This window comes from Galendromus occidentalis, unplaced genomic scaffold, assembly GCF_000255335.2.
Source record: "Galendromus occidentalis unplaced genomic scaffold, Mocc_1.1 scf7180000075612, whole genome shotgun sequence".
NCBI lineage: Eukaryota > Metazoa > Arthropoda > Arachnida > Mesostigmata > Phytoseiidae > Galendromus > Galendromus occidentalis.
Genome location: NW_003803602.1, coordinates 1526909 through 1598199, shown reverse-complemented (window position 1 = coordinate 1598199; position 71291 = coordinate 1526909). Strand labels below are relative to the sequence as shown.

The 71291-nt window shown below is 52.2% G+C and overlaps 2 protein-coding genes across 2 annotated transcripts; one reads left to right on the top strand and one right to left on the bottom strand.

Moving 5' to 3' along the window:
• Nucleotides 1–22723: 22723 nt before the first annotated feature.
• On the bottom strand, nt 22724–42234 carry LOC100907915 (uncharacterized). The gene is made up of 13 exons (XM_029111951.1): nt 42114–42234; nt 34830–34940; nt 30713–30812; nt 29013–29344; nt 28642–28758; nt 28193–28444; nt 27685–28041; nt 25805–26012; nt 25157–25239; nt 24174–25055; nt 23832–23972; nt 23320–23642; nt 22724–22879 (listed from the first exon to the last, which is right to left on the bottom strand). The coding sequence occupies exons 1-13, from the start codon at nt 42232–42234 to the stop codon at nt 22724–22726; spliced, it is 3183 nt and encodes a 1060-aa protein (XP_028967784.1).
• A 20830-nt stretch (nt 42235–63064) lies between these two features.
• LOC100907774 (acyl-CoA synthetase family member 2, mitochondrial) lies at nt 63065–66452 on the top strand. Its single transcript, XM_018640087.1, has 12 exons — nt 63065–63157; nt 63273–63441; nt 63559–63744; nt 64039–64205; nt 64316–64434; nt 64562–64642; nt 64740–64902; nt 65014–65176; nt 65320–65561; nt 65731–65900; nt 66099–66181; nt 66324–66452. Exons 1-12 carry the CDS (start codon nt 63096–63098, stop codon nt 66450–66452), a joined length of 1734 nt encoding a protein of 577 aa, XP_018495603.1. The 5' UTR covers nt 63065–63095.
• The last annotated feature ends 4839 nt before the right edge of the window (nt 66453–71291 follow it).

The following is a 71291-nucleotide window of genomic DNA, read 5'->3' as shown; positions in this document are numbered from 1 at the left end:
AAAAAACAAGAATTCGCAATGCAATAAAGCGGGAATATTCAACTTGGGAAAAGCCGAGATATACATGCATAACGTGTTCCCCGGATGTCACACGCGTGCGGGCTTCTCGGCATGCGAAGTACCTACTAGATCCCGTCCGGCAAAAATTTTCGCGGTCTCGGTCCAGCTTATAAATCGACATCATACGACAGAGGCGTAACATGGAGGAGATCTTATTACATTCGCGAACTTCTTCCTTCTGTTCGGAACGGGGGCAGAGACTTTTTATTGTGGACTAGAAATAGATGAGGGTTCGGCCGAAGATCATTCTCAACTCTCTCGTTCGCCCCTCATGGATGAATACCGTGTATATCCCGATGAATGGGTATCTCTTCCGGTGCCTGAGCGTAGTTTATTACTCATACAACAATGCACATACCTCCCACGGGGGTGGAACGAACGCAATATGTGATACACTTTGCTCCTCGGGCTTCTCACCAGAATCGGAGTATCTGTTCTCCATCGTCTGGAATAAGTCTGGCGTGAAACTCCAGGGCTTCTCGACGAGCATCAGAAGGATTCGCGCGCGTGGATCGCGAGGAAAGCTAAGGCCAGACAAACACCCGGATCTCACGGATTCTTAAGCCCGTGAGAGGGATTTCTGCTATTCATACGCTTCCTCCCTCTCATTCTCGCAGGGGTCAAGTGTCGCAGATTGTCTGAGACTCGGAGGCTTAGGCGGAACACGGCCCAAACAGCAAAGCGGAAAAGGAGACCGCGACATTCGCGAAAAAACAGCAGCTGATACATTTCTCCGGAGCGTTCCTGATGTTATCCCTTCCGTGGCTCGAGGCATAAAAGTGCAAATTCGCGCAACAACAAGAGTAAAACGTCAACGTCGTCGTCTATCCGGTCCACTTCCCTTGGGGCAATCTTCACGGAGAGTAATACTCATCGCTCGCCTGCGGGAGTCTGCGAGAGACGGGGTAGAATCAATACGATTCGATGACGGTTTTCCAGACGCTCGAGAGCTCTGCGGTTTCGGGTGTCCCGTCGCCGGCTCCTCCATCAGGCTTTCCATCAACGCACATTCGAAAAACTCTCGTGTGCCTCTTACATCCTTAGAATAGGGTTCCGCGATCCTGAGCGTTTCGAGCATTACGACAAACGCTCTGATCGTAGCGAGAAGATGCGCAGATGTCGTTCGTGCGCAGTCGAACAATTGTAATTCAGATCATGAGAGGCTTAACGGTTTTTGGAAAAAATTCAGTGCAGGTTTAGCTTGATGCCAGACCTGTGGGTTGCGTCGAACTACGTCAACGTGCTCGAAGGGACTAATGAAGCACATTGATGATGAATTAATCGTCACAATCAATAATTATTGTCCATAATTCATTCAAAATAGAAATCTTATAACTCCATCTATGATTATGGGATCGGGTTTTTGATAGCTGAAGTGTTAAATGAAAATATCGTTTCGCGATAAACTCCGATTCTGGATTCCGATTTGGGGTCTTCAAAGGTAAGTTTCATCTCAAGTCCCGATCAACAGGATGAAGTCCGGCTGCACTCCTTCGAAACCAATGAGGTTCGATCTTGGAAGCAAAATCCAGGATCCTCAACGATATGTTCCTATTCTCTCAAATCTCGATACGGGGAAAATCTTCGGACGCAATCTTTTGAAGCCGATGAAGTTCGGTCCCGCATGAGAATCCTGGATCCTCATCGATGTGTTTCTGATCTTATGAAGTTCCGATCCAGACGATCAAGTCCGGCCGCACTCGAGCAAAGCCGAGAATTTATCGATGAAATCGCATCGCAATAAGCAATAAGGTTCCGGATGGGAGTCCCGAGCCCTCATTCAGCGAATCAAGAATATAGTACTACCTCGCTCAAAACCTCAGAGGTTTCTCGGGCTTCACTGATGACTCATCAGTGATGAGGGAATGAGGGATCTGAGAAACTCTCAGTCGACAGTAAAAAGGGAAGCCGAATATTGCGAGCCGTTGGCTGTATCGGATCCTTTTCGGCGTACAAATCCTGCATGGCTGAGATTCAGCTTTCCGGCTTAAAGCATCCGAATCGGTTTCGAGGCCGGATCCAGTCTACATGGTTTTCATCATCTGGATGATTCATTTCGGTCGTGAGGGGGCCACGCGGCATCAAAAATCCTGTGCAGGCCCCTGCGGCGCGCATGCGGTTGTACGCGAGATGTGTCGGGCGCGCCGACAACCTCGCCTTCAGCCTTGCGTGGGAGACGATCAGCTGATACCGATACCCCTATATCCTGATATGTTCGTCCCTTTCGTACCACGATCGGCAGCTCACTCAGTGGCGCGATCATTTGCTCCGGCACCCTTAAATACCACAATCCATCATCACGCACCACGTTTGGTTCCAATGTTCAATCAATGATCCTAAATAACTGAGATGATTTTAAGGTTCCAGAAGTAATTTTTATGAGATATGAGACGCAGTTGCGGGAAGTTTAATAGCCTCGCTGATAGTTTTCCCTTGCCAGATGTCGCCCAAAAAGACTTCTGCGATTTCGAAACTCTCAATCCGACACCATTCGTGCATCCGTTACGAGACCCGTCACATTTTTCTGGACAGCGTCCATAATTAGTTAGTTCTACGTCAAAAACTTCCGACTGAAGTCTCCCATCGATCTGAGACAGGGGAGAGAGCGCGGAAACCTCACCGAGATGGCCCCAGGCCTAAACCCCGAATCGGATCCGCTGATTCCGGAGGTTTATCTCAGACGACTCGAGCCTCTGAATCTCTTGTGCCCCGATCTGCGGCAAACTTCCAATACAACCACCGCAAGGAGTCAGTGCCGCCGCTGCAGCAGCAGTCGTCGTACCGGATCGTCTGCTCTTGACTGATATGAGATCATATCGGATCGCGTGTTTCTGACGGCGACTGTGCGTCCGCGTGGCGGTGGTTGCTGCGTTTGTCGGTAGCCCCCAGCATGGCGCGCTGTCAGCGAGCACACGTGTCATCGCCGTCTTTTCGATACGGGGAATATCTGTGCGCGGTTCATGAATATCAAATCAGTCTCCGCGAGTCAGCCGACGGGAGGATTCCTCCAGACGTCTTCCGTCGGATCTGGCCGACCGAGCGAAGGGCTTAGAGGTTGTTGGCGCAGCACTTCCACGAGCGTAAAAGGGGAAATTTCAAAGCCACACTTTGTAGCTCGATCGCTACACTGTGTGTGAGTCATGAGTGAGTGAGCTTGAAGTCGTGTCCCAACCTCTCAATATCACGGACCATTTCTTCCCGTCGAGCCGGTCAGACCGACTGAGTACCTTCGCGTCGGCGGCTTCGGCGCCATCACAGTTTACTACCGCCGTCGCTCGGCCGGTACTCGCAGCTCCGGCAGCGATATCGTATAACACTACTTCCGCCTCATCTGGACGACAGGAGACTCCCTCTCGTTCTCGCTCCCTGCTAAATCTACGACTCTCCGACGTGGATTTTCGGCTGAGTCCGGCGAATTCCAGCGCTCACGGCTGACTGACCGGAAGCCTCCGACTGACAGAGTGAAAACAAGGACACATTCGAGACCCGATTTTTCATTTCCGCCAACCGTCTCGCTCCAGCCGAGTGAGTCAAAGTCATATGACGGCCATTGTTTCAGCCGGTGAGGCGCTGTGGGCTGGAGCCCCGGCCTTGGATCCGGTGATTATGAATCGCTCCCCACACAAGGCTTCCGGATTTTCGTTCCTGCGCTCCGACAACCCACGATTCTTCCACATCTCCTCTCGAGCATAGAATTTTCTCGCGAGACTAGGCTCACAATCTCGGATTCCGCGGAAAACATGGTCTACTATTCGCGCTGACCCGTAACTAGACACCGAATTCGATTTGCGTAGAGTCGACGTAACCGTCTCCCAAGCACGCCTACGATAGCAACGAATTCAGAAACGCGCTAAGGTAACGGTCCCGGTGTCGTGGGCCGTAGACTTTTGAGTTTCTGAATCTCGAATCAGGTGATTGCTAATCAAATCAGTGGGCGACAGGAAACGTTCAATGGGAAGCGGAGAACTGGCGGGAAAAACACTTGACAGGGAATCGCGAGGGGAAACTCGCCTCCTCCCCTCGCTCTGACCATCCTGATAGGGCAGGACTTCTCCGCTCCTCGTCCGCTGCGGTAGCTGCGGACGCTTCGTCTTCCGGGAGCTGTGGGGGCCGGTGCGAGAACTCACGTTGAGTAGAATGTATTGCATGAGCAACTTCAGCGCAGAAGCATAAGTCAAGCGCGGAACCAGCCGGTCAGCCTGCCAGTCAGGAGCTGAGTCGATTTTCGTTTTCCGATCAACTCCGCCTGCGCCTCCTCCGAGTCACCTCGCCATCAGGAGTTGAACGTCGGTACGTTGGGATGCGGCCAAGATGTCGGTGGCTTCCTGCGGCGGCTGCGACGTCACGTTCATTCCCTCACCGCGAGATGCTGGATGTCGTTGAAGCATCACAGCGAACTCTAGTGTGATTATCAATTACGGCACAATTACTCCTCGCTCGGTCGCGTGCCAGTCTCGAAAGGGAACGCAAGCCAAGCAGAACTACGAAAGATATCGGACTGATTTCCCTTTGGACCTGTTTGTCGAAGTCTTATCTACTCCGTTAGTCCATCTGCCTCGCCGTTCGCCCATCCGCCCGCCAGTCCGCTCACTTGCTCGGATTACGAATCGAGATTGGCCGATTCGGTAACAGTAAGTTTTCTTTGGCGACGTTTCTCTCTATCGGTGTCGCAGACAGTCTCGATCGCTGGCTGGCCCACACACTCGCTCGCCGATCAGCCCGTCCGCCTGGCCGCTCAGATTCCTTCCTTGCAACGAAACAATCCTGTAGCCGACGATCTCCACGAAGGATTCTATTCCGAGGATTGCCATCGTTTCCATACGGCTTGCTGAGCTCTGTCCTTCCCTTATTCATACACGTTTCCAGAAATAGAAGAATAGGACGCAGCGGAAGTCAGTCACTAACGAGCGCTCTACATAATTCATTAGGGCTTACGAGCACACCGTCCGTAAAACTGTTCATCAAGCGTGGCAGCGAAGATGGTCACAGGGAGAGAGTGCGATAAGTGTGAACTCGCTCGGAAGGCTTGGATTGATCCGAGTGGTCTTGTTTCCGTAGGTCTCTAGCCTGGGTTGATACCGACTCCTCGGGACAACTCCGAAGGGGTTGGGTCGAATTTCCTCTGCCGATGCTAAGCGAGGCGCAGCGTGTGATGTATCATTTCATGACGCTAGCGATTCCTATCTTTATGAATGAATTCCTAGCCTGGAGGCTGATCACCTCAGTCCGGCATGCCTCATACCTGCGTCCCATCGTCCGGACAACTTCCCTAACGAATGAGTCGGGAATCGCTCTTCGAAGAGAGTCCCACAAGGATGAGGAGGCGGTAGGGTGGAGCTTATCGAGCAAGCTTCGCGCTGAGGGGTTTGCAACAGCCGTTCTCGCAGCCCCCGCGAAAGCGGATGGAAGATGAGGGAATCCCGTCCGGAACGAGACCGATCCGAAGAATCAGAATCGGATTTCATGGAATTAGCGAAATGTTTAGAAGACATCCTCCACCTTTCCCTACTGGTTTCTCTGTCCAACTTCATCGTTCGCTACCGCAAGTTATGATTACAGTGAATTCCATTTAGGAGAAGCCTCGCGGAACCAGCAAAATTTGCTCGTTGCAGTGGGAATTCCTCGTAAGGAAAGATTTTCGAGATTATCTCTCAGTCTAGCCAGCCAGCGGTTGCGGAAGAAACGCTCGTTGTACTGCAAATTCGCTGTGACGGCTCCCCTTGTGAGAGATTCACGAGATTCTACTGTACTCGGAGCCGGAGTGCTCCGCGATCATCCCGAACACGACTCTGGACTTGTCTATTGTGTTTGTAACGACAGATGCAAACGCGACACAATTAGGGGGAACTTACCCACTTCATCTAGGGTTTCTGATGAGGGCGCTCGAAGGATGTTGCAGTCGCTCGTGCCGGAGTTGCTGATTCGGATGTCGTAGTCCTAATGTTTCGGAAGGTGTCGTGATTGTTACAGCGGGCTCGTGCAAGCGGTCCCGATTGCCAACCCTTTCCTCCACGGGATCATTGACAACTGCATAAATGGACTGATTTATGGATGGGTGGTCAGACTTTCAGACGTCGGTGAGGGCTCGTGAAGTCGCTGCTGCGAACTAGTGAATCTGTGGATTGTAACGACTTGAGTTATTCACAACGCCGCCGCCGGATAATGCCTCTTCTTCTTCTCCTTTCAACGTTGCCCCGCTCGTGCCCGCTGTCTCGCTAAATGTACGTCACGACAAGCTGCTCGCAATCATTACAAGGTCGCGTTCCGTCGTTCGGTTTGCTCGCTGTTCGCTCCCGAGAGAGTTGTAATGATGCAGCAGCGGCGGTCCAGCTACAGTCTCTCGTTCCCCTTCAGCATTGCCACCACCAGTAGGAGCTGAGGGGAATTCGTGACAGACTTCGTGGAAAAGGGGTCGGTGCGGGTGTCGACAAGTCAGAATGCACGTTTCACTCTGCTGAAAACTCCTCCTCGCTGTTAATAGATTCAACTCAATTTCGGTTTGACTCCGAGCCGACCCGTTAAGTTGTTGCCGCCCGGAAGCATCATCGACGTCGTTGCCCTCTTTTGAACGCACTCTCGCTTCTCCGCATTTCTTCCTCAAGAGACCTTCACTACACTGTCTTCAAATGGAGACTCAAACTATTCTTGTCGATCTCCAGTTACTTTCAGAAAGCGCTGGCCAGATCTCGCTGGAATCTGCAGTCGAGGGCCTACCTCTATTTTTCCCCAGTTCGGTCCGCTGATATGAATGCGAGACTCCAGCGCTGTGATTGGACGACATGTTCTACAACTGAAAGCAGCATCAGAAATGCACTCTTCTCGGACCGCGGTTCACGTGAAACGACGCATCGGGGGGCTATAGACGAACAGATGGCACCAGAGCTCCGAGTTCGTCCGGTATCGGGATCAGCGATTTGAAGAAAACTCTCAAGATGTATACCTACTCGGGGACTCCGAAATTAATGATCCGGATCCTGCTCCGAGAGACGACGACTCTTCGACGACAATCGAAACTTCTCCGGATCCCGGAGCTGACTAGGGCAGTATTCCTCTGATTTCTCGGACGTCGACGGTCAGAATCAGGGTCTGGGGGTCGCACAGCATCTGATAATAATCAATTATCACTATCGAATGCCGTTTCCGCGCACTTCCAGCCATGCGTTCAGTTGTCATCGGTGACGCAGAAACAAAGTTCCCCGACTTACAGTGGGAGCGAATTGTACAATACGGCGTTGGTCAAATAGAAAAAGCGTTTAGCGTTCGAGCGAGCTAGGTTAATGGGACGCTTCCTCCGTGCTTCAAAATGCTCCATAATGGCCGGGCGACTGGTCAGCCGACTCGCCCTGCAGAAGGACGGCCAATTTGGACGCCGCCAGAATGTCATTAGCCCATCCATAGCAGGCTTATTGCTTTACGGATCAATGGCTTCACTGAATCTACTCTTCCTCGATGACTTGAGGGACTCGAGCCTTTTGTTCGGCAAACGAACAGTGGGCCAGTTCAACGAGGATCCTGCTGGCCCACTGAGCGAATGATGGGCGGCAAATGAGGCACTGGGGCGAGCATTGAGGACTCAATGCTCGGAAAATGACCGGACCTTCTTCGCCGCAAGAGTCCCAGTTTTTGAAGTCCCACCCAATCTCTATGGCCCCGGAGTAGAGCTCAGCACAGGACAGAACCGGTCAGCGGTGCAACGAGAAGAGATGGATCTGATGCGGCATGTTTGACAAACGCTCGTTGTGACTGGACACGTATTATGTTCGTTCGGTCCTCGCGGGAGCCCTACTGACGGGAATAGCCCGAGAACACCCAATTTGAGGCAGAGATGCAAGGTCAGAAAATATTTCTTAGAAGATCCCTTTTTTTCTCAAGCGAGAGTGGCAGGTCACTGATCTGTATTTCGCATCATAAGTCTCACTAATCTGAGAAAGTTGGAGCCAGGGCGCATTGACGCTAACTGTATCATACCTGTCTGAGATCAAAAAGTCGCTTGTCAATCTCTTGCGCGCCTTACATACTACGTGTCAATCCTAGAGTTGGGCACAAGACGTCAAAGGACCATCGCAGATTGTTATTCGACCTCTTCGATCCGGGCCTAACTCCGCCAGATTACTGCTCATAACACATTCAGCCGTGCGGCATACTTTTGGGGAACTTCTTCCCCTACGTGTCGACCTTATCTGAAAGTTATCAGGATCGGTGACTTTCACAACCCATCGCATTCACGGTAAATACGTTCCAGGAATTAATGTTTTTCCGCATGTGCCTTAGGAGTTACCAGAATGGGGAATGAGGGATCGAAACTGGAGAATCGAGGTGATTGGAAATTACTCAAAAGATTCCTGTCTACTCATCCAACCCGTGGGCTCAGTAGGTGAACAAGGCAGGAAGCCCCTCGGGTAGCTCTCTCTCCCCGCAAGTGCAAACTGCGACCATTAGCAAGGAAGAGAAACACAGCCGAGTCAGTAGGAAGACGTAAAATTCCCTTTACGCTCGGTGATACGCCAGGCAGGAGTGAGCAGCGATTCCCAACGGAAATATAGGTGGTCTGGACATTGGATGTCTCAGACGTCAGCCCACCGGGTGGCAAGCTGTGTATGTCGACGGCTCGGAGAATTCTTTCGCGAGTGTTCAATAAAGCTCGGCATGCGACTCACACCAGCTGTAACCGAGGCAAAATTGTAAAACGACGACAGATGGCATGCAACCACAGTTTTAACAGACGAGATCTTTCTGCCTTCCTTGATTCCTGTCTCGTCTCTTTTCGGAGTCGTTTGTCCTCCGTCTAGAAATTAAGTCATGCTCGGTGACAACCAATGTGCGAATGGAATTGCGCTTCGGAAAACTTCCATTCTGCTTCCTATTGTTGTTCACCGCTGTTTGCCTCGGGGATGCAGTCGTCGTTATTGCAGTCGGCGAGCTCCGTCGCACTCGAGCACAGAAGGAGAGCCAAGCTCGGCTCCCCAGCACCGCTTTCGGCCTCCAAGCAGAGACGAAAAGACGACGTTCGAGTGGACATGGTACATGTGCGCTTAATTTTCGATTTTTCGTTCGAGTTCCGAAGTCGAGAGCATCGAGTGCTGCTCCTCTTCTGAGAGGAAAAATGTACGGGGAGAAATCGAAATTGAAGTTCCCACTGCCGAGGTGAAGGGACTTTAACTTCACGGGAGGGTCTTCGAATGACGATTACGTTTGTCCGTGACGACAAAGCTTCTTATGAGCGCTGATCATCGGAGCGTCCGTATATTAGCCGTTGGACACTTCTAATTCCCCGCTGAAGCCCCTGCCCGAGCGAGCAAGCCGATCGGGTCGCGATTGCGAGAAATTCATCGTCTGAGAAGAAACTAGTCGAAGCAAAAATTTCCTTTGCGTCGTCGCCGCATAAAATTGGGATTTTCGTCTTCCCGAAGGGTCGCATCGACGCCTGCTAAAAATCCACGGTCGTTGCGGTTGGTCTGTTTGCCGGCTGGGCGATAGCCTGCTCCAGGTCCCGCTCTGCCCGACCGGACCTCCGCTCGACGGACTTTCGATAAATTCTCAAAGTGCTCCTGACGCCTCCGCGCCGCGTTTTAGATCCCTATAAACTCCTCTCAACGACCATCAGCGTCCTCGACGAAACTGGCACGGAGACCGGAGCGGGCTCATCGAGCGGGACATCGGTTCGCGAGAGCGAGATCCTCCCTTCCATTCCGAATTTCCCCACAGCAATTGGGTATGGCGATGTTGCAAGCAAGAGAATTCGTCGTGGCGACGAATAGCCGAACGCATGCATCGTCCGCTACGACGGGCTCTCGCGACCGAGCGGATAAGGGTTTCGATCGTGGTTTGAGTGGCTTTCGATGGACGCCTCTCATCCATCTGCCTCGACAGGCGACGGGCCGGCTTGACAGACATTGATGAAAACTTTTTGATCCGAGCCCCGACCAGGAAGACAACTCCGAAAACTCTGCCGAACGATCGAATGGTGGGACCTTGGGCGGTGAGGCCGACCTACGGACCGGAGTGCCCGAGCCGAGAAGCTGTGACCCGTCGCCGTGGCGTCGTCCAGATACACTCAGTCAGTCAGTCGAGTGAGTCGGACAGACGGAGAACAAAGCCGCTGATTCGATTATGCACAAAATCACTGCCGCCACAAGTGAGTCGCTTCTGTGCCGGAAGCGGGAGCTTATCAGCCCGCAGGAGGATAAGACAGTCCTCGATTGCTTATTCCTCTGCTTGATGAGGGAAGCAGTCGAGCCTTACGAAGGTTATCATCGCAGCGCAACAATATGGATCACGAAACCGATGCGCTCCACTCGGCGAGGACTATCGACGTCGATTCTGATTTTGCTCATTTTGGCTGAACACAGATATTCGGTCAGATAGCTGGATTGCCGCACTCTCGCACGCCGCCGCTTCACACAGGATACAACAGAGTGCTTCTTGCTTCAATTATTACTATCATCGACCAATTCGTCGAGATACGTAGAAGCGAACGCACTTTAATGGATCTCGCGACGATCCGAGCAGACTCAGATGCTCGCAAATTCATTTGTAGAGGAAGATTGATTTGCTGTGGGGATTTCGATCGCGAATCACCCGCGGTCTCACCCGAGGGCTTGAGAGGCTTGGGGAAAAGGCTCGAGGAGAGGACGGTTCGCAACAATCACGGGACGGGATGTAAGGCATGTGGGGAATCTCTCATCGTCCATGAAATGAACAAGGCATGATATTGAAATCCCCAAAAAAATTATAAGACGTGCTCAAGTTATGTGCTCTCAGTCATATTGGCGTAGGATCATACCGTCGCTTCTCCGCCAGCTCGTCCCGTGTTGATCAAGAATGAAATAGGGCTCAATCATGATAATAGCCGCAATGACGAAGGCGTCCGTGCCTCGCATGTTTGACTAGTGCGAAGCAGCTGCGCTCGGAGCACGCGGAGGCTCAATTGAACATTGCTTTGACAGTTTTTATTCCCTCAAAACTTTTCCGAATGTGAATCAAAGTTCCCCGTGCTAAGAGCCAAGTCGACTCGTCTGTCTCTAATCCGCGTACCTACGCTCACTCGTGGGCTCGCTTTGGGTGACTGTGTTCCCGAGGCGGGTCGTTGACGCGGAGCTGAACTCCGAGAATTCAAATCACGTAGCTGATTGGTCCAGATTAGACGAATTACTTTTGAATGAAACGCTCGTCGTCCCCTGATGGAATATCGTGAGACACTCTCGGAGGACATCGTTGATCGCCTGATGGCAAGCTTTCGCTTAGCCCGAAGTGGCGATAAATCCGGGGGATCGCCGATGATTCGGATCTGATTCGGGCTGACATGTCCCCTCGATTTCGGTATTAAACATCACCGTCCTGACTGGTTTTGCTCATCGAAGCGTGTTCGAATAAGCAGGGCTCCGATCGATGCGCGCGAAGTCCCGGGGCCGACCATATCCTACGGATAGTGCACATCGCTCAGGGATCGATGTCCAAATCACTTACCGCAGATATTTGTTCAGAACGGAACAGTGTGTCGGCCTTTCACGACGAACATCCATCCGGGAGACGGATAATGTTGTCGATACAGCGTGCAGCCCTTCCGTGGCCCTGATGTCCCCAAATCGTCTGATTCATCCTCTCGATCGAAGGCTGAATAAAATTGAAGGTAGACGAGCGAGGCATCGTAGAGGGTGATGGCGAAACCCCACACAGATTCCGATGGGACTCGCTCGGCCGAGTCGATTGCAAAGACTGGGAGCGGCCGGGAAATCGGTGTCAGGATCTGAACTGCTCTCCTCTCACCAGGTACAAGGTCTAGTAATTTGATTTGAATTCAGAGCTCGGGGGCGTCTAGTTCGGCCAGTGTTTATCATCACTTCAGGTTTCCCATTCGCGCGGTGTGCAGGGCGCCATTCATACGTTCTGCAGCCGAATCGCTTATTCCCCTCTATCTCTCCCTATCATCCTCGTCTCGTGTTCGACACCTGTCAACTGCGTGACCCATTCGCCAAGTTCATTCTCTCTGTGTTGACTGCCACCGGCTAAATACATACGCGCTGTTTATCTGGTCCTGTTTGTTCACAGCGTTAAATATCTCCGGGTCTCTAGTCGGTAGGTAGGTAGGTACCTACTCATGAGGTTCATCGCGGCGACGGCAACGACAGACGGCGGGGTCGGCTTGCACACGTAACACAAGTTCCCATCACGTTCGTCCTATCGATTCGAAAATCTGTGCGATCTTGTCGTCGGGACCACGTTCGTCATGCAGCGACGCCCTGCCCATCTCCTATCTATTCACAATCTCGGAAGATAGCTCGTTCGTTGCTTCGCTATCGGCCTCACTCAGAGTCGTCTCTATTCATCCCCATGGTTTAGCGAGGGCGCTCCTCCTCGTCGCGAGAGTGGGACGAGAAATTGAAAGTAAGCAAAACTCATCCCATGTGACAATATTCTGCCAAGCTGTTGCTTAACCGTGTTGGTCGGGGAACGCGCGTTCACTCATTGTCCGCGGCGATGACCTTGGTTCCAGCGCAGCTGTTAAGGACGAAGACTGATTATGGCATGGCTTATAAAAACTCCCAAGGAGAACATTGAGCACCCTCTTGAATGACCGCCCGCTACAAAGAAGCAGCTTGTAAGTCGGGCCTGTCTCAGAGACGACAAGGCCGGACGGAATGGGCTCGGGTCTCGGCTACTCTGGCGTGTCTCTGCAAATCGAGGCACTACGTGTGAAACTAGTGAAAGCGAGGAAGGGATCACACTCATGCACGCCGGAGGTCGCCCTTCGATTGCGAAGCTGACACGCTCGTGTCTGTTCTTGATTGTTGCTGTACCTAGAGCAGCACACTTGAATCCACGTCCTTGCGAGAGGAACTTATCGGCCGCGGCGGGATAAGTTCTGGATTCCAGCGGCAGGCCATTAATGAGCATACACCTCAGCAGAAAAACTCGCTCGACATGCGCGGAGCGTCTCTCTCTCTCTCTTTCAGACCGCTCTCTCTGCCTTCATTCCCTCATCCGTCTGTCCCGATCCTGCCCTTTATTTTGCTTCTCCGCTCTGTCCTATTCCACCTGCGTACCTATGTGTCGATCGGCTGTATTTCCGCTGTTCTAAAGTCTTCCATGCTCTCGGCCTCCCCCTACTCCTGTAAACTCGGATGAACTGGAGGTCGCTGACATGGTCTTGGATGTTCTCCTCTGCTCGGAGCCCTCCATGTTGCGAAACTTACGTCGAGATGAAGCATAGCCCAGAATACAGCTCCACTAGGTTGCCGTAGAGCCTCCCCAGCTGACATTCCCAAACGATCGGGTCGGTCGGAAGAGCGAGCGGCCAGATTGGAGGCGTTTCGGCTCAGCAAAACTCGACTGCAGTGAATGAGCTAGCTCGGAGTTTCGGGGGCAATCATTATCCGGTCAGAATCATCATCATGATCATTCTACCACCGTCGAATGCGATCTACGTCTTCGGAATTTCACCATTCCTCACGTCTTTATTCTTGATCGGCGGGATCCAAGGGCGAAGTCCGACGGCGCTCCCAGAGTCCGACGGCGCTCCCAGAGTCCGACGCCGCGCCGCCTTCGCGGACCTGACAATGAGATTAGGATTATTCGCAATCCGAGCCAGTTAGCAAGATCCACGCGTAGCTCTATGTGAGCAAGCGGGCAGACTCCAAAAGGCCGCATGAGGAATCTTCGTAGTGAACGTTCCGCAAACAGAGCCACGTCGATTGACGGTAATGTATCCCTGTATTCCTAGCCCCAGAGTCCAACTTGCCCATCCTGGCACATCTTCTTGGGATCCAGAATCCTGGCCGGGTCTCCAGCAATCACCTATCTGACAATCCCGGCATCCGCTATAGAAGATGAGGGAATGATTCGCACCTCATATGGCCGGATCCAGACCCGCCTATCGTGGCGTTCCGTTGGTGCTCGGCGCCACTTGAAAAATGTTTTCCCCTCAACTCAGCGAAGACATGGAATGAAACGAAGCGAGTTCAGCTCACATAGTTCCCCCGCAGCGTTCTGTATTTTTCCATCAATTCGTTCATGTCCGGTCCTTCCCCCCTCGCCGAGCTCGCTCCAACCGAGCTCTCTTCCAATCGCCCCCTCTACCAGTCGGATTTCCTTCTTCTCTATATCTTCCACGCTGTTCCCCCTCCGGAAGTCAAAAGAATCCGAGGTCGCGGACCTCGTATCGTGTCTTCTTCTCCCCTCGGAACTCTCGTCTTGCAGTAAGGGAAAGATAACACGATGTCGAGAATGCAGCTCCGATGCTTGTAAGCGAGTCTCCTCAGCCCAGCTTGAACAAATCCAATTCGAGTCAATCACCGCAGTCCCCGCCAAAGACGCGATCGCTGCCGCCAGCTTCTTTCGCCGATATCGCTCGCCGATAGCGCTAATTATGAACAAGAAGGCTCTAATCAGAGTGAGCAACACAGAGTGTCGAACAAGCTGCTCTTACGGCAGGTGCGATGCCGCGTCCGAAGGCGAAAACGAGTCGCGACTAGCGAGTGTTTTGTTTCCACTTCGCTACTTATTCCTTCCGGGCGCAGCTGATCCTTAACCGTATTTTTGCAGACGGTCCCGGCACAGGAGCGGCGCGCCCCCTCGAATGCCGCTAGGGACGGCACCGAGCCGCTGGGGAAACTCCTTCCCGAAGGCGTCGGGCGATCCGTGATGTTCGCGAAAGACGGAACCAGGCCTTGCATGTAATGCAGCGTGCACGTAGCGGATGGGCCGAGAGTCATACGGTTGCGCGGTCAAGTGTTTTGATAGGACTGAGGCTGTACATTTGTAGGTCGCGGTCGTCGGGGACAATGCGCTTCTTATGTTGGAGGATGCCGCTATGTCGGGAGCAAATGTCCTTTGCTTGTAGCCATCTTCGCATCGCATTCGCCTTCCGCTGTATTGCTGGAGGCCGGTGGATGAGAAATCGCAGTGAGTAATCCGCTCGCTTGGCCGATGGCTTCTGCTGGTGTCAGCAAACATTGATGCTAAGCATGCTCTCTTGTCCTTGGAATATTTCCCGCTACTCCTCGATGGTCCTAAGAGCTTAGGGTGCTCGAATGCTCATGCGCATAATGGTCGGACATGGAGCGTATTTCCGTAAGGGATTAGCAGATCAACTCGATGGTACGTCTGACAGAAATTCTATACTCCTTTTCCACCAGGCAGGATGGGATCTCCTCTCAATTAGAGGAATCTTCCTACTCGAAGGCGCCCGAGTCTCAGCTCTAAGCGGAACGGACCGTATCGAGCTCCGTGGGAATCGAGTTTATAGCTCCTCGCGAGATATCTCCCTTGGTCCAGAGGACAGTCTCATCCTTGTTGGCTCCGTTCCTCTCACATTCCTTTGCGGATTGCGCTTCATCATATACTGCCATCAAGCTGCTCCTCGTTTCCCGCCCTACGCACAGACGATTAGCGATGTCTTCCTTCAAACATTCCCCCGATTCGATCGAGATGAACCGTTACTGCCGTACCGATGCAAACATCGATGTTTTTCTTTGGCAAACTCCCACGAACTGAATGTACGCATCCGGGCAAGCGTGCCCGCAGGCAAGCCGCCCAGCCGCTACAAAAATATCGGCGACAATGGTTTTTCCACGCTCGCATTCCGCTCCGTCTCTGACAAATGACGCTAAATGGCGTTTGCGTTTCAACATGTCAGCCTGATTGGAATGTGCGCGTTACTTCAGACCAACCCGAGTTTGGTCGGTGGGTCGGTCGGTCGTTGCTCGGGTGCGAACGCATACCTACGAAGCGCGTGAAAAAACGAGTAAGCCGTAGTTGTGTGTATGTTCGTACAAACGTCACGGCTCGCTGATATATTGTCTCGGCCTTCACCACTCGCTGTGGAGTCAGCCGACGTTCAGCTGAGACAGATGAACGAATCTGCTGCTGTTGATCCCGTTGAACGAATACATTGCGGATACGCGGTCTAGTAGCCTCGCACTCGGATTCACATCGCGGTAGCGCGAGCGATAAAGCGTTGAGGGAATTTTCGCTCCGAACACAAAATCGCTAGTCTGGATTACGCTCGAGCGGCGACACGTTCGGAAGGATCCAGATGGTCCCATTGAACCCGCCCGAGGACTATCTCGATTGCGCGTTTCAATGTCCCGGAAAGTCCCTCAGGCTGAAGGCAATTTCCTCGGTATGTTCCTCCCAGGAGGAATGATTGGCTTTTCCCCATGCGGAGTACGCTGCCTCGGATGATCCCGGGACATTTTGTCAATTATTGACTCAACCGGTGAATGGCGAACCCGACGACGGGCGCAGAGACTGAAGACAGACGACTCGCACTGCTCCTCATTCAGAGTGGGGTTATCATGGCGGACATTTGAGAAATCATGGGCAGCGACAACTCGCGGAGTTTAGACTTGCTCGACCACAGATCGTAGATCCACACGAACGAGGAAAACTCGCAAATTGCGGGAGTTGAACGCTCGAATCGACCCTCGAGCCTGGGCGCGTCTCCACATGACGAACGATTTATTCTTTTCCAAGGGCTGCAATGCCTGACGAAATTATTGAATTCAGTGGATACTCGACCAACGACCGGGAAAAGTCATTATGAGACATCGCTGATTCGGGACCCGGAAACAGGCCGGAGTTCCCGGGTCGGAGATGGTTGAGGAATGGGGACGGAAGTCGATGGTCTTATATGCATCGGATCCTCGCCGAGCTCGAGCTTTCCCTCTCTGCTCGTGATCCTCATCCTTCGATGCCTCGATTAGCCTGGACTATATGAATAGCACCCCCAACGAATCCTCAGGGGGAATTTCCTTCGCGCTGAGCACGGGCTCGGTACCTGATCCTTCCGGTGCAACTCGTACGAAACCTTCCGGAGTCGAACGATCATCATTGACCGCATCCAAAAATAGAATAGGTGCACATCTAGATATTTCTCGATCAGAGCTTCAACTCTCTTTCGACGGTCGCCTCGATTCCGAGTGCGATAGACGGCTATCCCGTAGGACCTCATTCTCTGTGATGAGCGATCCGACGGCACGGGCGAAGTATGTGATTTAATTGCTTATGCCGGAGGTGCTGGAGCGCTTTCGCATCAAACAGTTGATCCGCTGAGACCGAATGTACCAGAAATACTACGTCGTATCAAAGACTTTGTACTATCTGCTCTTCCCTCATTAGGCGTATCCTCTCTGCGAAAAACAACAGCCTGTTAGTCGTCCACTGTAATCGAGATAAGTGGGCGCCCTACAAAGGACCCGATCGAGTCGGCTGCTCGGGAGGGCAGGCTCGGAAAATAGCCTGATATCCGCTAGTTATGCCTGCGAAAGCCCCCACCAGTCACCTGCATTCCCATGCACGTTTTTTTTTCCAGAGCAGTGGAGGCTCTCTCTTGAAACGAGAGCTGATGATCCTCAACGACGCTCGGTGGACCGAGTTATGTTTCGCTGCAGCTCTACTCTGGATCGAGGCATCGAAAGATGACGAACTGCGCTTCTCTCGGATCGTTTTCGTGACGAAAAATGAGTCGTTCCTCTCAAGTCGCCCGGGGAAGCATTCAGAGGAATTCAGGGAAGACCGGAAGATTTTTCTCGGCTTTCCCGAATTAGATTAGCATTCCCTTTCCAGAATAGATCGCGAGGAGGAGGCGTATGCAAACGAATCATCGAGAGCAAGTGAATACTTGACTCTGTACCACATAGATGCTCGATCCGAACCCTCAGGGAACGAATTACCTACGCAGTCGACCCAAGGGAAACTCGAGCTCCTGTCGGAAAGGACCAGCACCAAAGGCGGAAGCAAAAAGGCCGGAGACGCCGGTCAGTTAATCTCGCCCATCGGATACGGCGGGCATGGTCATCAGAGGAACTCAGAATCCTGATCTGAACAGCGTAATCGTTTTGCCGTTAGATTTCAGAACAGGTTCAGAAGCAGGACCTTTCCGCGAGATTCGTCTCCATATGTGTGCTCTAGCACGAGCTTGCTGCCACAGAACTCTGCTGCGAGTACGTGTTGGAAAATGCCTTGCGTCGACGCAAGGCTGAAGGGAGAGATTGAGAAGATGAGGAGTCGGATCAACAGACATGGTTCGAAGAGTAGGTTGTTCCTCCTCTGCGCATAAGTCAGATATCCGATCCGCTTCTGGATTATGATCTCTCGTTCAGTAATAATCGATATACGGATGACGCCAGACCCATAATATGAATGTATAATGCTAGAAGAGGTGGACGTGACATTCGCCCTGTGTCAATCGTCCGCCTTTCCGCTGAGCGATCGACGTGAGAACTCATGCTAGCTTCAAGCGTCTTGTCTCTGCCTCATTTTCCCCTAAAGACGGTCCCGAATAAGCCCTCGGCGCGAGCTCAAGCTCTTCGAACTACAAATAGACATCGAGTGAGGAGTAGTAGTTCGTGAAATCCAAAGAGAGGCTTTGTTTCCAGGCGAGTCGAGCCCATTGTTTCCCAGCACAAGTGCTTGGATCGAGGACGCGCTAAGTCGTGTTTGTGCTTTTCTATTTGGTCGATAAAAAAGAGCTTTCTTCTGCGTGCCTTTCTGCGCTCGACAGAGCGTGACCCTAGTCAGTCAGTCAACCGGTCCCAAGGCAAGCTTGCCGACCCTCTGCTCGGGTTCTCGCGACAGCTCGTGAAACAGGATGCGGGCCAGCGGGAAAGAATCGCCGGGGACGGGTATTGTTGTCCTAGACTTTTTCCAGACCCGCATCGATGACTCGCCGCATCAAGAACTTATTTCGAAGACTTCACTCGCTGGCCAACGCCTCTATTTTCTTTGTCTCCCGCCTTTGCTTTATGTTTCTGTTTTATGTTTCTGTCGCTCCCGTGACGGTCCAGATGCCGCCGCTCCAAGAGATACAAAATCAATGGCTCCTCTTGTGTGTTTTGAAACAGCGTTTTCCTCCATACCAGGCGCCTTATCATAGCTGCAAGCATCCCGAGCTGGGCTGAGACTGACTGAGAGAAAAGAGGATTCCTTATGGCACTTGATTGCTCTCACACTCAACCAGTATCATCGCTTCGAGGAATGTCCTGGGTTCTCGCGGAACGGAGTGAGTCCAAAACGCGGAGATGGATCAGAGCCACGATAAGCGGCGATCTGGGTGACCATTGCTGGTCTTCACCCTGGTAATAATCATGGCGACTTTGTTCTCCGCATTCCTTCAGTGACTTGGGGAATCGCGCGTCTCTCCGTCTATGTTTCCCTCGGAGTTCCTCCGAGGAGGAAGGAACTCCGAGCATTTCTTCCATAAGTTCCATCCAGTCTCACTCTAGATCTCGAGGAAGCTTTCCTTCTTTACTTCCTTTGTTCCAGGGATTCATGTATCTATGCATTAGAGGGGGGGACATGACCGTGTGAGTTTAATTTGACAGAACGATGATATCTTTCGGACGGACCCTCGGAAAACTTAGGTGTGCGAGTGATACCCATACGGCACCCGAATCAGAGTTTCTTTCCTGAGCATCCGACGGGTCCGGAATCGAGTTTCCTCGCAGGCTGGAAATGACGTCGGACACTCCGGTACGGGTATAGATGATTCATGGTACGGTCCTCTTCGACAATCCTTCCTTCGAGTGAGTTTTCCAAATTCAATTCTAGACCCATGCCTCGAATTATCGAATCGATGTTCGATTCGAAGCCATCGTTTTGGGCGGGGGCGATCGCAAACAGCGAACGAGGAGACGGACCATCCATCTTATCGATCGGATGCTGAACCCGGTCATGTCGCGAGGACGTAAAAACAACAAACCGGATGACTGTCTGGCTGAATCCCCGGAAAAAAGTCGCGGTGCGGGAGCGTGGAACGACTCCCGCTCCTGTGGCGCGGCATGACGTCTCGATGTGGGTGTGCAGTACATGCCCGACCAGCTGTAGCAAGCATGAAGCTGCGCGCCAGGACGGCAGGCCGTCATTCAGTCGGAGAGCAGCCATGTGCGTATGTGTTTCCGTTCGTTGGTGCCAATGGATCGTGGCGCGGATTACTCCGAGGAAGCCGAAGCTGTAGGTACTGAGCAATCGGCTTCCAGCTGCAGGGCCGACCTGCTCGCCGGGCTACCTCTCCGTCTGGATGATGCGGCACTTCTCAAAGAAGTGGCGGCTTCTGATGGCCGCTGCTATTCGGAACTCTCTGGCAGATGCTGCATTATTCGACGACGCATTTCACGCGTAGGCACCGAACAACAAGCGGGGTTTCGGAAGTCTCCCTACAGCTGCTGCTGGGGGGGAATATTTCTCCGGAGCGGATCGGAATCCTTTATTCCTCTCGATCCTTCAAAGTGTTCACCATCGCTAGAGCTCTGTTTAGCTCGACGACTAAGAGAGATGAAAATGCAGGACCCTCCCACTCGAGGTGAAGAGATGCTAGAAAATACTCATCCATCGATTGCATTGTCAGAGTGAAGGACTCAGGAACGCAAGAATCTCGAACGCCCCGGACGGGTTTCTGGATCCTGAAGTGTTTTCTTGCGACCTAGACAATGCCTACTTCTCCCACATGGACGAAGAAGGCTGTCTGTGAAAGGGCATCTCTAGATGAAAGAGATCGATTGAGCAAGGCAAGGACTCTCCAGCCCTGCAGGCGAGTTATCCGTTTCCTCAACGGTGAATGCCTTCCGATCGGAGCGACTATGAGAAATTGAGCCGTTCCCTTGGAAAAATCACTCATGCTGCAAAAGCGGCTCGACGGCTGCTCTGACGGTAAGGAATTCCGAATAGCCCCTATTTGGATCGATGGACGAGCTCGAGACGATCGTATGATGAAGCGTCGAACTGATGAACCTAATTCATCGTCGACTCGACGGATAACGGCTCTTATTATTTTTGAATTCATCATTCCGATCTAGACTATCCGATCCCAGGGGGACCGATGGACTACACCGAAGCTTCATGAAGTCATCTTCTCGCGGAAGGCGACTCAGCAAGACTCGAAACCCGCAAGGGGATAAGTTACTCTTACTCAGAAGCTCGGACCAAGCGGCGCTACCCGAGGAATTTAATTTCTCGCTTTCGATGGATGACAGCCGAGAGGGATAATTTCACTTTTGGAACGCTCGAAAGATTTCTCGGGAGCCGTCGCTGCTTACAAGTGGAACTCGAGAGCATCGATGCGTCATCGAGCCTCCGAACCTCGAGTGTCGAGTGAAAACAACGCGTTCACAAACTTCTCAAAGTGATCTTCTATCGGAAAAGCTGCTCTGCCAACGAGTCAGCGAGGCAACCGTAGCTCCGTCCGTGCGTCCGTCGGACTCTCCTCGACCGAGCTAGGATCCGACTGAGCATCGGCCCCCTCCCACTTCGGACAAACTTCTCTCTATTTTACGTCGTCGTCGACGGCCGGAGGAAGTGAACGAGAACGGGAGGAGCCGGAGAAGGAGGAACGCCAGATCAGACAACGAAGGACTTGACACGAGTATTTAGCGAAACGTCACGAACATGACCCGCGTCCCATCAGTCACTCATTCACTCGATCGTGTTCCCGTGACTGACATGGCACCCGTCTTCCATGAAATTCTCGTCTCGGGCACCGGCAACCCGCGGAACGTTCACGAGCAGCCAGCGTACGACCGTTATGTCGGCTTCGTCAAGCTCCACGGAACGCTGCAAATCATGGTCTCCAAAGGTTTCCTTTCCGAGCTTATGAAACTCGGGAAGAGCTCCGAGGAAGGGGGGGGGGGGCGACGCAAACAGGATATTCTGATTCGACTCGGGCCCACCCGAGTCTCCACAGAAGCTATCTCATCTGCCAGAGGGAGCGAGTAGTAGAGGAAACATTTTGGTCCGCTTCGTTTTCTTCGCCTGCTCGCCGCGGGAACGGCGCAGCTCCAACAAGGAAAATTCCCACGAATAATGGATGAGTTCCCAATCGTGACCCGGCGATAGCGACTCCGAGAGCCGAAGTTCGGAGCCCTGCCGAGAACATGGAACGAAGAGAGATACATTTTGAAATTCAAGTAGACCTCTCCTCTTCCGGCAGTCGTTGATCAGTCACTACCTGTGAGCTCGCGGAGTCGACCGAGCTACTCTTCTCCGATGGGGGCGCGTGTTTTCTTCAGATTTGTGGAAGACTTGATCCGTGAACATCTACAGCAAGCTCGGGGTAGATAAGCTCGGAACGCAACATCGCCTGACTGGCCCGCGCGAGTATTCAATCCCTCCTTCACCTAACCTATAACAGGAAACACCCACGCCAACCTGGCAAAGGAAAAACTCAATACTTGCTCGACGATATCGATCTGGATAGTTGTTTGGGTTTTTTATTATCAACAACTTTTGCCATTGCTCCGTTTTTACATCACACACGAACAAACAGTTTATGTACATAATATCCAACTTTTGTAGTTTTTACCTTGTTCACAAAAATAAATATCATCCCTCTCGATCTCGGTCCCCCCTCCCCCCTGGCAGAGAATCAAACGAACAGTGTGCTCAGACTGAGTGAGAGTCATTTCACTATCCCTCGTTTCCGAATCCCACGCACCTCCAGCGGCTCCTCGGACTGCCGCATATATTCGTTTATCGATTCTCCTGCTATTAATATTTATAAATATTTATATTATTTATATTTATAATTATTCCCAAGAGTACAAGTAATGCCTTTCAATCATCGGAAGGAATCCGGTCGCTCTCGCTTGGATCGGTGCACTTTTTTCTCCCCCATCGTGTATCGGATCTTGCACGATCGGACCTCGGGGCGTATGACGAGAAAGTCCATAAACTACAGATGGCCTTCATCCCGGTTCGCCAGCGGAGCTTTGTTTTTAGGATGGACAAGTGTTGTGGTTGTAGTTTGCTGCTGGCACGATGGTCCTCCTAAAGCTTGAACTGAAGTAGTGGCCGGTAGAGACAAAGGACACTTGAGAACCTTGGCTCTCTGTGGTTCAGCAAGCGTAAGAAGTTTGGCACGTCGACTACTCCTCTGGAAGGGGACTTCGCCTGGAGAAAGCGCAGTTTCGTAGAGAAAAGCATGACTTGCACTTCCTCGACTCCGGGGCAGACTCATGGAAAACGATCCGCCGTCCACCCACGCCTGGAAAATTACGCAGATTATGAGCGAAAAAATCACCTCTTGCTCGAACGATACCACTGCACCGCGGTTCTCGCGGTTCCGATCTCGTTCACTCCCTACACGGATTTTTACTCGACTGTCAATAAGCCGACTCGGCCGTCCACGATCCCGCCTGGACTCCATACCCTCATCCCCGATCAGAACGTCCTCGCCATGTCCCCTCCGTCTGGGAGGAACAAGTTGGAAATTCGAGCTCAAATCGAAAGAGTGGGCGAAACCTCAGGAGCTGATGCTCCTATACTCACGTAAGGATGCGTGCTCGGTGTGATATCGAACGTAACAGTTTTGATCGAAGGCGTTTTCAGCCCCGACCCGGTCGCGCTGGAGGCGTTCTGCTGGCCCTGACATTTTATCGGAATCGTAGCCATGTGTTGGAAGGACAACGAGGACGGCAGGGAATTTCTAGGTTTGTGGTTGGAGAAATCCCATGAATCCCGCTTCAAACGCGAGTTCGTTGAGCTTGATGTGCCTCCGTCGGGCTTGAAGAGCTGCGAATTACACGACGGGGACCGTCGGATGAAACTGCTCTCCGCCGCCGTCTTCACAGGACTGGATATGATTTGAGTCTCTGAGGAAGGAACATAGCTCAGATCGCTATCGACGATAGCTGTCCGATTTAGATCCTGGAACGAGGGTCTCTGCCGAATGGGGACCGCATGGGGAGAGAGAGGGGGAGAAAGAGAGCGAGAAAGAGAGAGCGGGAGGGGGAACAGAGAGAGCGTTGCGGACAATTCGGGCATGCTGTACCTAACCCTACCTGATAGAATGTCGGGGCACTTTTTATCTTCTTCGTTATCACTGAAGCTGCGGAAGTCCGTGATTCCCGTCTGATCCTTGTTGGACTCCCTCAGGGGTATGGACGGGTCGTCATCGTCTTTCTCCGCATCGGTGTGGGAATCTTGAATCGAAAGGATCGGAATCTTAATATACATCTTCCCGAATGATTAAATACATCACGCAACGTTTTCCCTCCGACCCGACTGAATAATTGATGTCGTAATCGATGTCGGTCCGCCCCTGGAGCGTTTCGGAGTTCATACTCGGTGACGCCTCTTGTCCGTTGCCTATTCGAACCATAAAATGGACGCTTGGGACTCACCTTTGCTTTCATTCTTCTTGAACATATTATGACCGAAGCCTGATGTCCTCCTGATCAGTATGACAACTAAAAAGGTCCCCAAGGCCAGCGAGGAGAGTGCGGCGGTGATCGCGAAGGCTATGAGTGCTGGACTGTTGTTCAAACTCAGTCGACCATCGATATAGTCGAATATGAAACCTCCTTTAGAAGACAAACTCAAAGGTCTCGGAATCGTAGAAGCGACGAGAATCGTCGGTTGGCTTGTGCCCCTCTCGTTCGACGCGTAAATCGTGCACACGTACGGAGTCGAGGGAGACAGACCGGTGGCTTGGAGACTCGGCGGGGTCGACGAAGAGCTGAGGTTCGCGATCAGTACGCGATTCTGGTTGGCTGAATCGTGGACTTCCATATGGAACATTTGACCGCCTTCGGAGCCTCCGTCGTAGCCCTCGAGGCACGAGATCGTTAACGACTCCTCCGTCTGATTGATCACGCTGCAGTTATGTACAGGACCCGGAGGACCAGCGGCTATCAGCGTGAATACGCAGGGATCCTTCTGCCGACCCATTTGATTCTTGCCCCAGCATATCACAGGTCCGTAGTCGTCTTCAGACTTCGGTACTATCGTCAGCCAGCTGCGTGTGCCCTCCGTCTCGACGAAATAACTCGTGTCTCTAGCAGCTGCCGCTACCGCTGCATCTTCCTCTACCACGGAAAATCCGTTCGTCGATTGTGCTGGGGAGGTCACAAAGTTCTGAGCGGAAATGCCGTATTTCATTTTTTTCGTTTTCCACTTGATGGTCACTTCCTCGGGATCGGCTTCGAGCTCGCAACTTATGCGCACGGGCTCGTTCCTCGCCGCCCCGTAAACCTGTTTCAGACCCGGCTTGCAAATGGGCTCGTCTGTGGGCGGGAGAAGGTTTTTAGAGAACGGACCCATTCCGACTCATAGACCCGAGACCCTACGGGACTCGCCTCGCACGGAAGAATAAAATTGGACTCACATCGAACCCTGAGGTGGAACGGCTCACTCTCCCCGGTTCCTTCGGCGTTTGTTCCTGTACACACGTAGTGGCCCCGGTTGTGCCTGTGTGTATGTGTGTGAATAAGTTATATCGAAAGCTTAGCTACACATCGTGACCGGATGTGAATATTTCCTTTGTCCCAGGAGCGCTCCCAGGAGAAATTAGCGAGGTGCTTGAAAATCGAAACTAAGGTGAAGTCGGGAACTCGATGTGACGTTATACATAGCTCTCGGCGACTTTCGTCAGAACGGATTTTCTCCGTTCTCTTCCCCCCGCCGATGACGACGTAATTCGGAGCAATGCGCTCCATGTTTTAAATTGTTCCGTACGTTCGTAGAATACGGGCGTAGGCTCCCTACGTGCCCACCACATACGCAGCAGTCAAAATCGTACTACGTCCAGTGGAACGTCACGTCGCCGCCGTCGCTCCTCACGAGACGTCGGGTGATACTCGTTTATTTCCGAGCGATCGTATGGAAAGGGGAGGAAAACAAAGAGATAGCGACGGCGGCGATGACGGAGGCCGCTGCAGCGAGCGCCGTCGAGTTCGAACTCCGACGTCGAGGTCGTCTCTTGTCTTGTCCTCGGAGTGAGCACATACCCACTCGGTGGAATGTAAGTACATACCTGGTGACATTTTGGAGTACCAGGGATAGCTCGCTGATCACAATCCCTCGAGATGTGTCCGTGATGAGTTCCGTTCCTTCGTATTTCCAACCCATTTCGATGAGTTGAGGGTTGGTTCTGACGTCACATTCAAGAATGACATCGCTACCTTCGCGGATGTGTGAGTGTCGGAGCTTCTTCCCCAGTCTGACGACCAGCTGAGGCACGTCTGAAACCAACCGTCCGGATTAACGAATACTTCGAATTCTACCGACCGTCACCCGGTCCGTTAGCTCGCGCTGCGTCGTCGCACAGAAACGACTATCAACACTTGACTACTGAATCGTTGACGCCTACGGGCTTCTTTTTTTCCTCTTCCCCCTAATCCCTTCTTCCTTCCGACGTTCCTTCCTTTCCATTAGATTCAAGCTATTCCTTTCGCACGCCTCTCTGAGTGCTACTGCTGCTGCAGGTCTACTAAAAGGATCTCGGAGAAGTCACTAGATTATCGCGCATCCCTCCCGCCCAGCGAGCGACTCTTTGTGTCTAGATTACGTTACAATCGAATCCGTCCGACAGACTTCCAATAACTCCTCCGAGTGATTTATTCGCTAATCATGCGCCCCGAACATCCAGGAAAACAGGACGGCAGAGAAGTCGGTAGAGGTCGGAGGGAATCGGATATTGGGATTGTTATTCCTGAATACGGCTCGAGAGGCGGGAGGTGTTTGTATATTCCTGGATTACCATCTGTCGAGCCTATTCGCGGGTCTACCGTTTCAAGCGGAAGGGCCACGCGGCGGGACAGCCACGTCTTTCGAAAAATAAATGTCATCTGACCGCTTCACTGGTTTGGCCACGGTCGTTTAACTCAGCCCTGAGCGGTCGATGCAGCCGGCCCACTACTCGATAATATTGGGATCGAATATCGGGAGCGTTTCCATGGTTTTAGCGAGTAAGAAGCTGTTTCATACACGCCTCCGATATGAAGCCCTTTACTCGATCAGAGGCGCGTTGATGTATCATTCATGATCTTACCCTACACAGCTCGATAGGGTCGATGAGTCTATCTGGGATAAGAAAGTCGTGACCTAAACTCGAGCGGTCAGTTGATAAGACGTTTACTCATCTGAGTCCGGAGAAAAAAAGCGAGAAGATTCAACGACAGGTGAGCTTTCACATACCGGCTCCAAATTCCGGGAATACCAGGCCTGTCGGGAAAACGCGTAACCCGAGCAATGGCACCCGAAGACCTAACATACTTGACCAGGGGATGGCAAGACGGTCTTGGTCGGCGAGGCAGAAGGAACTCGAAACCGAGACGGAGTTTGAAGAACACTCCGGATTTATCGTGACAAGGGACGAGAAGTGGCCGAGCGGCCAGTTGGTCGGGAGGGATGTGGGCCTTTCGGGCAGACCGACAGACGGACGGACGGTCGGTCGGACGGAGAAATGAAGAAAGTTTCGCTCGCAGAGGTGACGGGTGGTTCTCTGAGTTAGCCGTCTGAAATTCCGACACCCTTTGCCCTTCCCCTCCCCTAATAAAGCCCGAGATTAATTACCCGTCAGAGATCCGGCTCGCGCCACCCGTTTCACCAAATTTTCTCCCGCGTGTGGCCTTCGTTTCAGCGGAAGGAATTATTCGCATCCGGTTCGCGGTGTCAAGAGTAATAAATCCATATCGCTCTATTTTCATGCGAATGTTCTCGCTCCCAGCATACGACGACGCTTGTCATCCGGACTAGGCGAGCGTAGGAGATGGGCCATGCACGAGGGAGAGGAACCATCGGTCCACTAATATAAACCTATTGCGATATAACCTGCGTAGTGACCGAGCTACGAGCTGACCGGGCGAAGGAATAGCGAGGCAGCTGGGCAAGCAACTCACGAATTGTACTTACATTGCACCTCGAGTGTGATACCGTCCGTTATAGCGTTCCCGTGCCTCCCATGATAATCGTGGTTTATAGACGGAGGCATCGCAGGGTTATCGGCCCGGCACGTAAGTTGTTTCCCGTCGTCTTCCGGACGCGGTATCAGCTCGATAGTTGAGGTATGCCAGGTGCCGATCGATGAATTGTTTGAGCCGCTGCTGCTGCTGTTCTGCAAGCTGGTGGAACTCAGCCGTTCTCCACCTTTGAACCATTGGATAACGGCCGGCGGTCGAGAACCCGATGACGAGCAATGGAACGTTACCGCCGCTCCGGCGGAGAGAACGCTCGAAGCCTCCGTGGAGATCCAGACGCGTGAAGGTCGGACTGAAAGTTTCTCCTTCATTAATGATATAGAACCGACTCGAGATCACTGATGGCGGCGGGAATGATTAAGAACCCGAGCGGCCGGCCGACGGTGGCGGTCCACCGAGTAGCTGCGGAGGGTTCCGCCATGCCGAAGGTCAAGGAAACTCACAATATATGTCCAACGTGACCGAACTGGTCAGGGGCTGTGATATGTTGTTGTTCGATACGACGCACGTGAACGTAACAAGAAGGTTCTCGTGGCCCAGTGACGGGAAAACTAAATCGCTCTCGTGTTCGGCGGACTGCAGGAATTCCATTCCGCTCCTCAACGTGGAAAAGTCCTGAGGGTTTTCTGGACTTTTCGGCTGCGTCTGCGGAACGATGGCACCTCGATACCAGCCGACGGTTGAAGACGGATTCCCTGAAGGAACGAATTCGAATGTGTTTCCATCCAAGCTTCCTGATATTTAAAGAGCGAGAGAGGGAGAAAGTCGGCGAGCGAGGAAGGTCCGAGACGGCGCACGAGAGAGACAACCGTAAAATTGTCGTTTGAGTCCAGAACGGAAAGAACCGGGAAAGCGGTGAATGAAGAAGCTGGAGAATAACGAACGCAATTACCTCCGTGAGCTTGGCACTTAAGGACGAGTTTGTCACCGCCGCTATACGGCCCGATCACAGCGTTATTTTGCAAAAGCGTTCCACGTTGGTCCGTGACTGTCATGGTGCGCGGTGGAACTGAAATATGGCGGGCGCAAAAACTTCTCTTAGGGATTCCATTAATTTTCCTTTCGAAGACTAGGAGGGATGTCCTGTTTCCAGTTTCTAGGTTTCATTATGTCCAGAGACGTGTCGAACGGCGGCACAAATGTTATCATTATTATTCTGCAAGCGGTGGGGGCTGTTGTCGTCGACGAATGCGACGTGTGACGAAAGTATTATTTCCTTTCGAACAATAGAATCCCTTCCGGAGCAAAGGGACCACCACCTACCGATAACTTTCAGCTGCACTTCGTAGTTGCGCGTTCGGGCTCTCTTGAAATCAACCCGACACCGGTACAGGGCTTCGTCCTGTTTCTCGAGGTCTCTCAATTCCAAAAGGGATGTTGGGGTATTAGCGGAGGCTTCACTGAGAACGTCATCGTTAGTCCGTTTGAAACCTAATCCAGACGAAATGCCGGCAGCTGTAGTTGCAGCTGCCGCCGCCGCAGTCTTGAGGTAAGCCCGTCCGTTCAACCAATATACCGGTGAGTGGTGAGCGTTTCTCAGAGTCGTCTTCCTGGAGTCCAGCGAATAGATAGGGGTTGTCGAGTCATCCTTGTACCTGTCAAAATAATGAATTCAGTGAGCATCGGGGACTTGGCGAAGTCGGGTGAATACCTCATTAGGAAAGGCAGGGTCGAGAGAACTTGGACTCTGCCGCAATCGGAGGTGATATCTTCTCTATGGGATATAAACGTCGGATCCCGTCTCGTTCGTCTGGGGAACAGACAGCAACGAATCCGACTGCGATCCCTTGTTCCCCGTTCTCTGCGCACGATTCGCCCGTACAGCGGAGTTAAATGAAGGACAATCTAATTCTCATGCAACTTCAACTCAGAGTTAGCGAGCTAGTCGCCTCGGTTCCAGTACTATGTGAGCTCAAGGTTCTGAGTGGTTCCTCGCCCCGAGCGTTATGCTTCGGAGATGGGGTGAACGATTGCTCCTCGGGTCGGGAAACGGGAACCGGTGGTCCTCAAATACATATTCCTGGCGCGGAATGAGACGGATTTCATCATATCACGCTCTATACCGAACCACTGATTGTGAAAGCGAAACATCGTATTGGGTCATATGGAGACTGCACGCATTTCAGAGCTGTCTATTTTAATTTTTGCCGAGCGCGTGACAGAATTCGTATTTAGTGAACTCTATTCGGAATCCCTATCCTCATATTGGAATGCTCGATTGACGGAAAGAGAATTCGCAATCGATACCAGACGTCTCTCGTTTTCTGACACTTTGACACGGGGGGATGAACGAGAACCCGTAGCGTGAGTGCTCTGAATGGATTGCCTTCGATTAATATGTGATACATGAAGTCGGAAAATTCTTCCGGCTTCAATCTCTTACAAGGGATACTCAGTATCGCTGGAACGTGTCGTCGAGAGCGTATTCGAGACCGACAGCCCTTCATGTCTGAGGAAATTGGAATCGATTGGAACCCGGCATCCAGGTACGGGCCCGGGGTCCGCATTGCCAGAAAGACACTTGAGTTCCTAATGCATAGGTTCGACTGCGGTTAATTCCGTTCGGGCAGTTTACCCTTTAGATTGCTTGGTATTTGCTCTCCAGACAGCTCATGCGAGCTCACGGGGTAGAAGCGAAAAAAATTGCGCCTGACAATGAGCCGGCCAAGGAAATTCCTTGCCGATCGTCTCGCTGATGATGAGGCAAGGTTTGGGAGGAAGAATGTCGATAGAATGAGTCTCGATAAGTTATGCTCCACTCGGATTCGTCAGGAGCGCTTTTCGTTCTATGTATGTCCCCTAGTTGCCATCTGAGTTTCGATGGAGACACGCTGGACTAGTTCGCCCACAAGCATACTGTGGAGAGAACCCCTTCGCCACCTGGCGAGCTTTCTGAGTGCACTGGGTGTAAGTATTCGCTTTGGTCAGAAACTTCTTGAAATCCACTTAGAAAATTTACTTACCACAACACAAGCGAAACTTCGTCCTCTGTTGAGTTGGGTTGTATATTACAGGGAAGACCAACGCGGCCACCTAGAACGCCGATCACCATCACACGCGGCTCTGCAAGCAAGTCACGCATGTCAGTCTTTCGTTAGTCAATCGAATGGCCGCTGTTCTGTTGCGTTGACCGGCAAGCCGGACAAGTGAATTATTCATATGACAGCACGTGCGAACGAATAAGAATGAGCAGCTGCTACTTTGCAAGAAAACAGCTCTCATCGTCTGATAATTGTCTCCTACCGCACCCGGAATCGATTCAGTCAATTCAGCCCGCTCCTCCATTCCATGCCGAATAGCCGACCCGTGGATATAATGTTCTAATGTTTGACAATTTTCGAAGGATTAATCATTTTCGCCTCTTTTCCATGCGGAGAACCCGTCGCCCCGGCCGGATTTGCTTCCTCAACCGGACTAGACGACTTGGTCAGGAATTTCCGCAAAATCAACCGCACACGTTAGCGTAAGCGGTATTACGTCGACAGCGGCGGCACTTTAACGAGCTTTCAAACTCAAATTTTCTAGCGAGGATCCTCCCAGCTCGTAAAAACTTCACGCTGAGAGCGGCTCTTCGGACAAATTCCGTTTTCGCCTTTTTGTCAAGCCACGACTCTGCCGCATGTTTTGGTGACAACGGCTGCCAACGCGCGGGAGCTGTCCGTGTAGCTCATGATGATGGTATGTTTGTTGTCACCTTAGGTAGCTCGCTATATGTGCGTCACTGTCTCCGATTCGCCGGCCCGTCAGCAGAGCAGCGGCTTAGGCAGCACCTCCACAGCCGAGAACTGCTTCAATCACAAGTCACAGCAGTGCAAGGGGACTAGACAGAATCGTCTTTGTTCAATGTGGCCAACACATCGACCATTGTGCCGAGGTTTATTGGACTTTTCGAACTGACGGCTATATTGTGACTAAAGCGACCGGCCCGGTCGATCGCTCGGTTCGGCGCTCGAATAACAGGCCAGTGCCGACAGCAGTAGTGAAAAGGGAGGATCCTCCTGCGTCGGACTGGAATAGTTGTTGTCATCGAAGATTTCGTTTTCGACTGGGTAGTGATGTCGATCGGTGCTTTCGCGGACTGGCTACGTAGGCAGGGTCGCACAGAAATACAGCTCTGGATCGGAGCCTCAAGGCGCGCAAAATACGCTGGAATGCTCCAACGATTCCCTCAAAGCTCATCCTGAATATTCGAAAGATCACACAACATACGCGATATTGATGCTCGCCGGGGGACTGGTTGAGGTTGTTGCGACGCAATTTATGCGGTAATTTATTCGACTGAAGACAACGTTCGGCGAGGCAAGCCTGCGCCTTTTTGTCAATCTAAGAACCTTGGCTCGTGTCATCACGTTGGAACAACAGACAAGCCATCACGCTCCGTCGAGCCTTCCGCTGCAAACGAAGTGTGGATAGATGTCCTCGCCGTCGTGGATGTTGTGAAACTATCCGAGCAAAATCTCGGAGACGCTCCACCACGGCCGCAGCTTCCGGAATCATTGATTCCGAACTCGGATGGAAACAGGAGCAGACTGAGACGAGCGGAGGAACTCTGACCCTCCGATGCTATGTTGGCTCCGTAGAGATCTCTGAGGCGAGAAAGATGGCCTCAATATTCCAGGGATTTCTCGGTAATTGAAGTCGTAGGCGCGCGAAATCGAAGCGGCTGAAGCCTTACGGCTCGGAATTCCGAGACATAATTTCGATTTGGCGATCCAACTCCATATCTCGGAACGACATCCGTGAGCGGGATACAAGGAATCATTCTCTCGTGACATCATGGAGAAGTTCAGCGGAGCGATGAAACTGGAAGGAGGCCCCGGCCGGGGGATCCTCGCGGGTCCGAACATGCATGCGAGCATCTCAGTCCGAACTCTCGAATCTTGAATTGTGAAAATTTAGGGCTCGATTTCATGGGACCGATTTACGTACACATTCTTGTGACTGTTCGTATTTTCGCCATATGCCCGTGTAACGACCGTGATTGATCATGGTTTCTCCGTGAGAGAGAATAGACGTCTCAGATCTCGACGGGATCGATTCCGTGATCCATGGAAGGTCCTCCACCGAGAATAGCTCGAGGAAGGAGTGGAGAGTGTTTCCGCGGATAAAAGTACGCCCGGAGTAATGTAGTCATGCAACATACCGATGATGGAAACATATTCTGGATCAGGGCGAGCTCCTTGTATCGATTCTCGAACAACGGACGAAGATATTGAGCAGATAAGAATGCCACGATGCGTCAAACTCTTTCTCGCGAAATCGGAATAAGACAGAGTCATGAGTCATGATATCGATCTAGAATTGGAGCCCGGTCAGTGTTACATCCCAGCCGCTCTCGGACATCGGCAGGGGAGAGAGTGCATGCTCTCATCGGAATCATGATCGAGCACGGAAAGTTCGATCAACTACATCTACAGAACAGGGAGTGTCACGTGAGAGGTTGCCGGGAAAAAAGGTCCGAGGGATTTCGCTATCAAGCAATTTCGGAAACGGAGCTCTCATCTTCCTCTTGTCGGGGATCCTGGAAAGATCTAGGAGGCTGAACCGGTTCCCCGAGTCGGAGTCGATTCTTCTGTATTCCACACTCCATTTCTCCATCGTAACCACGGCCGCCGACGTCTTCGTCGCCTTCGTTGCCGTGGTCGCTGAGCCCCGTCTTGTTCCACGTCGTCGTGACTGCGTTCCACCTGTTTTCTTTCGGCTGGGACTTCTGTGAGCCTAACTAGTGACGGCATCTGCCACTCCAATTTTATTTAGTCGACTGAAGGGCTCGTTGGCCGAGCGGCTCAACACGGGTGTATCGAGTCGAGTCCGAACTCCGACTGAATCATTGCAATGAGCTCGGGAGGACAACGATAGCATAATTGTTCGAACTATTCGGTTGCCAATTAATGCAGTCGGGGCATCAGGTTCGGTTAGGAACACGTCTCGGAGACAGGCTTTAATGAGGTCATCGTGACTGCCTCCGCCGTTGAACCGAGCCAGGAGCTCCAAATCAATGGGCCTGCGGTCTTCGGAATCGTCTCTGGGGTGACAATACATTTTTTCATTTTCCGGACACTCTCCGGGGGTCTCTCTCCTTGATAGGTTCCATTCCTTTCTCCCCGTCTATTTTGAGGACGTTTCCGCTACCCGACCAGCCAGGTCAGTGTCCCATCACAAGCGAAAAGAATCTCCACGGGGTTTGAAGAAACGGAATCCTAATCATGAGCATGTCTCCATTTCTGGGGGCGAATCTCGCCACACGATCGCTCCGAGGCGGTCCTGCTTTTTTTCCTGCTCTTCCTCGTGCCGGGCTCCCTTCCCTGGCTAGCAAATAAAGATATCCATCCATGATGCCACTCGGGAGGGTTTGCTACTCTCGCGTACACAATAGTCTGATATGCAGATAAGGTGATATGATACACGACTGGCAGGAGCTCGCAGGAAGCTCATTGTTTAGGCAGGCAGCCAGATCGTTTCTGGTTCCGTAGAGTGAGGGAAGTGGCCAGAGCGTCTCGGACGAAACCAAGCCTGACCCGGTTACGAATGTGCCCTGGAGAATAGAGAAACCAAGACTCCAATCATAAGTGGGGGTGAGGGTAGACGACCGCGGTAAGCCGCCCACATCCGCGATGTGCATCTGAGTGAGGGTTCCGTGGCTCCTGAACTCGTCCGTGCCGTCAGCCAGAGCAAGATCGTTCTCGATCGACGTCCGCACCATTCTGTTCAAACAGGGAAGGCGCAATTCGTTCAGAAGCCTCCATGCTCGAGCATCCCCGACAGCCTCGTTTTCTTTCATGTCTGCGTCTTTCCCTGGCACAACTCAGTCAGTCAAAATGAAGGGAATGAACCGGGTGAGGAACGAGTAAAGGTCGATTGCCCTCGAAGCTATTAGGATACTGTAGTTTTCTCCAATGAGAGGATGAAGTAACGATACGACGATGAGGAAAATCGCAGGGAGCTGCATTCTAATTCCTCTCGGCGGGGGGATTCTTGCACTACAAGGGTGCGTATACAGAAGGGAAGAATAACACGGGATCTTAAGGTTAGTCCGAGAAAATGATGGCGAGTCGCAAGTCGAGTCGATAATATTTTTACCTTCATCATCAAAATAGTTCGAATAGGAATAGCTTTTGTCGTCCGATACGTTCGAAGGGTCGTCCATGGTCGATTCGTCAGACGGGCCACTCGCCAGGGCTGTCATGGAGGCTGCAAACGTAAACTTAGAATTAAAATCAAACGGAATAAATTAAAAGAAGGCTCGAGGAATTGATTATTATGATCGAGCGCTACAGAAACTAAAATTTCATTGAGTTCACTGGGAGAAACGAAAATTCCATTGAGTTTACTTGGAGAAACGAATGAAGGAATTCAGGGCCTCCACATTCGCAAAAAGGCTCGAATTCAAAATTCGAACAAAATTGATAAATAAAAATAAAATAAAGAAATAAATGAATGAAAAAAACGTGCCGACAGAGAAATTTCCGAACGATTAGATACATAAAGCTCAAAAATTTCACGGCTCCTCGCCCGCGTCGTACAGGGGACGATGATCAATTATACCGCGACTTTTCCGAGATTCTGCTGAGCGTTGTACCAAAATTGGCATCCTCGGGCGATAAGCTTTGATACGAATAATTGCGCCAGGGCTCGGTCATTTCGACGGAGGGAACCGCGAAAATGCCTAATGGTTGTGAATGGGAATTCTGATGTGACTTTCCGCTCGGAGCCGAAGTTGGCCCTACAGAACGAATACGCTATGATTTCCCTCCTTGTAATCACCTAGTTCTTTATTTAAATTTCGAGCGCGTTCCCTTGCTGACCTTGAGCCCTGGCGTAATCTGAGCGTAATGCTCCGGGGATGGGCGATTATTCGAGGAAGCGGAGCTCGCTCCAACTCTCTCTGACGTGCGACGCAGAATGATTCACGACCGGTACCGGCTAATCGGCGAGCTCCTAAGTCAGTGAGTCGTTCACTCGGTCGGTCGGTCAATCTGGATTCCCGTCGAGTCGCTGAAGCCGTGACCTCGGTTTCGATTCCTGGTCAGAACATACACAGAGATCCTTTGGGACCCTACGAGTTACTTCATCCCTTGAAGCGCCGTAATAAGTCGAGCGATCGAGGTGCTGGACCTAAACCGATTGTGGAAGGATCCGCAGTCCTCACAGAGGTCCGCACGATCCGCCAGCGGTCGCTCTCGCGGTATTTGTCTCGCGATCGGGAGGACTCCCGAGGAAATTCACGGCACGCTCTAGCTTGGTCAGTCGATCGGTCCTGACCTCAGTCATTCGCTCCACGTCTTTCGGGAGATTCAGAGCGTCACATTCGTGCTTATAAGGAAGAGATCAAGCATTTACAGAGAACTCGATATCATCCGCTCTCTCGCGGCGGCGGTGGACTAGATTGGCATTGTAGTGCATGACCCTGCCCCCTGCCGTTTCGCACATCCGAAGAGCTTCTGTTCAATTTTTTCCCGAGCGGTCGGCTGTATCGAAATCCTTTTCTGCGTACAACGAATTTGAACTGGACCTGTGCGCGCCATAATTGAACCCAATAATTCGCTCCCTGAGGGCGTGAACCCTGACCCGGGCGTTGGGGTTTGACTCGTGCCAGAACGGCGGAGCTCGTCACGGTTTTCCTTTCGGTCATTTCCTCGTCCATTGCCTGTCCCTCAGGGGTTTCCAAATTCGATCCACGCAGCTTGGTGGGTTCTGATCGTCGTACCCTACGCTGCAGCGCAAAATGCCTCTAATTCGGGAGATCGGCATAATTTGCGAGCGATGCAAAAACGACTTCTATCACAATGACGAATGTCAGCCAATAAAGGCTCGGGTGGCATGCTCCGACCCAGGCATGACAATTACAGTTGAACAGCTGTGTTGCGACCAAAAAAAAATAATGATTACATCAATGTGGGGCAAGCAAAGCGGCGCGGGTTGTCGAACGCTTCGCTGATTTTTTTCGGTCGTCTCTGTTTATTTTGCACGCATGACAACATGACCGTATGCGGGATGCCGTTCCTCCTCCGCCTCGCGAATGTATGCGATCCACAAACAGAGTCAACCGCAATCATATCACTGGCGATCTGTTTCCCATCTAAGTGAGACTATCTCGGATTGCCACAATTGGCACTCACATTACTGTTTTTCCTGCTCCCGGGCGGCATTTGATCATGATTCAATCGACTTCGACTCCTCACAGCTCATTTGCCGGCTTTGATTGTTCGGGACGTTTCATGCTCTCTGAGACCAACGACGCGACATCGAGGTATTCCTAATTTGGGTATCAAGTCGAATCAAGACGAGATATCGCGGAATGCAAACGCGGCTCGTGAGCCATGACTTCTCTCCAAGAGGACTCGGAGAGATGAGTACTGTCACGAAAAAAATCGTCCGCAAGCACCATGTAAAGCCCCGAGGAAATTCGATCCCAGACTACGATTCCTGAATTGCGAGTATTCTAAGACAGGTCCTATCCGCGGATAGTCGGCTGGGATGTTGTCCTCGCAATTTCGCGAGTAGGAATATCAGTGACTACTAGACCACGGTGTTATTCCGGAATGTTGTTCCGCTGGATATGGGGTGTCTCCGGAATATCGCGAAGAGCGGAGCCGCACACCGTAGTTCTCGACCGCCGCACCGCTCGTGCTCAAACAAATACAAAGTTATTCACCTAAGGAAGTTTCGCGAATTCCAGGTACCGGCGCTTAGCTGCAACCACTCGGGGTGGGGAATGGAAGACCAAAGGAACTTCCCAGGTTGCGAAGTCGCATCAGCGCATCTCAGGAATGATCTCGTGATATTCCTCTGGGCACCAAAATATGGAACGAAAATTGGAATATGACCTCCCGTGACCGAGTCACGATGCGACTCACTGCGGTCTGCTTTCCCGATCGCAACCTCTCCTGATTCCTGTCGGGAGTCGTTTTCTTCCCCGTTCCTTCCTTAGACTCGCTTTGCGGGGAAGTGTCCTTTTCCGAACGAGACCTGAACGTTTCACTCGTTCGTCGTCTGTCCCGAGCCCGAAATCGAGTCAAGAGATTTTCTGCATGGAGAGAGCCCCTAGAAGATGTAGAAAATGGCCCGGACGACGCGTATACGCAGGGCACGAGCATGGCATCGAGTCCTTTAGAGAGATAGAAAGGGAAACGAACATTTTCAATGGCCGGCTGAGGCGCTTCGCACGAACGGGCAAGTGTGAGCGCTGTCCAGGGTAATGCATCACCTAAGGACACGTGTTGGGCAAGAGCGAACTCAGTTCAGAATCAGCGTTACCGTCAAAGCGGAGCACGCAAAAAACGTCTTGTAATCCTGCAGAGAGGCGTGCAGACGGCAGACACTCTTCTGAGTTACGTGGATGACATGGGTTCTGCGACGACGACGGAAGCGCACTTGAATGGAAATGGTGTCCCATCCGCTCACCGTCGGTCGGTCACAATGGTGGCGGAGGCACGATGGTGAGACCACGGTCAGAAACCCGAGCCATTAGTCGGTATGTACTTGGCAGGGGCAATTAAGCGAGAGAAGAGAGCAACTCACCGATCGGATCAGTGTTAGGCCAGAAGAAGAATCTTTCTCTCTGCAGCACGGAAACTTATCGAAGCGAGTCCGACCGCCGAATTCAGCTCGCTCAAGGCGAGTCGGAGCGCCAACAGCGAACTTGAGGTAGAAGTGGCCGATTGGCGAAAAACTTTCCTTCGCTCCACTAACAATACCTCATTAGAAAGAGTAGCGCCAGCAAGAGATGAGGGGCGAGCCCCGAGCTCACAGCGAGGGTAAACAGGGCACAGAGGCCCTTTGCCAGTTGTGGCAAAACTCGACGGTCGAAGCCTCATGAACGATAAGCGAGACAGGTCATTATGGAAAATATTTTTTTCCCGCTTGGCTTTCGATCTCGCACTCGGGTCCCCTCGAGCCGACAGCGGATATTCCCCTTTGCGCAGACGATGGGGAGGGAACGTTTTGCTTTTTGGGTCGAACCAGGGCCGACGCAATTTTTAGCAGAGCTCGACAGGGCCCGCGGGCGGGGAGCATAGTGTGTCTTCGGCTGAATAATTCCAGATTGGCCTAACAACCGCTCATTCCTCTCGAGCACCTCTACTCCGACGAAGGAGTCTCGGGACTCGCTTGGCGGCCACGGTGGAGCCCCGACGCAAGAGCTTCTGGCAAGCGCATAATAATTCTCGGCGTGCTGCAGGCTGAGAAGTTCGTTTGTTGGCGCCCGGAAAAACGACATCGGAACGAGATTGGGTCCCTTAATGTGCTTTCTCTCTCATGTTTCCACAGTTTTACCCTGTCGGGGAACGCCTAGAATTCCCGACCCTGTATTTTGCTACCGGCTTGCTTGCCTACCCGCTTGTTCTTTTACTCCGTCTCGTCCTTTCCTTGTCGTGCTGCTACTGCCGTCAAATAGAGTTACGGACCATGGGGCAGAACGAATCGGATTTCGCCTGCGACTCGAAGCGCTAGAGGCCTCTATTTGAACTGGAGCTCGCCTTCGCTCTCTCATACTTAGTCTGCGAATTATAAGCTCCAGTTGCCTTGCCTGGCTCCACTCACAGAGTCATTTAGTCTGTCACATAATATTCACTGTAACGGTCGGTGCCGGACACTTTCGCTCACGTGTCGGAAACGAGCCCAAATGAAATAACTTCCCGCCGCGGAGACGTCAAAGAGAGAAAAAAGCTGAGATGACTTCCCGGACAAAACGCGCGTACTAGATGGAATATAAGCGAAATCGAGTCACTCCTGCTTTTGCGCCTAGATTTCCCACACAGTGTTCGAAAGAAGGACCGTGTGACCCTAAATGGAAAAGCAGTGTGAGTTGCCCGCCCTAAGGTGAGCCTCCCGTAGCCTCTCTCCCTCTAGCTGCGTTTGGAGGAGAGGGGGGGGGGAAGGTTTTCTTATCCTGAGTCCTGGGGAACCTCAGACTCGTCTCGAGATCATCGCCTTGCATCGACGACGCATCGGAACTCTGAGAATCCCGATGCACGCCAGCAGACTTCCCTCCCTCCGAATCCTCAGGGGAAGCAGTGATTCTTCCCTTTGAGGGTGAGCTTCACTGCTCCCCCTGAGGCTCGGGGGAGTGACGAACCCCTGAAAACTGTGAGCTCACTACTACTTCTCCTCATTAATGTCGAGACACTCCGGAACCCCCAATCTGAGGACGATGACTGTCCACATCTTCTTTTCCAATCCATTTCCACCTACGATTTCTCTGGATTGAGACCGAGGCACCCAGTCTTTCACAATTACGGAAGTTTGGCGAATTGAGTTCCCTCACTGTCCACGAACAAGATCGGAATCGATAAAATACCATCCGACGTGCATTGGATCGTTCCGTGTTCGAACCGGAGTTGCATTCGACATTCTCGTAATCGGTCGGTGTCACACTCTCATCGGTTAGAAACACGACCTGTCTCCGATAATAATTCTACACTGTCAGACGGATCCGAAGAGAACCGTGTAGGATGCAGATAAGCCCTAATTGAAGATTCATACAGTAATGCCCCAAGCGGGGATCTTGCTCTTATCGGACGAACAAACGACCGACTCGGCGGACGTAGAGCTAAATTGTGAGTCCGTAATTTGTCACGAAGCGCGTCATTCATTCGCGCATAGTCTTATCGGAGATGCGCGTCTGGTTGGCGACGCGATTCTGGTCGGATCCGTTTCCGTCAGGTTCTTCTTCTTCTCTGTCTTCCTGCGGCGGTCCTTAGCGTTCCTCGAAACCCGAAATCGGAATTCATTCTCTCCTCGGTGTTTTCGAGCCATTCGTCACCGGGCACAAATTTCCGATTCTCTCGCCCCAGCACCATGACGCAAGCAATCGAAAAGTCAGCGTGGAAATGACTCCATAGCGATTCGGGCTTGCATTGATCAAAAACCATCTATGAGTGACGAGGAGACGAGGACAACCGTCGAACACGAAGAAGGAGGAGCCGACGTCAGACGCGCGGAAGTCAGATCGGTCCTCGACAGAGCCGAGACCGCAGAAGTGGTCGTCGGACTTGCGTAACGCACCTTATTCCCGTGTCCATGCGTCAGCCAAGCCTGATTAGAACGGCAAGGGAACGGGTATCTTTGGACCGAACGGAATCGCATGTTCAGCTGTTTGACGGCGGAAATCATCGAAAACCCCGCCGTGTGATCGAATTCCCCACCGAATGGTGGGAGCAGCTCATGATTCATGCGTTGGGGAGCGGCACTCCCCACTTTTGCGCCGTCAGTTTGTAGGGAATAGTTTCCTACGGACTCATTCGAGTCCCGACCGGCATCCTGAACGTGGAATCTCCGGCAGGGGAAAATGCTCCCTCAAAGACATCGTCTCCCTCAGGGAACCGAGATTCTCTGATGATGTGGGGTTTTCTCAGTACTGTGTGGAGGCGATGGGCACTGCATCGAGGAAACATTTCAGAGCTCAAAACCATTCCGGAGCCGCGGAGTGCGAAATCGCTCTGGATTTCCATTCCAGGGCCGTAGCTGTCGAAAGCGAGTTCTTCCGCAATCATCCATTTCTCCATCATTCCGAGGGAATCCATTAATTTTCCTCCATTAGGAAGGATAAAAATAAAGATGAAATGATCGGAGCCCACTGTCCGCCTGAATTCTCCGACCGACCTTTGACGGATTTTGCTCAACGCGGCTGATGAGTCGTCGTACGCCATCACGGGACGTTCGAAAACGAGCAGAATCAATAATTATATTCTTCCAGGAGTTCTTCTCGGCCGGAAGTTCGCGAGAGCTCACGTCAAGCGAGTCCCATCGTCCCGAAAGGAAAACACCGCCGCTGGATACTCAGAACTTTACTCTCATTGAAGTTCCGTCACGTCACGTTACAATGAGCGCCGGGAAGCGCTTACCTGAGTGCGGATTGGAAATGGGAATTGACCCTCTCCAAGCAGTCGAGGAGCCAGACATTCCGAACGAGAATATGAATAAGGGCCGAGGCGAGGGAATCTCATCGACTCGACGGGTGTATCGGTTTCGAATACCGAGCCCGCCGGAGGGAGATTTATGCATCGCGTTGGACTAAATCCGGTTCGGAGTATCTGGGTAGGAAACATTCATTCCAGACTCTCTGACGGTAGTTCAATGGAGCTCTTCATACTACCTACGGAACCGTCTTCGTCCGCTGCCGAAAACCGCATGGTACATATTCCGCCAGCTGCCGTGTGGACGCCTACGGTGGCGAACGAGCGTTCGTAGGAACGTGAACAGCGCACTCCATGCGACTAATGGTTTCGATACATCTAATGGAATAATGATTCTGGCCCAAAAAAATCTCTCCCATCTGCCGTCACAGAGTTCGACGTCATGCCCGGCCACGTAGAGTCGGAGCGTCGGATTTTTCTGTCAGCCTTTTTTCTCGTCTCAGCTCACCTGTTAGTTCGTCATCTTCGAAAGCTGCGGCAACATTCGTGGACGAAGCAAAACTGTGCCATAGTAGCAGGAGGCACAGGTATCGAATCGCTTTGGTGCTCCGCACTGCCGGCAGCTCCATGTCGATCCTTCGCAGCCCTAGCCCGAGGGCCGCCAGGAACCGAGGTATCCAGGCTGAAGAAAGAGTGTATCCATCGGATCACTAGCCTCACTGGTTTCAGCAAATTCACTGGCGGGAAATTTTCCACATCACTGGATAGAGCACTTCATCGGAGTTCCAACCGCAGCCACCACCACTGCAACAGCATCCACAAGATGGAGAGAATTTTTATTTGTTTCCACCTTCCGATCTCCGGAGCCAACCGCGCGGTCAGCTTGCAACGACACCCATCACTGACTATTGCCTCGTGGCAAGAGTTCCGGTATTTTGCGCAGGCATGACATTGACGGCTTCAAAGTGCAGTAGTCCATTCAGATCTGCGGTGTTCTGGATCTGCGGGCCTTGCCTCGCGGGGAGAGGTTGTGGAAAGGGTTGGACAGCCCTCTCCATGACGGGCACGAGGTCTCCAAGTCGAGACAACTCACACACGAACGTAACTAGACTGACTCGCTGGGGCTGACTAACGCTGTACGTCCCTAACGTCTCTGGACGCGTGGACGTCCTCAAGTCTGGGCCGTGGTCCACTATACTTTTCCAAGAGCCTTCCCTCAGTCGTCCGAGTCCCTCGGACGTCCGAGACCGGGCGAGGTTGGATGCGCGAGACCCGGGCCCGGCTCGAAATCTCGAGTGGGGCTCCGACGATGATTCTCCGGCCGATTTCTCTCAATTTTCTCTCTACACGGCAGATTATTGGGGGATCTCAATCCGAGCTCCGGAAGAGTTTCGGATCCGTTCTCTGATTTCTCCTCGTACCGATCCACTGAAGATTTGTAACTTGTCATTCCTGAATTCTTCACGCCGATCGACCAGGCTTTTTGTGTTCCATGATTCCGGCGGATGTATGTCGAAGTTATCCGAGTACAAATATCGCTAATAGATCGGAAATATCACGGATTCAGAAACTAATGGAACTCGCCACTTGTATAGGATCGGATTCTGGCAAATGGTAGTGGCTCTGCCGCAACGCGTCGACGTACAGCCAGCCCGATGATTCGCCTAATGATACCGCTCTGAGCGAAGCGGCCAGGCTTCGGAGCGGACGAACCGCGGAAACAAACCTCACAAGGATCATGTTTCGATGCATCAATTGGAAAAACCGATAATAAAAACAAATGGGGTCGATGGCATGTTGTTATACGTACTTGGAGCTCGTTCTCAGTCGGTCAGAGATAGGATCCGTTGATCGACGCTCGCCGGAGAAACTTCAATCTTCTTCTGGCTCAATTACATCTGAGACTCGGGCTTCGCGCTGAAGTCATCACAAATTTATGAGACGCATATTACGCGGAATACGAAACACTCTCCGCCGGTCAGCGGGGGCTCCGTCAGGGCCTAAATTGGTAGGTAGCCGGAGCGTCGAACGGACGGACGCACATACGTACGGACCATCTCGCAAGGAGACGGTGAGCGGGCCGAATAGGCCCAACGCCTCGGTTGCTGTGTCGGCCGGTCAGTTTCGGACTGTTTCGCGGGCAAGCGAGAGCGTACAACCCGGAGCGCCGCCTGCAAAGCGCCGATCTCGATTAAGTGCGGACGGCCCGCATCGCTACGTTCGATTGACCGGTTTAAAAAGCATTGCTGAATTCGCCGACTTGCCAACGACCTAACCAGCCAAACAATGACAACTCTACGGACTAGCGAACACGGTTCGTCGGCTCCACCGCTCATCTCAGCCGTTGTTATTTGCACTTGCGCCAGTGACCTGCTCCTCACAGAATGTTCGGCTATACGCGTGATCTACGTCGATGTTGAGTCTATATGTGATGCGGCATGCAGATCGGCGTTGGGGGCTGGCGGAAAAAAGCCCACCGCACGAGAAACTTGCATGCACCGTAGCGTTCATGCAGGTCCGTCGCCTCGATAATAACAACACCTTCCCCAGAATAATAAGAGCCCCGAAGCGATGTGTTCCAGCCGAATAATTCGGTTTGCCATTGGCAGGAAGCATCGTAGATTCGCCTGATGTTTACTTCACGCACAGACGTCACGCACATCGAAACCGACGTCCTCGAGACTATCGAGTTCATTCCATCGCTATCCCTCCCATCCATGTATCGAATTTGGTAAGCGGGGGAGCACTAATTTTTTTTTCCAAGGTCCTAAAAATTCGATATTTTCCATTTGCACAGATGAGCCGACAGTGGAGGAGGGCTTCACGTACGTAGTCTATCCGATGGCGCCGATGCATGTGAGCAGCTCATAATGCAATCAAGGTTAGCATTGAGTAACATTGATCATGCGGAACGTTAACCGACCTCCCAGTGTTGGCATCGCCCCGATCAAGTGATGATTTCGACCGATGTCTGAATTCGATGTGAAGTCAGCCGAGTCCCCGCAGAGGCTATAGCTCTCATGTAAACATTTGCTCGAGCCTCAGTGCAGGGTCGCAATCGTTCACTCGAATACTCGCACCCGCCGGGTCCGAGGAAATTTCTTTCCGTTGCTCCTCTACCCGAAGAAACGTTCGACCGGAAAAATCGATACCGAATGAATGCCCGGGGATTCTCTCGGCAGGCCAGGGATGCCAGTTCCTCGACACAAGGCTCTAATGGTGGATTCGCTCGGCTTGGCTACGGAGCACCGATAGCTCCCCGGCTCGTCTTTCTGGTTCCCTGATACACTCTAGGGTCCGCGTCAGGGCATCCATCAGTGTACCCTGGAGCTCGGGAAGATGTATTTGCGAGGAGCTTGCCTTTCCCCAGGCAAATGTTTCTGACGCAGAAATGGAAAAGGCACCAACGGATTGAATTGCCTGCGTCAAATCGGTAATGACGACTCGACAGGAGTGCGCGAAGCACCCACAGGTATCGACTGACGTGTGCGTCGAGGTGGAAATGGTATACAGTGCGCTCGGGAGCTCAGACCGATATGATCCGTCGTAGCGCACCGGACGCGGAAGGCCAATAGAGTCCGGACATATATTGAATTCAATCGTTGTATGAGTGGGTAACGCTCCGATCTGGGTCAGAAGGTCCCAGAACAGTGATATTGAAATCTATCCTTGCCACAGGCCGACGAGTCGTGAACATCAGAGGAGCAGAAGCCTACAATAAACGGAGCTACCGCATGGAAATCTCTTCGCTTCAACGGCGTGTTGTGACATCGGTCACGCGGCTTACAGCGCGGTAGAGTCGTTGCGTTCCCGCACCGGATGGCCGCAGTGCAGCCGAGCTCTCAGTCCCCGACACTGTCGTTGAAAATACACGAGAGAGCATTTTGGGTGTCAATGTGTTCGTGTCTGTTTCTGTGAAAGTTTGTTGTCGTAAGACTTAACAGAGGCCAGGCCAGAAGACATGACAGCGGACAAATGGTGCAGGAGAGTTGTCGAGCTTGAGATATGTCACGTTGTATCTCGGGTCAGTCGACGAACAGTCTTACCATGTCACAAACGTCATCCGACGATGCCGCCGCTCGCGACCATAGCGACTTCGACAACGATCCGTTGCCTTTGAATGGTTCGATCGACCGAGTGGCAAACTCATCAGTCAAACCACTACAACCTAACCACTAATCTCGGGAGAGGCGGACCCATACGTCGGCTTCGAAGTCTCTTCAAGATCCCGGTCGCGTTCCCGAGGCGGGATCGTGTCACCCACTCGACTCACGGATCGGTCATTCAGAAAACACCGGGTTGAAAACAATATGTACTGTCCGAGAGAAGCCAGCACGAACGACAGAGAACAAAGGAGGACATCGTTAAGAGACCCTGAAGTAGGTACACAGAAAGAATAAGGACGAGAGGGATCGATTCACATCCATCAGGAAGAAACATGAGGATTGGAGTCGAGTCGGGGGAAGTAAACGGAGAATTTCACGGCTGCCCAAGATAACACCAGGACGGCGACGATAATAACGTAAAATATGCTCAAAACGTTCCAACAACAGAGCCGAGATTTGCGTAGGCAGGAGGAACAACCGCGAGACGCGGTACGGTGACAGGCCGAATGGTGCGGTTGTCCTCCAGGAAATTAGCCGGAAGGCGTCTGTTCTCCTGAGGGAAGACAACACCACTTACACCTTTTCCTCCAACCCTCCGTGCCGGCCGAACTGAGTATAAGAGACCTCTTAGCGACTAATGGTGCCCAGATGATCTACTGGCAGATCCTGTCACCGGCTCGAGAGCCCAGAGCGCCACCACTGCTCGGCTTCTGTTGTTATCCGATCGTGGAAGCGCTCGACCGGCCTCCGGTTCCGCTCCGCGCTTTCCACGCACTGACCGAGGGCATGGACCAGCTCCGGGAGACATTCTACCGGAATGAATAACACAGTTATGGAAGAGATTTCTCGAATTTCTGGCATGTCATCGACAAAGCTTCCCACGAGCTGAGCGCCATCGGTCTGTTCAGACTTGGAGGCGAACCCACAAGAAGCAATAGAGGCTGTCCTGCGACTCGAACCACCTTCCACGGCAGGGGTCTGGATAAATATAGGCTCTGTGAATCGCGCAAGTACCTAAGCTCGATGGCTCATCAAAATGATCCCTCGTAATTACAGACGCTTCGGCCGCGATTGCTTCGGAAACGTTTACGACCTGGTTTATGCACACGCGGTTCGAGAGGCCAAAAGCCGGTGGGGAGCTCCAACCCTCTGCGGAAGGTTGAAGACATTAAATTTCGCCGAATCCCGAAGTTGCGGATCAATCGAGCCCATCATCTACATAATTCCACACGTAGCGGGAACACTCGGCACGTTTTTCTTTCCGATCATGCATTTCAGTTGTTGAGGTTGGCATGCCACACAAGCTGATCTAGACGCTGTTGAGTCACGAAGCTCATGAATTTCGTCGCCTCGGATGTTCTTCCTCGATTTCCTCACTCGAACCTGTTGTACCGCGAGAAAGCCGAAAGCACTCCTGGTGAGAGGACCGGCAGGCGATCGAAGGGAATCGTCCGTCTTCGGAATTGGCTAACCGAGGATAAAAATGCGGGAACGCTCGGAAGTTCTCGCACTGAGAGTTGCAAGAACAACAGGCTTCTTCTCTCTATGTAATGAAATGTCCACAAGGAGGGCGGAACCAATCTCCATAAACTCAGAGAGACGAAACGTTTCTTGCACGCCCGGTCGACTTTTTTCGTGAGCTATCGCTGTAGTACAGGCGATTTCTTCCGCTGCCAGTCTTTTCCCTGCGGTTCGAAACCTTTCATTCAGGTCTCCCGATGGATCTCCCAGTCGCACGATGAATGCTCTACAACACAGTTCCGAGAGACTTTGACCGCCGATCTCCATTGAATAAATCTTCATCAAATCTGATCGCTCTCCCGTTGCTTCGGGATGGAGAAACAATCGATACTGGTGATTCCTGAAAAGGCTGGCTAGGTCTCGATTTTTTTTTCGCGGGAAGTCTGCGCTGCCCGCGGAGCGAGAAACCTCCACCGAATCCCCGAGCGAATGTCGTGAGTGAAAGAATTCACTGATTGATAGCAAGGAAGTATTCGCTAGCACGCCACAACAGAGGAGTGACGTGTCCGCTGTTTGTCTACGGAACATGTCAAACACGATCGGCCATGTAATTATTCCCCATTGACGTTCCGTAGACAGGACAATGTCTTCATTCGCTCCGCTCCAACAAGTTCGTGCGTCCTAAGCAGGCCGACCGACGCTTTCTGTGTCTTATGCCCGCATAACAAGCGACCTTCAGATATCATTAGTATTAGCTCTCTCTTCAACACTAACTCTATCACCCGCGCGAAAACTGTCACGAACCCGAGCGAGAGGCTGTTTCTTCCACCGGCGGCGGCGATTTCGGCTATTTCTCCAGACTCGTCGGGGAACGTGTTCTCCCTGAAGTTCTGAAGTACACTTCTCGGAGGCTCGCGCCCGTCTGAGAACGGATTTTTCGGCATTCGTCTGGAAAAAAAGGATTTGAAATCGCATTTCGGTTTTTTTCTTGGGTTTGGCTCCGAGTTCAGCTCCAGGGATAAACTATCTCACGTCAAATCTCGATGAGCACGATTGCCCACGTTCAGAAACTTCTCACATTGAGTTCCTCGAAACATCGTGCCAGAAAGTGATGTGATTCAAGAGCGACTCTGTGCTCGATGTTTCCGCAGAATGAGGATCTTTTTTTTCTTTCTCGTACCATTCGTTCGTCCCTCTTATCGAGCCTCAGGACGAGCGGGCGAGCGCCCCAAGCACGAGACAGCGAGAGGTGCTCCGTGACCAGAGCGCCAGGTGCTACGAATAATTTCGCTAACAACGAACGGCCAATGTAAAAAACGCGGGGAATCCGGTGAGCGTGTACACAATTTGCCAGCGGGCTGGCGGTACATCAAAAACTCGATAAGCTTAATTGAAAAAACACTTGATTCGTACAAATATACTCGGGGAAACAGAGCCACGAATGACGTCTATCCGTATCTCGGCTTTCGGAATCGCTCAACCTCTGACGGCGTTCCATTCTTGACCACTTATCGGCACGGTATCGACGTCTGACTCCGATCGAGCCACGAAGGAGGCGACCGCATGGTTGGGGCGGGGGCTGCGGGAGCCTTTGTGCTCTTTCAAAGAGATCTCGGAATATTGAAGTGTACTCATCGACGGAGTGGCTAGCGTGACCGGAGACTGCTCGGAATGAAGCTGTTTATCTGATTCAATCGTTTCGAGATGATTATAATTTATTCGCCGGAAAATCGGGCGACTTTTCGGACGGACCTCGATACGGACGTCTCAATTTTCTGCGGAAAGAGTCTCAGGAGCTCGTCGGATCCTCCCCGCTGAGAAGACTCTTCATTCGACAGCTGCTTATCCGGAAGCCCGCGTCTCGATAGACGACACCTCGGCTGATTAGAAACGTCTTGGGGAAGGGGTCGATCATTTCGCAACGCAAAAACTCTGCAAACTTGATGTCTCCCGTTCCTCGCGGAAAGTTTTTCATATGCTCGAGTCCAGGCATGTTCTAGACCCGGATCCATATTCGAGAGGGAAATCTTCTCGAGAGTCAACACTTCCCATGGGCATCGATTCCACGGCTCGACGGGGACTGGTGGAGAGCATCGATCACTGTTCGACAACTCTCCGTCAGTGCTAGCTCCGAAGTGGAGCTCGAACGAAAATTCCCCCAGATTCTCCGCCGTACCTCTTCGCCTAGAGAACACAATAACACGAATAGAGAATTCGTGTCGAGAGCGCCGCAAACATCGCTTATTCGGCTCAGGAGAGTGGTCGCGCCGTGGAATCCACTGAGTTAATTGCGCTCTGCGGCGGTTATAAGGGACTATTTTTAAGTGACTTCCCCTCCGATCGACTCCGCTTCGAGCTCGGAATTCCCCCGCAGGAATGCGAGACAACGACGCCGTAGTTTTTCGCTGACTACGGGACTGATTTTCTTTCCAGCCCCCTCTTTGCCGGATTACCGATTGAAACGCCCGCTCGCGCGCCACCTCGATCTATCAGAATGCTCGCCGACGATGCGATTGGAGTCTCTCCCATGAGCTATCGGTCCCAGTTGGGAGCAGCAAGAGGGAAGTATCCTGCACGGACGCATCGGAAACGCATTCGGAAAACGGAGGACGGGAAAGGATGCCGAAAGGGAGAAATATGTAGGTATGCGGCTACACTCCGACTGGAAAAACGAGATATTCGTCCCTTGCTCTCCGCAGCGAAAGAGGATAATCTGACGCTGGATATGATTCACTGTGGGAAAATGTCAGTCTATCGGTTTTCCCATCCTCGTCTCACTTCCTCCCCCTCGACCCCCTCATTGCTCTGCGTCCCGTTCCCGTTGCGAGAGACAATGGTGGATCGGCGGTGCGGCTTTCGATCCGCAGAAGCACAAAGCGAGCTTAGATTCCATCACACCAGTCACATCCGACTCGGTGCTGCTGCATGACACGAGAAGTCAGGCGTTCGGAGCTCGGGTTCGGCAACGAGCGACGGATAACCGACTGGCCAAAGCGCTTCGCGCATAATTCGCTGGTTTATGGTGACCACTTTGACGATTTTCCTCTCTATGGTTCGTTGTTTCGAATTCGGCCATTGGCCAGGTCCTGCGTTCATTCTGGGAACCTGCAAGCGACGGCGGCATCCCGTCTGGGTTTCCATCGGTCGCGCGAGCTCTACGTCAAGGATATGACGCTGTTTGCCCAAAAGATATTATGCAGCTCCAGGCCTTGATTCGTCCAGCTAATCCGCTTCGTGCATCCGTCTTGGGTGTAGACACCTGTCGGATGAGAAGTTCGGAATCGAGCATATGTATGCCCCAGCAACGCAACAGAAGAAACTCGTGGCCTGCTTTGGGTCCGGAACTGATGGAGCGGCTCCCGAGATCTCTGGCGCCATGCGTTTCTGCCGCAAGCTATGCGTGAACGAGCTCTGGGCTCAAGTAGACTGACGCTGCAGGCCCGTCAGGCTTCTCGCGGTGGAGCCGGGGCGATGAGAGACGGTGAAATTCCGGCGGATCCCTTGTGCCGGAAGTCAGACTGAGGTGTAAAATTGCAACAACGCTTGCCCCTGGACCTCGAGTTACACGGTTACCACCGTACGTGACGCAACTCGACTCCCTCCGGCTCGGAGAGTGGTATCGATTGCTGCGCGCGGGCAAGTTGGAAGAAAGCGGCCTATAGGCGCATGTCCACGTCTTGATCTCTGATAGAATTCCGTCCGACCGGAGGTCAGAGAGTTGAAGCAGCACGAACCACGCTGGGGTTCCTCTCTGCTCGGTGGGGACCCTCCCTGAAAAGCTCAACGTGCTCCCGTCTTGTTTTCGGCGAGTTTCCGCTCAGAGTCGTCTCCATGTCAATAGAAGATCCGAGCCCGACGCGAATCGATCCCTCAATTCTCAGAATAGCTCGATCGTTATGCGGACGCACTCCACGAAATTGAATGAGCATAGGTGTAATGTGACGCGGAGCTCGAGCCCGCGAGAAACTCCTCGGTGCTTCCTGAGGCAGGTTCTAGGAGCGCGGTGTCGATTTTCCGGAACGCGGAGGGCAAATTAAACAGGTTCTGATCAATCCCCACCATGAAGAAGGCTGATCGAAGCGCTGGAGGAATAAATTCCTTACCACAGAGCACACCGCAGTCAATTCCGAAAGCTTTCAAACCTTCATCCGAAACGAGGATCCGTCGAGAACTCTCATAAAAAGCGTTAACACGTCGCTCAAGAGTGTTCGACGACGGAGACGTCTTCGTGGTTGGGGTCTCGTTCCTTCTCGCCCCATTTAAGTAGACTGGCGCTCTTTTCAGTGGTCGTCTGTTCCATCGGAGTAAGGATTGTTTAGAAACTCGAACGAGAGCTCGGGAAGAGTGAGCGTGGAAAGACTTGCGAAAGACGAAGAGCCGAGGATCCGGCAGGGGGTTCTAGGCGTTCTCCTGTTGGGATTCGTCAATAATAATGTCCCGGGAAAAAGGAGAGGGGTTATGCCGATACTCGGAGTACTCGGGCCGCCTGACGTGCACACCGGCGTTCTTTTCTGGGCCTGCGAGAAAAGACACTCGTGAACTTCCGAGCCAGAGCACAGTCTCTCAGAATCATGGAAAAGATTCTGGAACCGCGGAGCGTCGTCCAAGAATCCCCACCGTCGACTCTTATTAATATTTGTTGCTTGAGACTCATTTCGGGGCTCTAGGAGGCGATCGAGCCGTGCTCGTTCCCCTTCCCTTCTCCAACCAGTTAAATTTTTTTGGTCACGATGCCGAAGATGGACCCAAAGAGGGCGCGTCATAGTTCCGGCCGTCTGGCAAACTTCCACACTCGAACTTACAGAGAAGCGAAATCGATGCGGTGTCGTACACGAGTTATATCGTTGGCGATGTGACGGGGAAGGAATTCCGAGGTCATCAAATATGATTCGAGGTCCGTTTCGCGAGAAAGAGATAGTGCTGATACTTCTCTCCACGAGCAAACGGTCGATCGAATCGTAGGAAGCTCCTTTGGAGGTCTCATGGGCTCCGCAGACAGATCTGCGGACGATCAGAGAGTCGGTCGCTCGGTCACGAGTCCTTGAACAACATTCCTTCCTAACAAAGAGGTTAATAGAGGGATCTTGTCGACATCTTATGTCGGCAATCCAGCCCGTTACCGGCCGCTGCTTCGGTCCACGGCTCAGCGGTCTTCAAACCTGATCCACTATCGGAATCCGTTACCGAGCCTTGCAACACGCAGACTCGCAGGGTACGAACGATGTGAGCCTACATAAACACGTGTTCATCTAAAATAGCAGCGAATGCCTCGCACGAAAGTGAGAACCGGAACTTTTTCGTCAAAGCTAGGTAGCGATAAGGTGCTTCCACCGTTGTGAACCTTTCATCGCATCGTCGGCGTATCGGATAGTTCGCCGTGCCACCAGCGATCCACCGGTCTTCCACAGTGTGGACCCGACTAGGCGAGTGAGGAGGAGTCATATCTGTGCAGGAGATGTCTCTATCGAGAACGCGCGACTTTTTTTTCAACTACCCACGTGGCTCAACTATTGCCAGGACTTGAAGCGGGAAAAAGTATCTCGCCATGTTCTCGTGGACCGCGTCTGCTCCTGCGCAGCAGCCGTTCGCCGGGAACAGGACCGTCGAATTTGCTCATGACTTCGCAAACTTTTCCTGGAAACTTTCTCGTTTCGAGCCTATCTTGTTCCGCGAATAGGCGAAATACCTGAGGACGGGGACCTCATAGGAAGGAATGTGGAACGAAGGACGAACCCGCGATATATGTATATCCACTTGCGATCCCCTGCTGTCCAGGGAGGGAAGAAGTCCATTATACTAAATGCTTCAATTGCTATGATGAGACTCGCGCATCGATTTGGGGATTCTGACATCGAAAAGGCTCGGAACTCCTCTTAATGTCCAGCATTCAAAGTCCAGTTTCGTGGATCAGTCCTTGTTCATCCTGAATTCGGACGACCCTCGACTAATGTCAAACTGCTTGCACCTCCCTGGAAACAGAGGTGGCGCGGGAAGGTTGGGTATATGCGAGAATACTCGGAAGCACTGTGGGGATTTAATACCTACTCGTTCCAAGGAGGAGAGTGGATTAGGAAATCTTGAAGACTGACAGCAGTTCGGACAGAGGGAGTCAGGCCACGGTCTCGCATAAGAAAGGTCTCGGAGTTGATGACCTTCGGCGCCACCCCTCCACAAACCTTCGTAGCGCGGGTAATCGGTTCATGACATAAGTTCCTCTCCTCACCAAGACATTCCAAACCCAGGCACTTCAAACCCAGCCACAATGTCCGGCATCCGAGCTCTCTTACGCTCGCGCCGTCCGGGGACCAAAACGAGGCCTAGCAGGCATCCGACAAAAGCCAGAATAGCTCCGATTACTATGTCTCTCGAAAGCCCATGGTCGCGGGGAGAATGAATTGCGATTTTATTGGATGAGCAAAGCTCGTTTTTGAGCTCAATGGAAGCGATTGAAATCCATGATGCTGATCGTCTCTTATGTGTACGCGGGATTATTAGCTCAAGCCTAAAAAACTTCGAGACCTACCTACGCTTCCCCTTCGCGACGGCATGAAGCCGCCCACACGTTTCTGGACATTGAGGTGCTCGAGATATTTTATTTCCCACGGTCTCGGCCTATCGCAACAGAGCAAATGAAGCTCCGCGACAATGGATCCTTTTGTTTTTCACACCGTTCTCCGCTGCATGAAATGGAACCCTGCATCATCAGGTGAGCGAACTGGCGGCTCAAAAGGAGTCCGAATCGGAAGCGCCTCTCTCTGCGGAGATACGCGAAAGTTATGCGTTGATGTTCTTTGTACCGGACGAGGAGGGTACAGACTATGAACAGGGACCGGCGGAGGAATCGCGAAGAGGGAAAAGGCGACCATAGAACGCTCCGAAGCTGAGTCGGGACTCGGGACGGAATGGATTGCTTTCGGTGCGGTCGGAGGCGAACGAGCAAAAACCACGCCGGATGTGTCAAGACTGGCACCACCAGCAAGGAACCATCCTGGAGCTGTTCTCTTCGAGGTTGACAGATGAATCGGTCCTCATCCGTGCGCAAAACATCCTGAATCTTGACCTTACTTGTCAGTGAGCCTGTGCAGGGTTTATGTATTGAACCAATATTCTTTGTGAGCTGGAACGAGTCCGGACCGCTCGTTCCGAACTCCTGCCTTAGGACGCGGTGGCTTTCTCCCGGGTCCGAGCTCCGAGGACGAGCCTGACCACCGACCCATGCATCGTACCTGAAAGAATCCATCGTCACGAATTTCGCGCCACCGAGAATCTCACCCCTTTCATTTTCTCTTCAAGAGGACAAGACTCGCGGTTCAAGGTTTATTTCCTGCAGGACTCGACGGCTTCCTGCTTTTCTCACCGTCAACCTCTGCGTTGGGGAGGGGGTGGTCTTTCTATTCGCGCGGAGCGGTCTTATCGTCCCTCTCCCGCAAGTTCAAGCAGGATGCTTCAAGCAAACAACTCCGAACACAAGGAGCTCACCTCTTGGAGGAAGGCGCTTCCTCGGAGAGCCGAGTGAAATCATCCAAGCCCGGCCGGGGAGGTGTTTATCGGTAGCGAGCGCGTTTATTGTGCATAAACATTCAACGGAGAATCCATTCGCATTGTTTTCGCCCAGTTCATTCACTCTGCCGTGCTCTCTACACCGCTCGGTAGAACGCGCGTTCGCCCACCCGAGATTCGCCCGTGACGACGCGAACTTCGGCTCCACGCCGCCGGGAACTAGGACGCAGAATATTCGCACCGTTTCACTCGGAATGCTGCCATCGGTCTGTTTCGCTGCTGTGGCTGGCGGTGCAGACACCGCAGCTGGTCCTGCGGCTGTTTTGTTTGTTTGTCAGCGGAGACTATAGAGGGCCACGGCGACGAAAGGACGACGGTCCTGATGCAGGGAATCAGCTCACTTCGTTGAACATTGTCTACTCCGAGCGCCCAGCACTCCGACCGGGCTGAACAACGGCCACGTACACGGGAAAACGGGGAGAAAGAGCACGCGGCCAGCGGGGCGACCACGCTGCCAGGCAAGCAGGATGACAGGCAAGCGAGCTCGCGCGATTAGCGTCCGCCGTAATTACTCCTCGGCCGTTCCGAGTCGTTCTGCTGCCGCTGCGCAACACGTCACATAGAGCAAAGACAAAAACAAAACGAGACAATGGACACGTATGAAAATCAAGCGAGTCGGGACTTTTTGCGAAATCGTGACGGGATAAACTTCCCGCAATCCCTGTCTGATTGTGTGAGTTGGTATCGGACTCGCTTTCTGCCTACCGCTGCTCAACCAGCCCGGTTCTCTTTTTTCCCCTTTTTGACGCTCGCCGACTCGCTGATCTTTTCAATTTTGTCCCATTGGAGGTCACGTTCAAATGGCTCAACTGCTCCGAGGGAACAGCAGCGACCGCGTCGCTGAGTTCCCGAACATGAATTGTCACAAAAGCCTGATAGCCAATCAGAAGAACGCTCTAGGATCGGAACCGGGCGACAGACAGAGAGACAGATCCATCGACCCGCCAAACGAAGGACCGACCGACCGAAACGCTATTCACTCTGTGCCCAGAGTCGTGAATCGATTGAAAGACGTCCTTTCAGATGGGACACCGCCACCGCTTTGAACCGCCCGCCGTTGCCGAGCACAGGCGGCGCGGGAGCGAGCCGGGGAGCGACCTGCCGGCCTTGCAGGACTCATCCAGGATCACACGACGGCGGACAGAAACAGCGCGTTTATTGGCAGTCGTCCGCCTCACCGCTTTTTCTGCCTGCGTGGGGTGTGGTTGCCGCGGCCGCCGCCAAGGTACCTTTGGGACTTGTGCTGAAGCGCTCTGCATCAGCAATTTGTCTGACTGAATCTGACAAAGGATTTTATTCCCTTCCTTGTCCTTTCCCCCGCGCTGCCCCGTTCCTGGCGGCGCATCCTCTCGCTGACCGCTCCGAAGAGCGTTCCGTGAATCGGAGACGATGTCGTTGCCGCCCTTCCAGGGGATTTCTATTGTACCGTCAAATACGCCGCAAGTCCTCCTTATTTTCGCCGCTTCCAACGTCTCGAGGTTTGAGCATCGGTCGGCGCTCCGGGTATAATGTCGCGCCCACGCTCGGCTGGCTCAGGAATAAGATTGACGAGGATTGAATCAGTTGCTGCCTCAACGAATTCCGCTTAGCTCTACGTACGCTGAATATGCGTGAAATCCGAGTCCAAGGTCGTCCCCATCCTCATCTTCGCCGACGTCAACAGTTGGCTGAGCTGTCCGTCGGCGTCAAATGAACAGGTGGTTATTCATCGTTCCGAGCGTCTTCCATCTCAGACTTATTTTTCTTACTTAGAAGGCTCAGTGGTTCCGCGCCGGGCGGCGAAAGTCGCCCGCCGAGTGCCCTCGGCGAAGCCGTCCTCCTCGTTTCCAAGCTCGTCGCCGTGGTCTCATTGTTAGACGCAAGATCTCGTTCTCCCAAGTTTCCTCATTTTTTCCTGCTTTGAGTTCCTCTCACTTCCCGTCTAAGTCCTTCCCAAGAGCTGTGGACGTCTTTTAAGCCGACGGAGACGGTTTCGTTCACGTCGCGTGAAATAATTGTGAAAACGACAGGACTGAGCTGGAGAATCCCTCCTGCGCACCCCTGTCGGGTGAAAGCGGAATTCGGCCGTCCAATCGGATAGCTTCGTGGCAGGTGTCCGCACGTATGTATTCCTGAAAAAGCTCGCCACCGAAACCGAACGTTTGGGATCTGATTCTCATTTCCTTAAGGAATTCGTTCAAGACTTTTCCCAGAGCTCCGAGGATTTCGGTTCTGGCATCCGCGAAATTTGACAGCTGCCCCGAGGTAGAGAACCTTTTTGACACCTGAGGCGAACGCTCCTCCGTCCGACATTCGAGCCGGTCCACGACATTATGGTGACCTCTGTTCCGAGAACTCGAGTAACTTTCTGTTGGTTTTCTGCCACTGCGGAGCACATCTGCAGCCTTCGGAGGTTGGCGGTGGTACCTCGAGCCGTGATAGATTTGGATTTCGCCTTTGATCTACGCCGGCTTATATTTTTCCCCTCGAAATTCTTTCTGTGTTCCATCTTATCTTTCATATCGTGTTTTTCGAGCATGAGGAGGTCATTCAGCGAAGAACATTCCAGTCCGTTTCCATTGTTGGAGCTTCGAGCAGACGAAGTAGTACGGGGGGCTTGGCTGCGAGTGAATCTAGTCACTTTCGGAAGGGCGTCAGAAAACGTGCAACAAAATGAATAGGGAGAGAAAAGCTCTTATCGCTTCAGGATGCGGAACGGGAGCAGACAAAAATTAGTGCCTACACAATCATCTTTCCTGTCCCCTGTGTGTGTGGCAACTTATTCAGTCAGTGGTGCACTCGGAGGAGCTGCACGGAGCTCTGATGATCAAAGAAATGACTGAGTCTGATGACAGAAGTCCCGCCAAATCGCCGAGAAGTTTCCTCCTTTCGGTTATCGGTGGCAGAGTTCTCCATGTCGAGTTTCAAGTCTATGAAGTCGCTGATTTGCACCGGACATGTCGAGCAGACAGTTTGCTATCTGAAAATCCCCATGGGGACTCTACGAATTTGTTGCTCGTATGCTAAACGGAAGGCAGCCAATGAAGGCGGTACATTGTGATGAATAAAATGAATTCGAATCTCTGTGGGACGAGCGTTGTATTTCCGAAAAGGCTCTGCTTGTACAAACGGAGCGTTCGACCCCTCCGCCTCTGCCCGCTAGGACAGAAAACAAAACTTTGCGATAACGATCCGCGAGAATTTGCGCGCTCGTGTGTCTACGCATTAGACTCGGAGAGTCCTTCGAACCGGCTTGGAACGCTCGGAGCGTCAATGATCGTGCAGTTACTTTTCCGTTTTTCCGTGAAACACAAAAGAGACTGTGAATACACATGTTCAGGTGGTCCGACGGAACCGATTCGGAGCGACCCCACTGGAAAGTTGAATCCTGCGCGGCGCCTCTTCTATACCGAGCCTCTCCCGAGAGAGGACCGAAATAATCCCCGATCTACTGCGACTCTCGAAACTTCCTATTTAGATGAGTCGAGTCTGATTCGGATCAAAACAGCTGAATTGTCAAAATATTTATGAGCGTTTTGTCAACGACGACAACCAGAGCTCGTGAGTTTCCGATGGATGGAATCCAGTGACCCAATGGCATCCACGACAAATCCGGTGTCTTGCCTCAATCCTTTTAATTTGAGTCGAGAACACAAGAGCATCAGCGGATAATTCGAGCTTGTGGTGCCTTTTTTCCTCATGAATAGCAGCGTTCGTTTGCGGTCAGTTGAACCCCAATCTCTCCCATCAGGCCTCCGCCCGCCTCGAGCAGAGTCGGATTGGAAGCCCGGGGCGGAATAATATCTGGTGCTCATTTCCACCAGCGGAATTTCATCAAAGACCGAGTTTCCCGAGAGCTCTCGGGCGTGAAGGCGGCGACTCACGAGTCTTCGAGGGTTCTTTTGTCCTGCCGCTTGACTCTGAAGGACAATGGCGACTCGAGTGAGAAGATTTTGTTTGAGAAAATCTCTGGCGAAATTTCCCCTCGCCAATGACGGCGTCGCGTCGTTTTGCCCATCTATACCAGAGAAGAAGACGAGTCGTACGAGCAAGCAGGATCCAGAGGACGATGACCATGGGGAGAAACGACTCGACCAACCAGAGGACAGTCGAGTCCCCACTGACTCTCCTCCTCTACCATCCTCACTTTAATATTTTGTTTCACTTTTTTTCTCGCAGAAGATTCGGCGACTCCCCGCTGTGGCTGGGCTCGAGGATAAATTTGGAGCGCCGACGAAAACTCGGAAGGATAACGAACACGAGAAAGGTCATGAAGCCCATCCGAGAAAGGGATCATTTAAAGGTCATCAAATTTCCATTACTCACTCGAACCTCTCCAAATGTCGGGTTCGCGGCAGGTATCGACGAACTACGTGCACCTGTTACGGCGCGGTCCCCCCAGCATCACTCTGATTATCTTTCCACTGGGCGAATCGAAACGTTTTGCGGCTTTCCGCTGCAATCGTCCCTCTTTTGAAGCAGGAAGTTTCTCCGAGTTAATCCTGTGATGATCAGCTTCGCACCACTGCGATGCTCGCCGAACCCAACACCCGGAGATCGCTCGCTAGATGGATGACCGTTGGAAAATTATACAAACTCTATCAGCGTAACGACAGCACATGAGCCAGCTAGGAACTATACCGCTCGGCTTCTGGGTTCACGGAATTCGGGAACACCTTCTGCGGAGCGTGTCTACATTGGAAGATAGATCTCTCTTTTCACAACTGCTCAGCGAGACAGCTCAGTCATCCGCCGGGCGCCATCCGCTGCTCGAGAACGAATGTGACCTCTCAACCAACAAACAGAGATTGAGCGAGAACGTTTAGTCTTCAATCATTCTTCGATCGAGATCGCGCTGACCGAGTGAACGACTTCGCCGCCTAGCTCTTGCCGGAGAGTACTGGCCGGGTCTCCGCGTCGGAGGAGAATCCTTTCACTCGATCAGGCCTATACCATGGTCTGTAATTCTTGATCACATCACAAGAACTCCGAGCCGCGGGTCAGCACATATGCAATCTGGTTTAACGGCGCGGATAATTCCGCATTCGGGGAAACTCGCGCCGATTTGTCGCGAACTACTCCCAATCGAGCTGCCCGGTTCGAGTTGGTCCCATCTGGATGAGTATCGCCCCTTGATGTCTCGGGAAAATCCCCCACTCAGAGTGGTCCATTGCAAACTTCCCGTTTGAAGGGTTCCGCGCGTCGGATTCTCGGATCCTACTCCGGGAATGAAGCTCTTCTCTGTCAGGGTCGGGAAAAGCCTGCGGAAGGGCTTATAAATTAGCTAATAATCAAGTGAACGAGTCGGGAATATAAAATGACGTGCGTGATGAGAAATCGTCCATAAAACGCTTCCAGGTTCGTGTTGATTTTTTCAGATCCGTCCCCTGAATTGTACCCCACATAGCCCCCGCATTCACAGCGAGAAAAAGCTCTATTGCCGGAGCATCTTTCCTCGGTGCGCAGACGTTCAGAGGTCCCTGATGCCGGAGCGGCTGTCGGACCAAGAAGAGCATTATTATAGCCGTGAAATGCGCGATTGAGAATCTTTTTCTCGTTGTTTTCCTCTCGCCGCTGAACGTTCTTTTTACATTCATTCGTAATGTAAACACGTGTTTCGGAAGTAGTCAGGCCAGAGCCCCATAGACATTTAGTTCTGGGCCGAATCTTCCATGACATTTGTATGTCTTCTCAGGAGAGTTAGTGCGCGTGTCTTATGATTGGCAGATGTTAGCGGCGCGCGGCTCCCTCTACTTCTTTTTCCTCCAGTCTCTCTCGCGTTCAGCCGAACTGCTGCCGCTATTTAATAGGTCCGCCTAACCTAGCGAAGAGGTCCCCCGAGTGTAGATGGACCGGATAAAAGGATATGTGAGCAGAGAGATGGATGCGGATGCACGCTCGAAAGGGATAAACTGAGCCGCGTGTTCGGTCGATAGATATCCTTGTGGTAGTAGCGAGCTTGCCAGACTACGGCAGTGCCTAGCGAGCGACGAGCGACGCCTGCTCCGCATTCACTCGGACCGGTGATGTTTTTACAGCCTACACAGAGTGACTTTGATGCCGGCTCTCGTCAGTCAGTCAGTCTCTGCAGTGAGGAAGCTCCTTCGGGAAAAACTTCTGAAAACTGCTGCCACTCACCGAACCGCGGCATCTCTACACAAACAAGCGACTTACACGACATGATCACTAGATGGATTTCCGCCCGCTTCTCCCTGCACTCTCTGTGACGGACACGATCCCAACAGGTCCTCCTACTTTTAAAATTTCGCACTGAGTTTCGTCGGTGTGATGTGTTCCCCGGGCTGTGGATCCGAACCGGGATCCGGATCGCGGCTCCAGCGATCGCTGGATTCAACAGGGTCGAGCGATTGCCTATCCGAATGCGACCATTCGCGGCACGGCATCGCCTTGTCAGGCCTCCCTGACAGCGGGAGCGGCAGCAAAAACAACTACCGTTGCTTCCAGTAATCGATTTCGGTGCTCTCCGTACGAACCCGATCATTAGATAGAGACCGGTGGGGATCGACAAAGGCTTCCAGGACGACTCCATCACTGCTGGCACTCGTTGATTCCACTGCGGTCATCATGATCGAGACCATCGCGACGTCGACCATGAGGCCTGGAAAGACCCCCTGTACACCTTGATGGCTCGGATTATCTAGTCCGCGAATCGCGTCCCAATCCGCCAGCTTAGGGGTCCCGAGACTCGCCTCTGTCAGGATTAGAATCCGATCATCACAAGCGATCCGAGCATGCACCGAATCCTATCGGAGCTCCAGTGAGGTCCAACTACCTGACGTTCCATCTTTTGACCTGGATGACGTTCCCATCTAGAATCTTCGGACCTCTCCGCTTGACGTTAAGGAAATGCATGCTCTGATCGCTCGAGCTATGGGTCAGCGCATGAATTCGCAGCGGGAAACCGATTCCTCCCCCTCCCGCCCTCACCGATCGGGATCCAATTCATGACTCGTGGCTGGTTTTCGACATTATGACAAAATAGACATGACCATGTCGTGCTCATAGGGGGTTTTCCATGCCGCCGGTGTTATTGACGACTCTGCTAATCCAATTCGAGAAACCGATCCCTCAGCGATCTTTGAGGCGAGTTTTTGCTTGAAATAGAGGCCGGCAATGACTGGCTGGCTGAGACACGATCGAACGAATAGAGGCCCCGCGCTCGCTTCGATAAAAGAAGTCGCTCATTCACTTATCCACCCGTCGCTGTCCTAAATGATGAGATAGATGCCACGGCTGGCGGTCGTCTCTGCCACCGGATCCAAGGGTTACGCCATCATACGAATAACAGGAACGATCACCCTGACGATCATCAACAGTCTACATGGCATTAGGTTAGGAAAACCCACTCGCATTCGACCGTAGCGTGACCGAGCCGTGTCTCGGTAGACTCCTGTCTCTGGCACGTGGTTCTGAAAGATTCACTCTCATCCATCGCTTCTAGATCTACGTCGAATTTTTGGTCCTCTCGGGAAGCTCTCCGAGATCTCATCAAAACGGTCCATGAGCTCAACACCGCAGCGATTGAGTCGCTTGCTTGTATCAGCTGCAATCGACTCGCGGACAAGGACTAATCCGGGTGATCCAACGAGGAGAGCTTTGCGGCTTTTTGTTCACACTCTGATGGCCGAAGATTACGGGGACAAAGAGGAGCAGCAGACAATAAATGTTTTCAGACAACGATCGCTCCCGATAGCGCGTGTTTCTCCATGAAGGAGCACTCAGCGTAAACGATGCCGAAGAGCTTATCTGATTGACTTCAATAGCCGCTTGTTCCTGATTTCGACCAAATTCGACAATTCGATAGTCCTCGAGATGAAAGCTCGGACTGCCGCATCGAGTTATCGCCGAGCGGCATGAGATCGGCGTTCTCGGCTCGAGGGTGTGAGTTCTCAGGAGCTTCTTCGGCTTTCGGATCGCCGACGGAGGCAAAAATCATTACGTTTTTCTGGCCCGGAGTCGCCGATTGATTCTCTGTTTATTTCCGATATCGAGACTCTCGTTTGATTCTGAAGGGAAGGAAGACGGCTTTTACGCTGCTTTCACCTATTCTCAGTTGTCTCCGGAGAACTTGCGTCATGTGCCCCTTTGGGGGATTTACGGATGCGCACTCAGCGTTTCTTTTCCTTTCGGGCGATCCTCTCCAGTGAGACTCTTTGCGGCAGCGACGCAGCTCTTGTGAGAGCGCCGAGTCTCTTAACCTGCTGCCGGCCATCACCGACGCTCTAAATTGGAGATATTTTGAAACGTCGTCGTCTCAAGAGACAATCGAAGCGTCGGACAGCGCCAGCCGTTCCGTCGGCGAACATAATCTTTAGAGCTCACGTTGGCAGTAGTGTGTTTGTCGAGTGTGACTGGAATGATTGATGGCGCTGTCAGCAAGGATCCGAGTTTTCAAAATCGCGGCTAAATTAAGCTACCCGAACTGGTAGGTCTCGAGAATCCGCGAGAAGCCATCAGAGTGACCTTCCCTCTGAGTGAGTTAGCCGAAATAAGCGAAACGTGACCGACTGATACATAGATGCCAATTTTCCCTTGGGAAGCCATTCCAGGAAAGCGAAAAGCTATTGGCACTGTGAAAGCGACAAGCACCTCATCCATGAAACGAAATACGCACAATTGCTGAAGAGCGCCTCCTTGAAAGGCGACCAAGTGGCGATTCAGTCTTACCACCAGAATATAACGAAAACGTATTCAGAGTACCTGAAAGATGTGAGTGAGTGAGTGAGTGAGGGAGAGAGAGTGCGGTAAACAATGCGGCAGCGACTGGCCATCGGCGGCGCGTCCACGGCAGGTGCGCCTAATGCAAATTTCTCATTCATTGCACAGGTGGACTCATTGGCGGCCGGGCTCTTATCCTTACATCACTGTACTCCCGGATCCCTCGTGGCCGTCCTGTCTCCGAATGTATACGAATGGACCGTGGCCCAATTCGCGTGCTCGAAAATCGGCTGCGCCCAAGTCAATATTAACCCTGCGCTGCAGCCTCCAGAGCTCGAACACGCCCTGAATCAGGTGGCTGTTCACGACAAAGATCGCGCTTCAGTAGTCGAGCTCAGAAATTTTCTGAATTCTCGGAAAAGCCCCCCGACCAGGGAGATCTTTGTTCTTGTCGCCGACGTCCACCGGGGAGTTTTTTTTTTTTTCCCGGATATAAACTGGGTTCCTCATGAGTTCTCCGAGGTGTAATGCGATTCGCCAACCTGGAAGGGACTTCTCCTCCGCCGACGCCCTCCCCTCGCGGCCTAACTGCGATCCGTCGGGATGGTTTGCGAAATTTTCTCATCCCAAGCTCTATATTACTTCCAGTCTCGGAGTAAGGTGCTCGTAGTCGGTCTGGAACACTCTACGGTCGACTTCTATTCTTTGCTGCGAGTCCTCGCGCCAGAACTAGACTCAGCAGAACAGAATGACCTGAGGCTCGATAGATTGCCTTATTTACGATCGATCGTTGTTATCGGTGACGAGCGAAAGCCGTAAGTTCCGAGCTCTATCAACAATTGCGGGATAGCCTTCACCCGGCATCGATCGCCAGCTAAGCGGAACGCCGACTGAATGCCCAAGGTGGAACGATACATAATTCCAGAGCGACGATATCCTATCAGGAAGTGATATCGAATGCGACAAAAGAGCTTCACCAGAAGGCGGATGAGATTCACGATTCCGTCGATCCAGACTCGGTCGTGAACGTGCAGTTCACTTCGGGTAAAAGATGATGTCTCGCCCCGAAATCCCCGAATGTGACGATCCTCGCTGGTGGTCAAATATGTATTGTCGATTGTTGGTCGCTTCGGTTCGGAAAATATCTGGAAAAGTTTTTTACCCCCCGAAGGTACAACTGGAAAACAGAAAGCTGTCGCTTTGACGAATCACGGGCTGGTCAATAACGCTTACAGTTTCGGGAATCGAGTCGGTAAGGCATTGAGAATATTCCGCCACTTGTCATATGTGCGTAGTCCCCAATTTCTTCATTATATCATCGTGAAGTCATTTCGACATGCGATCACCAGGGCTCCACGCTCCGAACTCGAAGGTGTTGATCAATCTGCCCCTGGTACACACATTCGGCTGTGTTTGCGGCGTTCTATCGTCTGTTATCCACGGGGCGAGCGCAGTGCTACCTGCTGCAAGATTCAACGCTCAGCGCTCAGTTGAAGCACTGGCGAAGTACAAGTACGTGAAATTCGTTTCAGAACGCGTTCCGCGGGCTAGGGCGACTCGCTTCGCGAGCTAATGAATATTCAAATCGTCTAACTCATGTATGACTGGAAAATCATTAACTAGGTGCAGCATCATTTACGGAACGCCTACAATGTACATAGACATGCTCGCTCGTATGCCCGAGAAAGCGATGTACCCGTCCCTGCGTTCCGGCGTAATTGGGGGCGCATCCGTTCCGCAGCAGCTTTTGAACAAAATTCAGCAACGTCTCAAAATTCGCATGCTGGTATGTTCGATCAACTCCCGCTCAACTCAATCACGGACCCGAGCCGATCATATCGATGATTGATTGTTCCCCCATCTACCGGCTCTCTTCCCCCGAATAGCAAGAATTTCACAAAACTTTTCCTCCGATTGATCTCGTTATAGCCCGCTTACGGCGCGACCGAGATGAGTCCCGTCGCCACCGTAGCAACCAGAATGGAAGGAGGTCGTCTGCTGGAGACTGCTCTGGATCATATCGAGCTGAAAATCGTGGATTCCAAGGGGAAGATCGTTCCGTTTGGCGAGAAGGGAGAGCTTTGTTCTCGGGGTTATCACATTTTCAAAGAGTATCTGCACCAGCCAGACAAAACGGAAGAAGTCGTTAGGGATGGCTGGTACTATACGGGGTATGCTAATACGGGACGCAATTTGCGGAATATTTTCTCAACATACGTGTAACTGCCAGACGCATGCGGCCTGTCCCGGTGATAGCGAATCTTGTTTCCTTCGGAGTCGCTGCTCTCGGAAGGAGTCCCCACACTATCGTATGAACTCCATCGCTTCGATATATTCCAGAGACGAAGCTATAATGAGCCCCGACGGTCACGTGGCGATCACGGGTCGCGCCAAAGACATGATTATTCGAGGGGGAGAAAATGTCTACCCGGCAGAAATCGAGGATTTCCTGCTTGGGCTCGAGGAGGTTGAAGAAGCTCACGTTTTCGGTGTCCCCGATCAGAGACTAGGTTGGTGCTTTACCTCGGTTACCCCGCTGGTCCGCCGTACGCGGGCGTTCTTCTCGTACTCCAACCGTCCTGCTCCATCTTCACCATGCAGCGCATCGCTCGTCCTCCGATTCCGAGTCCAGATTTCCTTTCTTGCCCGACGGATCCCCAATGAAATCCACCAGTCATTGCCCCGACTCATTCGCTTCATTACTTCAGGAGAGGAAGTCGCTGTGTGGGTCAAAACTAAACCCGGAATAGCCGTTTCGGAGGAACGTCTCAAAGCCGCTTGTAAAGGAAAAGTAGGTTACCTATCGGGATATCCCGGAGCTGTCCCTATAGTGCCCAGCCTTCTGCTCCTGGAAATATCACGATGGAATTCATAGAGGGGTTCTCATCAAATCGCTTCCGGTGCGCTGCTTCACGATATGCTCCCTCTTCCAGATAAGCCATTTCAAAATTCCTCGGTACGTGAAATTTGTCGAAACCTTCCCGAAAACCCATTCTGGGAAGATTCAGAAGTTCATCTTGAGGAAAGAGATGACCGAGGAGCTGAATCTCGGACGGGATTGAGTATCAAGCTTCGTCTGAAACTGAAGACAATTAACATGATGGATGACACGAGAAATCGAATCAATGCCCTCATTCGGAGCGCTGATAAGTTCCACCGAACGTATCGAGGCATATATCCCAGTCGACGATCGTGGATAGATGAATAAACAGTTTTTGGCTCCCCCTGGAATGTGGAACTCCCGTTTCTTCGATTCGACTGCGAATCAGGATGGCCATTGTGGTTCGGGTGCGTCTACCCCATCCATCTTCGGGCAGATAGCGCGGATAAGATTCCCCGCTTCCATCCCTGCTCGACCTTCGATTCAGAATTCACTTCTACGTATCGGCGCTCGGAGGTAGTTATCCGATAGTTTCGAGACATTGTTGACACATCGTTACGAGATGGAGCCCAAATTCTTCGATGACCTAACGGAAGGATTCGGGAGCTCGACGTTCGGAGCTGGCACGCACCTTCATCCAGGTAGGTCTGCTCCCACCTGGGACCGTCACCTTTCGGGTCGACTCGAATTTCCAGCTTTACTTCTTTTGCGATCACATGAAACTCGAGGGCACGAGAGTAACGGCCGACGGACACAGGTCATCGCCAGTGGTAACGTCATCAAGTGATAAAAAAAACAATACTCCGCTATTGAAGGCGATGGCTCCTAAAAAAAGCCGTGTAGCTGCTTGTTACAGCGGGGAGTCCGCCCCGACGAATCTGCTCGGAACATTAAACGGCTGTACACAGCCGTTCCGAAAAGGCGGCAAAAGTGGAATCGCGGTTTGCCATTGTGGGTGGCGTCGAGCACGTGCCTTGTCGACAAAAAATAATACGCCAGGACAGGCTATACGGGGCAAGCCTGCTCGACAGAGTCGAGTATGTTGTTCTCCCGATAACTTACGGACCGCTAGCGCTGGCCGCCGCGACCATTTGCCGTATGAAATAACAATCACGAGCATGGCATCACCCAACTCGGCTCGCGAGAACGGCGCCGGCGGACACCCGAAGAGGGAACTTGGGTCATAGGTTGCGGGCGGGTGCGGCCGCTGCATGAAATTGCACAGTGACCTTTGTTCGATCGCGCACATGACGCTTGCTAGGCGGGAGCCTCGCCATTCCGCGAATAATTTCCGGTGAATGAGACCAGGACCCGCACTGCTCTGCCGATTAGCTTTCGCCAGTCGTGTGGGCATCCGGATGATTCCATACTTCCGTAGAGAAGAAAAGACAGAAGCTCGTTGGGAGTCTTTTCCACCTCCGGGGAGTCTCAGATTCCCTCTGAAGGTCCACTGATCCGGTCGGCTCTCAGTCGTGAATTATAAAACAGCTTCTTCTCCTTTGTCTCCGTTTCTTGGAGAGAACGTATGGCGTGCTTCGATAAGATTAATTCTATTAATTGTCCCTCGGCCCTCGTTTTCCCTCCGAGCGTTCTTCTTTGAGTATCACACCCTTTTTTTCTTGGAAAGAGCCACTCAGCCCGACGGCGCCTGGCCTAGATAAAGCTTCCTGATTTTGTTTCCTTTAATCGATATTCTCTCTTTCAGCTTCGGGTTACAAATTACCGACCGCCGCTCAAGCTCACTTACAGGAGCCGATCCACATTCCTGAGCCGTCTCCTCATGAGAATGAACCCAGAGGGAATCCACCTTTGACCGAGTCGAGAATGGATCTGAAGACGGAACAGATCGAACGCTCAACCCGGTTCTTGACTCGCCTGAAAGCGTTGGGGGATAACCTGCCGGGCCAGGATCTCTAACGACACCCTTGCAGCTCATCTGATCTTCCCCAAAGTTGCGACTGCCCCAGCAGCCGTCGATAGTTATCGAAGGCCGCGGGGTCGAAGCTGGTCTGTGTCAGAGTGCATTCGGCGGTCGGTCCATGACGATACTCGCGCATCCTCCGACATTTCTCTGTTGATCGTCTCGCAGCCGAATCCGGCAATCGTATTGTGTTAAGCTCGATGTGAGCAGACCACGATCGTGGTTACGTGTTCGCCGGACGGGCGTACGAGCAAAAGACGTGTCTCTCGTAGTCTCGAGAATTTCGGGGATATCCAAACGACATGGACGCGTACGAAGTGATGGAAGACGAAGGTGAATGTCGGAGCTCATTAATACGTGTTCTTCGTCTCCATTCGTAAGAATTTCCCGTGCCGAGCGTCTCAGTCGGATACCGATCGATTTTCAGATGACTTCGCGGAGTTCTACAGTAGTGTATGCTCGAAAACGTGCCTGGCTGTTCTCGAAGTGTTCTGCACTGTCAGTACCGTGCTTAATGTCGTCGTGTTCTTGGCGTTCTTCAAACGGAAAAAGCCGCTCAGCTCCCGCGAGGTTTTCATGTTCGTCCTGATCGTCAACGATGTCCTGAGGACCACCGTAGGCGCATACAGGAACTGGTGGCCCGTTTGGGTGTTCCCTTGTAAGTGAACTCATGTTCGACCTGGCGGCGCACAGCCCCCTCTCCGGAATCGCATGTTGGAAACTACCGGGGGCGCGACGTTCCGCAGCAAGCATTTCATTTAAATTGTTTTTCTCCCTGTCACAGATACGGATAACGTGTGGCTGTGCCGAATACATTTCCTACTGTCGGAAACCTGTGCTATGTGTTCGCTCCTTTTTCCGGCGTTTTACGCAATATATGAATGTTGCACCAGGGGCTTTCCAACGTCACCGTTGGCAGCGTTTTTATCTCAACACAGATCCTCGCTGCTTGTAGATCTCTCAATCCTGATGATTGGTTTGTGCTCGCCCGTCATCTTCGTCGTCGGTGAGGCCCGTGGAAAGATGAGAGAGTTCCTCCGCCAGACAGGAAGCAATTTTTATTGGAGCTTGAGAACCACCGAGAACTCCCTGAATGACTACCATGATGCGGGAATGATTCGGGAGTTCCCTGTATTTCCAGGCGAGACCCATTTCTCCCACTACAGCTGTGTTTTCATGTACTACAACACGGAGGAGACCGGTTTCGCGACCGCTTATGCCATTTCCTACAGAGTTCGTCTGGCGCTAAAAACTTTCTCCCTGATCTCAATGTGGATGGCGACAGTCGTATTACTAGTCAAGGTTATCAGTTCTCCTGTCAGAATTAAAAGCTTATCCCGCTGATGAAATGGCTCCTCGCGGGTCTCTATAGTCCCCTCGAGCCCCAAATCTCGAAGCCGAAGGGGGGGAGAGATCGATTTTTCGTAAGGCCGACGGATGTTTGCAGGTATCCGAGATCACACCGACATCCCGCACTCGACTCCGACATCTGTGGGCGGAGCAGAAATTGCTCATAAGTCTCTTGATGAAACTCACATTCTTGGCCTCCCCTTACGGAGTGAGTACGACGCCTAAATTAGAACGTTTGAGCTCGAAAAAGTTCAGAGCTTTCTCGAGACCCACTCCCCGGTAGTATTGTGCAGGGACCTTTCGCGGGCACAGTGAAAGAAGTCTTACGCCGCAACATCTTTCTCCCCAGGTGTTCATACCGCTGCTATGGCAAAGCTCGGTACCCACTCTGCTCGTTGGCGAAATAGCCGGCCTAGCGTTGATGCTCGACACGATGACGAACGCACCATTGTTCCTCTGGATCACCGAAGAACTACGCTTTTGGACAGCTTGGACGCTGCCTGAATTCCTGAAGACCTGTCGGCAGAGGAAATCGTGTCAGGAGCTCGAGGGTGAGCAGGACTCCGTGTAGACAGGGCTATTTTTCTGAATTTAACCCGCGACTGATTCAAGCGAATCGGATCCGCTCGGAAATTGGTGAAATGTCGTTCTTCTTCGTTTCGTCTGCGCTCACAGAAGGTTTAGTCGCTGCAGATAGCAGTTTCAATTCTAGATTCGAGAATAAAGCCCTTCCTATACTGAGCACCCAGAGTGCAGAGTGTTCGCTCCCTCCACAATCGCTGCTCGCTGCCTCTACGAATCACCGGGGTAATTGCTGACAGCCTAGAGCCCGGAAGACTGAGCTTCAATATAACGAAAATGTCGTCGTTTGTTCAATATACGGCTCGGACCGGTTCTTTCTGCATGTGAAGCCTTCAATGAGGTCAGACGTGCTGACATGGACTCCCAGAGTCGTCACAGCATTGAATCGAGGCAACTAGGTATGTTCTAATTCGACAGCGAGTTATGCCGACGCATAATCCACTCGAAGGCATACATAAGTCCGCCTCTGAAACGACACTCGAACCCTAAGCCCGATTCCGGCTTCCACAGAACTCCCGGGAGACAGGAGATTCTCCAATGTTGAAAGAGATCCCAAAGAAAAACCTTTATTCATGACCAAGATTGGGAGCGATGTTCGTCTGGAGTATTCCGAAGCTCATGGAATAATTCATGGATGCCGCGAGACAGACATTTTGGGCCCCCTGGCACGAACGCTCCGGGAAGACTCCCGGCTGCGAAAAGGTACTTCACACCCTGGAGAGTGTTCCTGAAGGAGTTTTATCCACTTGCAACGTTCCTTCGTGCACTCGATAGCCCTGCCTGCTCGTTCAAACACGCGAGTGGCGAAAGGCAAGTAATAGACGTGGAAACACCGAGAGAGGACAGATCGCTCATTTCTTCAGACTGGATGGTCGAATCGAGCGAAGAAATGGGGTCTGCAAGCACAAATTCTCCGAGTCCCTGCTCATGTACTACTACCTCGAATTCCACGAGCCGTTGCGGACAACTATTCGGGAGAACTCGACGAGACACAGCGGTCGACGAGGCGAGAGATATGCATTATATCCCCCTGGCCTCTCACCTCATATGGGCGGCCAATAATCCGGTGAATAGGCAATTGATTATTCGAAGTAGCGAAACCCCCGAGAAATTCTCATCTGATTAGTCAGAGATAAGCCAATTTCGGCTGGAGCTTCAACCAGAGCT

Coding starts and splice junctions, on each gene's coding strand:
- LOC100907915 (XM_029111951.1), bottom strand. CDS start 42,234: ATGGAGCTGCCGGCAGTGCGGAGCACCAAAGCGATTCGATACCTGTGC. Junction 29,345..30,712: donor GAAGTTTCGCTTGTGTTGTG/GTAAGTAAATTT, acceptor TTATTTTGACAG/GTACAAGGATGACTCGACAA. Junction 28,445..28,641: donor TAAGTGCCAAGCTCACGGAG/GTAATTGCGTTC, acceptor TCGTTCCTTCAG/GGAATCCGTCTTCAACCGTC.
- LOC100907774 (XM_018640087.1), top strand. CDS start 63,096: ATGGCGCTGTCAGCAAGGATCCGAGTTTTCAAAATCGCGGCTAAATTA. Junction 63,745..64,038: donor TCGAACACGCCCTGAATCAG/GTGGCTGTTCAC, acceptor TATTACTTCCAG/TCTCGGAGTAAGGTGCTCGT. Junction 65,177..65,319: donor GTCTCAAAATTCGCATGCTG/GTATGTTCGATC, acceptor ATCTCGTTATAG/CCCGCTTACGGCGCGACCGA.